General features: G+C 35.1%; 2 protein-coding genes and 1 pseudogene across 2 annotated transcripts; 2 read left to right on the top strand and 1 right to left on the bottom strand.

Moving 5' to 3' along the window:
- Window positions 1–18,699: 18,699 nt before the first annotated feature.
- Window positions 18,700–24,022, bottom strand: LOC115981110 (annotated as a pseudogene).
- A 10,473-nt stretch (window positions 24,023–34,495) lies between these two features.
- On the top strand, window positions 34,496–35,346 carry LOC115981821. The gene is made up of 2 exons (XM_031104192.1): window positions 34,496–34,647; window positions 34,968–35,346. Exons 1-2 carry the CDS (start codon window positions 34,543–34,545, stop codon window positions 35,043–35,045), a joined length of 183 nt encoding a protein of 60 aa, XP_030960052.1. The 5' UTR covers window positions 34,496–34,542; the 3' UTR covers window positions 35,046–35,346.
- Window positions 35,347–39,147: 3,801 nt separating this feature from the next.
- Window positions 39,148–41,942, top strand: LOC115979274 (vignain-like). The gene is made up of 4 exons (XM_031101257.1): window positions 39,148–39,806; window positions 40,740–40,972; window positions 41,083–41,223; window positions 41,449–41,942. The coding sequence occupies exons 1-4, from the start codon at window positions 39,362–39,364 to the stop codon at window positions 41,704–41,706; spliced, it is 1,077 nt and encodes a 358-aa protein (XP_030957117.1). The 5' UTR covers window positions 39,148–39,361; the 3' UTR covers window positions 41,707–41,942.
- Window positions 41,943–72,089: the final 30,147 nt, after the last annotated feature.

Raw genomic sequence — 72,089 nt, 5'->3', positions numbered from 1 at the left:
GTACAGTCTTCTCGATCTCTCGATTTACTCGCCTTTCTTTATGGACACAAACTCACAATGGTTAATAACAATAATATTTTACCAAAAAAAAAAATAACAATAATAAATTAGATTATGAAAGTCATGAAGATGGTAACGGACTAACGTGTATGTTTTTAGCCCAAAAAAAAATGTGTATGTTGTACACTTGTAGTGTGTTTTTGAATACGGCTTATTTTATTGAAAATTGAAAATATTAATTTTTTTTTTTTTACTGCTCAGTATTGTTTATTGACCTAAAATCGCTGTTCATGGCCAATAAATTGTGCATAACACGCTAGACTTAAAAAAAAAAAAAAAAAAAAAAAAAAAAAAAAAAAAAAAAAAAAAAACGCCCGAAACGTGGACGCAGCCGCACTACCCAAACGGACCTGTATGAGAAAGAAATAAAAGAAAAAAAAAATAAAAGGGGAAACAGAAGCACACATTTTATACAGGGGTGCAATGTAAAAAACATGAAAAATTGTAACCTAAACTAGCTTGTCTCTTTCATGTTTGTAGATTGTGATATCTTTTTGTCCTTTTAAGGGGAAACAGAAGCACACAATTTTTTTTTTTTTTTTTTGGTTTCTCCGGATCTTTCTTAAAAATATATATTAATGGAGTATTTCATAAGAATCATGACCTCCTAAAAAGTTGTCAAAATCAAGATTTTACGTAGGATCACGGGAAGTAAATAGGATCGTGAATCGTAAGATGTTACATATTTTCAAATTTAAAGTAAAAAACATATTGATAATAACTTTATATGTTGAATAATCATGTAAGTTATAAATTCATCCATAAAAAACTAAGATTTGCATCATATAATGTAATTTGCATGTCATACATTACTATGTCAATACTAACAAAACAAATATATTTAAGTTTTGACCCAATTTATCTAAAAAGTTCAATAGACATCTAATTAGCAACCAAATACCAAAATATTTATCAACATATATGGAAAATATTTTTCAAGTTTAAAATCCAAAATAAGTTAGAAAATGAAAACTAGCTAACTACAATATGAAGTCCAAAAATAAGATGAATATTAATGTGAAATGAATATTTAATTATTTTTATTCTATGACTCTTATAACCATCGTCCTAAATCATCTATGTAGACATTGTACTGTAAAAGATATTAAAATACAACTTCACACTCAACTATTCAATTTATACCATTTAGAAACAATTACATAGCATGCTCAAAAAAATCAATCAATCAATATACAAATACAAGCATAACAGATAAAATTATATATAAAAAACATTTTAGAATATTAGAACACAAATTAGTATATTGATCAAACAAATTTAACAACATTATAGCTTAAAAGGTAGTAAAGCCAACATCAAATTTTTCATTTAGAAATGATGAAGCATTCCTTCATTTTGAATACAAGTGAACTAGACACTAGAAAACATTTGCTTAGGTTAACATAATTTTATTGTTAAAAAAAAAAAAAAAGTCATACCATCACAACATGGAAAAATAAAAACCCTTAAAGATTCATCAAAACAAAAAATTTATCCCACAAAAAAAAAAAACTAAAAAACTATGTCTTGGTAGGATCGGTAAGATCCCATAGGATCCTACGATCCTGTACAATCTTACACAATCTTACCATTTTTATGATCCTAGTGCAATCTAAAACGTTTTGGTGAGGTGAAATTGTAAAATCGTGCGATCTTACGATCCAAATCGCGATTTTGTCAACCATGTCCTAATGCTTTAAATAATATAGGGAAAGTATTGGTTTAGAAACATTTTCTAGGAAAATGATAAAAAAATTTAATTTTTTTTTCTTACAGATTTTTAAATATCTAATGAAAATAGTTTCAAAACTTTCATAATATAATTTATTAGCAATTGTCTAAAAATAGCCATTAACATGACCTAATAGTAAGTATTGAAAAAGAATTATGAAGATGGTATAGTTATGAGTTATTGGATATGAATTGTTTGTTTTGTCCAGTGCAAAAGCTAGCCTTAGCCCTTAGGAATTAGGATGGTCCCATTGATCAGAGGTATATTATTAACTAGGAATGCTACCATGCATATGTATGATATATCACTGTTTACACCCTATTGAAAAGCTAATTAAGCTAAACACTTGCTCAGGTATAGCTCACAGTAGTAACAGTACTAATGAACAAAGCATTTGTGCAGAAGGACAAAATTCAAGGGACACTTCGCCGACATGCGTGGGCAACTAATAAATGGCCTAATTAAGGACCCAAAAAAAAATGCCCCCCCCCCCCCCCCCCCACATCTTAAAGGGCATTTTTCCATTTTAATGAACGCACATGTTTATTTTTCTTTTGAAATTGATTGATTCACAAAACATTTATCGGCTTAATAATTTGGTTGTCAACATATTTTGAATGACCCCATACCCTTTTGGTATTTAGTATACAACATTGGTGCGCATTCATCGTCCAAATTATACATTATAGATTCCAATTAACTTAATTAGTAAAGTTTCTGAAGGTTGAATAAAAGATCTGGAATTCATTAATCTTCATCTAAATCAAAAATCAATTAGTGTCTTAGTATGATAAAGAGCATCATCAAAAGCTAACGGATGTCATAGATTAAAACTCTCTTAAAAAAAAGTTATTAGAAATGAAAATGACGTTATCACCAAGGTTTTCAGACCCGAATTGGACCGGGAGATCGGACCGTGAAAACCAGGAATCGGGATGAAAATCGGTTTTTTAAGCATAAAGAACCGAATTTTTTGTTAATTCCGTGAACCCTTAAAAACGGAGTTGGACTGCACGAACCGGTGGCAAAAAGCATGAACCCCTTAGCATTTTTTTTTTTATTTATAAAAACAACTTAACACAATTTTATTCTACTTAATTAAATTATCCATCTCTTACAAGGAATAAAAAAATTATAATTAAAATCCTTCAAAGATATTCAACTTTACTTCAAAAATTAATCATAAATTTTAATGTTTTCATGGTTTTTATTTTATTTTATTAACTTTCTTATTTAATTATTAAATATATTCTTGAAAATCATTAAATTTCCCTCACATATATAGATATATTGTCAATTTTGCTAGTTTTATAAATTCAATATCTATATTTAGGCTTTAATTAATTATTAAATTAATTATGACGTCATCATGGTTCGATCTCGGTTCAACCTCAAAAACCTTGAATCTCTCCCTTTTACGATTCAATGAATGGTCCAGGTCTAAAAACCTTGGTTATCACCCTAATACAAGAGATAATTCATTTTCATGAATCGTTGAGTCTAGTTCACGATAGAAAAGTATAAAGAATTTGTTATTAGTTTTGGAATCACATATTAGCTAGAAGAATAGTAAGGAGGTACATTAATTATATTAAAAGTGGTAGTCCCATATTAAAACTAAAGGAAGTAATTAGTAAGGTGTGTCACTCCTTATAAACAGAGGGATAAATAGAGGGATGGTGTAGCTTTATTGCATGTGTGTGAGTTAGAAACAAAGTTTTTTTTTTTTTTTTTCATGTAAGAGAGTTAAAGACTAAGGTTTTGCCTAGTGAGTTAGTGTGAGAGCACCTTTAGGTGTATTGGGTTTTTGGTTTTGTTTAAATTTGAGATTTTTTTTTGTGAGAGTTTGTGTGATTGTAATTTCTAAATAATAGTAAGTTTTGGATGGCATAGTCCATGAATGTTTAACCAAGCCACGTTAATTAATTTTGTGTGACAACCTGAAGCTTCAGACCAAAGACAAGTGAAGAGGTTGAGCTCAAACACCAAAACCAAGACTAATTAAGCATTACAATCAAGTGACAAAAGCCAAAATTACCATTGCCCTAGCTATTGCATTGTGCTATTATAATATAATGTGTGAGAGGAAAGTTTAAAAATAAAAAGTGAAAAAAATTGAAGTAAATTTTTTAAGTTTCAATCTTATATGTTAGGACATATGTGGATCATGTTAGAAACATATGTAAATATAGAATTGGTTAATCCTTTGACAAAACGCACTTTACTTGTAATTGGGTAAATCTAGGATGTGTTTAATATTTCATGGAACAAGGTTTCAAATCCAAGTATTAAACCCATGCAAATCTGTCCAAGAATCAAGTAAAGAAGTGCTAAATTTTAAAACTTGACAGCTAGCTCGATAGATAGCATCTATCGAGATTTAAAAGACAACTTTTGTCCAATGCTCGACAGTTGCTTGATAGATAATCTATCTATCGAGATTTAAAAGACAACTTTTGTTCGTTCTGATTTCACTCCAATCCATGTATACATGTTTAGGCTTCCTTTTCTCGTAACTCTAAACATATATAAGGATTATTTTAAGAGCCGTCACAGTTGATGCAAGAGAGTGCAACTTGATGCAAAAGTTTTTCCCAAGCATATTGTGACCGGAGACAATTTGCCATAGTTCGTCTTTCTCTTTAAGAAGCTGCCGCGTTTGTATGCCATAGGATTTTGTAACTAAGGAGTTTTGTGATCTTCATCGTATTAATAAACTGAAGAACTTTGCAACCAACGTCCTTCTCAAGTTGGTGGTTAGTCACGTACTTAGATCCGTACATCAATTGATTAGTCACATACTGGGAGCCGTGCATTAAAAAGAGAGATTGTCACTACAGAACAAATCCAATTATGTATTGGGATAAGGGTTCAACTGTAGGTTGGTATAAGGTACTGGGATTCCTTTACTTGTAACTTGTGATAATAGTGGATTCTCGGGAGTGGTGACCTTAAAATCACTTAGTGGGGTTTTCACCTTGGAGGTTTTCCCCATTTATAAACAAATCACCTTGTCAACTTTATTTTCAGTATCATATTAACTTAGTTAGTAATTTGTTTGTGCTACCACGTGTATTGCATGTTAATTAACTTAATTAATTCACTTGGCTAATTAATTGGTTAATTTATCACAAGGGATCAATACATTCTTAGCCTATTAAGTGGTATCAGAGCAGGCATACTCTAATTAGAGTTAATCTTTGCTATATGATCCATTGACCCCTGTTATCATGGATAGAGGACAATCTTTAATTATACCTCCTTTATTTGATGTCACTAACTATGCATATTGGAAAGTACACATGAAAGCTTTCTTGCAGTCATTAGATGAAAAAGTGTGGTAAGCTGTAGGGATAAGCTGGACCAAGCCTAAGGAAGCTTTGGCTGATTAGGATAATGCAAAAATCAAAGCGGCTAACTTCAATAGCAGGGCATTGAATGCCTTATTCAGTGCAGTCACAAATGAGGAGTTCAAGAAGATATCTTCCACTGAAACTGCAAAAGAAACATGGACCATCCTTTAGACAACCTATGAAGGAACCAAGGCTGTTAAAAATTCAAAACTTCAGAGGCTTACCTCGAGTTTTGAAGAGATTAAAATGACGGAGGATGAGTCATTCGATGAGTTCTATGCCAAGCTCAAGGACATAGTGAACTCAGCCTTTAATCTTGGGGAAACCATTCCTAAACCCAAGATTATTAGAAAGGTGCTTAGATCTCTACCTGAGAGATTTCATGCCAAGATCACCGTAATTGAGGAATCAAAGGATATTGATAAAATTCATTTGATAGAGCTAGTCGGCAACCTGCCGACCTATGAATTAGGTTTGACAAGGATTGGGAAATCAAGCAAGAGTAAGAGCATGACACTAAAGGCCAAAAGCAGTGATACTGATGAGTCCTCTGATGATGAAGATTCTAAGATGAAATCCTATATCACAAGGTAGTTCAAAAAGTTCATGAAGAATGCCAATTCAAGAGGATTTGATAAAGATCTAAGCAGTCCAGTTCGTCTCAACTCAAGAACCAAGACAGAGGAAAGAAGGATGCTAAGGAAGGCGGTCAGTACACTGTTCCCTCAGGAACAAAGTGCTTTGGTCACATGAAACAAGAGTGCCCTACGTATCTCAAGACCATCGGGAAAAGCAAGGCACTTGCTGCTACTTTAAGCGACACCAAACCTGAGGATGATTCGAACAATGATGACGAGGGAATCTTGAATGCCTTCACTGCTACAATTGATCCTACTGATGGTGGTTCAAAAATAGTAGATGATGAAGAGGACTTGGTGGATTCTAAGTTCAAGAAAATGAATTATCAAGATGATATCCATACAGCCTATGAAAAATTCTATAAGGCTTCTAAGAAGCATGAGAAACTATATAGGGTGGCCACCAAGAAGCTGAGTGATGTGAAACTTGATCAAGAAGAGCTTTCCACAAAGTTTGATGAAGCTAATCAAACCATTGGAGCACTGCAGCTTGAAAATAATTTATTGGCTGAAAAGGTTAAGAAGCTTGAGGCAGAGCTGTTCCAAGTCAGAACTCGGTTGAAAAGGACTTCAAGTGCAAAGCTTGACGAGATGCTCAGCCTCTAGAAATCTGCTTCTGATTGAACCGGTTTAGGGTATGATTTCTTTTCTTTCTCTTCAAGAAGCTTGAAAATTTGCCCTAGTTCATCTTTCTCTTCAAGAAGCTGCTGGTTTGTACGCCGTAAGGTTTTGTAACCAAGGAGCTTTGTAATCTTCATCGTGTTGATGAATTGAAGAACTTTGCAGCCAACATCCTTCTCAAGTTAGTGGTTAGTCACGTACTTGAATCCGTGTATCAATTGGTTAGTCACATATTGGGAGCCATGCATTAAATGAAGAGATTGTCACTATAGAACAAGTCAAATTGAGTATTAGGGAAAGAGTTTAATTGTAGGTTGGTATAAGGTACTGGGATTCTTTTACTTGTAACCGCTTGTTATGATAATAGAAGATTCTCAGGAGTGGTGACCTTAAAATCACTCGATGAGGGGTTTTCGCCTTGGAGGTTTTCCTCATTCGTAAACAAATTACCGTGTCAACTTTATTTTCCGTTACATATTAACTTAGTTGGTGATTTGTTTGTGTTACCACGTGTATTGCATGTTAATTAACTTAATTAATTAACTTGGCTAATTAATTGGTTAATTTATCACAAGGGGTCAATACATTCTTGGCCTATCATTATCCATTCAAAGAGTATTGCACTGGTTCTCAATCCCAGGTTAACCTATGTACAAGATAAGCCAAGATGATCATTAGGTTAGACATAATATAAAAAATAAAAATTAAAAATTAAAAATTAAAAATTAAAAATTAAAAAAAAAAAAAGATGCAAATTATTTTACCCAAAAAAAATAGAAGAGCCTCTGAGCTCGCACGTGAGCATGTGTTCAGAGGCTAGTGTAGTATAGGTTTCTGGAATTGGCATATAGTGCTTTAGCGGAATATCCTCTAAAAGGTCAAGCTTTGTCACGATGGAAGATCAATATGTAAGCGATTGCTTGCTTGATGCTTGGAGCTGGGCCAAAATAGTAATAAGAGGTGATCAAATTAGCTAGGAAAATTTCAAACACAATACACACATGCACAATTTTTTGAACTGAAATTTCAAAATCAAGACTTCCAATCACAATTTTTGTACAAAAGTGGAGAGTATGTGCAACATGTGTAAGTGAGCGTATAAAATCAACATTGTTAATTGCTCAATCACATCATGAAAAATGCTACTACTACAGCTTTTTATATAATTTTTGCCCTAACTTGTCATATGGTGAATTGTAAGTGGTAAAGATGTGAACTCACATGAATTCACAATTTTTCTTCCATCACTTACAACTCACACGTGGTAAAATTGTGATAAAAAGTTGTGTAAAATGTTACAGCAGTAGCATTGTTCTCAAATTATACAATCCTACAAATAAATAAAAACAAAGCTAGTGGGTTGAATTAATTAATGTTGCAAGCACCGTGGGTTTACAATAGGGCACGACTAGCTAGACTCGTATCTGAATTTCTAAACAACAGCCAACAGGAAAAGGTGGATTGTTTTTCTCCGCTAGTTTATGTTTAAAAATATTGGGTTCCTGTTTGTTTGGGTTGGCATCTTGCATGCATATACAGACAAGATGCTAAAAGGTTTGGGAGCTGTTAGGTATGTGATTTTAAATAATATTTTTCAGTTTTTAAATAATATTATATGTATTTTTATATATTTTTTATTCACATGTATTTTCAAAAATACAAACAACATTACCAAATGACCCCTTGATCTTCAAGCTGTATATAGATCTTTAGGACTGTCTTCTCTCTCGATTTTCTCGCCTTTCTTTGTGGACACAAACTCACAATCGTTAATAATAATAAAAAAGATTATGAAAGTCATGTAGATGGTAATCGTCTAACGTGTATGTTATATGCTTGTGGTATGAGAAAGAAAAAAAAAAAGAAAAAAACAACAAAAGGAAACTGGAACACTCATTTTATGCAGGGGAGCAATGTAGAAACCATGAAAATCTGTAACCTAACCTAGCTTTGTACATTAGTACTCATTTTTTTTTTTTCTCGGGATCTTTCTTTCTTTTTTTTTTTTTTTTTTTTTGTTTCTCGGGATCTTTCTTAAAAATTTTATTAAAGGAAAATGTTAAGAGATGTCATTTATTTAATTAGAAACTATTTTTAGAAACATTTTATAAAAAAGTGATAAAACAATTAATTATTTTAACAAGTTTTATATTTTCAACGTCAAATCTTTTCTAATATGATTTATTTATAATTATCTAAAAATAGTCGTTAACCTTTCTGACTAATAAGTATGGAAAAGAGGTCATGATTTGTTTGTTGTTTTGTCCGGTGCAAGAGCTAGCCTTAGCCCTTAGGAATTAGGATGGTCCCATTGATCAGAGGTATTATTAACTAGCAATGCTACAATAAATATGATATATCACTGTTTACACACCCTATTGAAAAGCTAATTAAGCTAAACACTTGCTCAGGAATAGCTCACAGTACTAATGTACAAAGCATTTGTGTAGAAGGACAAAATTCAAGGGACACTTTGCCGACATGCGTGGGCAACTAATTAATGGCCATAGGACCAAAAAAAGTCCCACCCCCCCCCAAAAAAAAAAAAAAAATCTTAAAGGGGCTTTTTTTCATTTTTTTTTTTTCATTTTAATGAACGCACATGTTTATTTTTCTTTGAAATTGATTGATTCAAACAGCTCAATAATTTGGTTGCCCACATATTTGGAATGATCCCATACCCTTTTGGAATTTAGTATACAACAATGGACAATGGTGTACATTCATCATCTAAATTAGGCTATTAGCTAGAAATGAAAATGACGTTATCACCCTAATACAAGAGACATCCAGTTTCATGAATTTCTTAATTGGAAATGCTCATGACAGAAAAGTTTAAAGAATTTCTTAATTGGAAATGCTAACGAGTGTCCTTAGGGCACTCGTTAATAATTTATTTAAAGAAAGTTTTTATAGAAAATGAAAAAAAAAAGTAATTAATATTTTGACAGTTTTTTTATTTCCTATAAAAGTGATATCAAAACTTTCCTAAAATGAATTATTAACGAATGCCCTAAGAACACTTGTTAGTATGACCATTTCTTAATTATTAGTTTAAGAATCACACATTAGCTAGTAGAATAATAAGGAGATACACTAATTATATTAAAAGTGGTAATCCCGACTCCCAAGTTAAAAAGAAAAGAAAAGAAGTAAGAAAGTGTGTCATTCCTTATAAATAAAGTGATGGATCGTGTAGCTTTGTTGTATGTATGAGAGTTAGAAGCAATTTTTTTTTTCTTCATGTGAGAGAGTTAAAGACTAAGGTTTTGTGAGTTATTATCAGGGCACCTTTAGGTGTATTGGGGTTTTGGTTTTGTTCAAATTTGAGAATTTTTTGTGAAAGTTTATGTGTGGTTGTAATTTCTAAATAGTAGTAAATTTTAGTTGGCATAGTCCATGAATGTTTAACCAAACCATGTTAATTTTGTGTGACAACCTAAGGCTTCAAACCAAAGACGAGTGTAGAGGCCAAGCTCGAACACCAAAACCAATACTAATTAAGCATTAAGATCAAGTGACATACGCCAAAATTACCATGTCCATAGATTTGGTTCTGCCCTAGCTATTGCATTGTGCAATTACTATATAGTGTGAGTTTGGATAGTGGCAGGTTACACGTTTTGTGCGTCTGCATTTTTTTCCCTTAGATCCTATGCACTGTTCACGGAACCCGCAAGTACGGAATCTGACAAAATCAACTTTAAAACTGGGTTACACGGTACTATTCACATATTTAAAAATCATTTTGCTACAGTGTTTTCAACAATAAGATTTTAGCTTTTAGCAATAAATACTATTCAAATAGACCCATAATGTGTGAGAGGGAAATTTTTTTTTAAAAATGAAAAAATTAAAGTAAAATTTCTAAATTTCATTCTTCTCCATTCAAAGAGTATTGCATGGTGTAATGACTATTGTACCGAATCTCAATTCTAAGTCAACCTACGTACAAGATGAGCCAAGATGATCAGGTCAAACATAAAATAAAATTAAATAAAAAATAAAAAAACAAGTTGCTGAGCTCATTGATCCCCTCTCCCCATTTTGTAGTAGTTCGTAGTTGTAGGTCCAGTTGTTGCATACAATCAACTGAGCATTATCATCTCATACAATCCGATATAAATAATTAAAAAATTCCACTTGTGAAATGAGAGAGGAAAGCATTAGGCTAAATATACTAAGGTTTTATTTAATTAACATTATAACAACTCCATCCATACTCTTCATTTTAACCTGTTCAATTTAATGATAGATCTAAAAAAATATATTTAAAGTCACGTAATTTAAAATTGTAAATGATCTAACATCATGTATATTAATTATTAAATAAAATAAAATATTAACTTTGAAATGAAATCTCTAAAATATATGGGTTTCAATTAGCTCAACTGGTAAAAACTCTGATAGGTGAATAAGAGACTTGGAGTTCTTGAGTTCAATTCCCGCTCACGCATAAAACTGATTGATGTCTTAATTTGATGATATAAAGTTATCATTAGGAACGGACGTCATAAGTTGAAACTCTTTTAAAAAAAAAAAAAAAAAAAAATCTCTAAAACAACCATATTTGGTTGGACTTGGACAAAAGATTTGTCCCCTTTCACTTGAATTATTTAGTATCAAAATTTTAGCTTGCACACTTTCAGTTTTGAACAAAGCATACGTTTGTGTGTACGTCAATATACTTCCAAAATTAATAATGGAACTCGGACTAGCTTCTTGGTATATTATCTTCGGAATCAACCATTACTAGAAATTTTGGTATTCTGAAGACTTTGATAATAAATATATTGTATTTAACTTACAAGTTGCTAGTTTTTTTTAATGCCAGCCTTGTTGCAGATAAGCTAGCTGATGAAAGTTCCATCGTCTGAACTTCGACGGCATTGGTATCAATAAGTTGCCAATAAAATACACCACGAACAAAGACAACGGTGCTGAAAGATGGCCCATACTTACGAAACCAAGATTCAATTTCTTGGGTTATAACTTATTAGGAACAAAACTGAGTTTTAACTCAATCACATGATATTTTAATATTTATGCACGTGTCTATTTTGAGAACAATTTATCTTTTTTCTTTTTTACTAAAACTACTATAATTAAAAGCTAAATAAAAAAGGTAAAGTAAATAACTCACGCAAGATTCACCATTTGTAGAAAAAATAAACAATAAGCTGGATTTATCACTGTTCACATATACAGCTAAAACGCAATCTTGTCATGCTCTCTCTCTCTCTCTCTCTCTCTCTCTCCCTCTCTCTCTCATTATAGATGCTGTAAATAGTGTTTGGTTAACTGTTATAGGCGCAGCAGATTCCTTTTTTTGGCTACTACTTGCAAGATATTTAGCCACAACATGACAAACTTTAGTTAAAAGAAGAATAAAGTGGTTCTAATTAGTTCATTTGATAAAATCTCTGAATAAAAAATTTGGAGTTCAATCCCCATTTACACTAAAAATCGATTGGTGTCTTGGTTTAATGATAAAAAATTATTAAAAACGGATGTCATAAATTGAAACTCTCTTAAAAAAAAAAAAAAAAAAGTGGTTTAAATAGCACATATCAAAGGATATGTAAGAACTTCAGCTCCTACCTGCTTCCTATATTATTAATTAATACGGTGATACATCATACATATGATATCTGTACGCAAGCAATTTGGTTGATTATTAATAGACATTTAGCACCCATTAAAAAAAAAAAAGATTTTTTTTTTGAAAGCCACCTCAGTGATGTATTATTCATTAAATATTAATGCAGTAGTACTGTTATCAATAATCAATCTTTTTCTCTCTTTTTTTCCCTCCTTCAAATCTGGGGGGTGAAGGAGGGAAGAAAAAAAAAAAAAAAAGATTGATTATTGATAACAGTACTACTCCATTTAATAAGTGTCCATTTTACAATTGGCACCACTTATTTTTCTAGCTACAATTTATTTTTAGGTATAATTATATTTGTCTAAGTGTTTTTTCTTTTTTTAAGGGGGAGAGAAAAATGTTCTTTAGTAAAATTACAAATCGGTTGGTGAATTTTTCTTTAAAAAGAAAAAAGAGAAAAAGAAAAGGTTTACACCTCTTTAAAACTCTCTTGGCTTAGCTCCATACCAACGAGCCTTAGACTTCAACGTATGCCAAATCAAATTTACTAAGAAAAAGTTAATTAATTTTGTAATTTTCCTCATGACTTACATGGACTCATGGTTAATACCACTTTTAATATTTCTGATCAAGATCAACAAATTGTGGAAAATTCATGAAATTAGTTGTGTCCATGGTTGTCAAGATTGGGACCTTACTTAGGACGTACAGTTGAAAGGATAAAGGGGTTCAAATAGGATTGAGGATCATAAGATTCTATTTTTCATAAATAAAAAATCACCAATAAATATGATATATATGTTAAAGAACAATAAAATAAAGAAATAAATTTGACACAAAATAATTGTAATGGGAATAGCTACTAAGTAACCTATTACCAATTCATAAACAAAATGACAAACTCCAAAATTCAAAGTAATAAATTATTAGCACCCATATCATCGATGGGAAGAGTGGGGAGGGGGAGACTTATTAAAGATAAAGGGTAAAAGAATAGCAAGTAAAAAGGATTGGCAATTAATTGATAAACTAAAACAGGATTAACAACCTTAACTTATGAACACTCTCTCTAAGCTAAATTTCATCAAATTTTGATCTGTAATTGAGGTAAAGCCAGAAACCTAACAACAAAATAACTTAGAAAGCAACTAAAGGGCGTCTACATGAATGAGTTTTTTATTTTTATTTTTAATTTTATGTAATTCTACATACCTATTAACAATAAGAGTATGTTTGGTAGATTGTAATAGGTACTATAATATAATAGTTGTTTCTATAGTTTAACTATTCGGTATTTTGGTTATGTTTTTATAATTGAGTACAGTTATTCCATATGAATAGTTATCCTTTAAAATGAGGAATAACTATTTCTCATTAAGAGAGTTGTAATAACTATTCCTTAGTAAGTGTAATAATTTCTAAAATTAATATTTTTTCTAAATAAACAAAAATTTTCATATGCACATAAAAATTATGAAAATAAAAAATTATAAAAAATAACTAACTTCTCTCTCAAATTTTAAATTTTATTTTTTAGAAAATATAATTGTCTGAATAAAATATTTCTTAAAATATATCTTATGTTTTATTTTTAATGTTACAACTCACAACTCGCAATCAAACTTATGAATAGATTTTATTATTCAATTGTAACACATTTTATTCCTAATAATAAAGATTATCATTCATGTCTTAATTCTTGTTTAGTGTATCAAACATGCCCTAAATGTTTGAGAATATTACTCCTTGGACAATTAAAATAAGAGGTGTGCATTCAACCCACCAATCTAATGAACCAACCCAACTCAATACCTTAGGTTCATTTTTCATGAATTGGTGGGTTAGGTTGGATTGAACTTTTATTTCGAGCCTCAGATTAGGTCAAGTTTGTGATGATAGTTTTTTTCAAACCATTTGACCCAACACAACCCACTATATGTATAAGTTTATTTTATTAACCTTATTTCATTTTTAGTTTGACAGCTTTTGCTATTTTGAAAAATAGTTTTGATGAATTTAGAAATTTGGAATATAATTTATGTATATTTGTGAATTGTAATAATTTATTTTTAAAAAGGACTTAAATAGTTGACAAAAATTTAATTTTTTACAATACATGAAATATGTATACATTGACCTAGTCTAATCTAACCCAACTCATGTGGGTAGGGTAGGTTTGGTTTCTAGACATGTAATGGGTTGGGTTAGGTTTAGGATTTCTCAATCCGACATGCTTGTTTCGGGTTGAAGAAACCCTTTAACCCAACTCATGCACATGAAAGGGTAAAGTGCCATCAAACAAAGCTAATTTTGATCTATATTTTTGACATTGATAAAAAAAAAATTATATAAAGGCTAAAAAACACTTACATGATAGCACAATAGTAGACTAGTAGTAATAGTTCCTGACGCGGTAAACATCTCAAATGAGGAATTTTAAGCTTACGGTTTTAACAAATGTAGCAAATGGGAATTGAAGGAAATCACGTTTTCTTTTCAAATGAGAAATTTTAAGCTTACTTTACATTTCTTTTCTTTTTATTTTATTGTCATTTTATGGACTTTGGGCCGACTTGAGGTTGCTTATGGAATGAGCAACAAATTCCTTTCATTTTTGGGATCAAATTAAAGGATCACTAAACAATAACAAGAAAAAGCCCATTTGTCGTATACGTGATTAATCCTTGTAGGATTGCAATTATGTACAATCCTACGATTCAGCTGGCAATCCCACCTCGTTCAACTTTACAAGAGATCTTGGAATAATCCAAATTGACTCTTGGTTCATGATCGTAGGAGGTTATGATTTATAGATGACCGTGACATCAAGAGCTATAAATTTGAGGCATTAACACAATGTTAACAAACCTAAATAAGTGAATTTAAGCCATTCCAAATCAATTTACCAATACCATCATGCACTATTGGCGTGATGGTCACTTCACAAGTATAAGTGTTTGTAAGGTGTAAAGATGGGATGCAAGGGCCGTGATTCAAGTAGAATTTCTAGGAGAGAGCTCCACACATATACATTTAATTTAGGTTAAAGTAGAATTTCTATCTTATATTTTAAAAAAAAAAAAAAAAATTCAACTTACTAATATCAAAATTAATATTACAATTTTTCTCACAACTTGATGATGCAAAAAGTTACAAGCGGTAAACAATTACTTTCATATGAATTTATTACTATTAATACCATTTTTTTTTTATCAAGATCAACAAATTGTAAGGTAAGTTTGTGAAAATAATTGTGTCTCTATACTTTTTCATCCATGATAAAACACTAAAACTGGTATGTTATAATTACAGTGCCTGCAAACCCTTGTGTCTCTATAATTTACAGTAGGGTACGCCTGGTTTTTCTCCGCTGTTTGTGTTTGAAAGGGACTGTGCATTTGTTTGAGTTGCCATTTTGCAGGTGAAGACAAGACGCTCAAGGCTTGAAGCTGTAGTGTCGTCTCTCTCGATTTCCTCATCTTCCCTGTTGTGGACACAAACTCACAAAGGTTAATAATAAACTAGATGATGAAGATAGTAACGAACTAAACGGTTATGTTTTAGTATGAGGAAAAGAAAAAACAGGAGCACACATTTGGGTGCAGTGCACTAGATGATGAAGATAGTAACAGATTAACGGTTTATGTTTTAGGGGAGAGGTTTGGGTCCAGTGCTGGGATGTAATCACGTGACCATTTCTGGACACATGCCAGCATCTCATCTCATTGGATCCCATGCATAAGATACTAGACCCAAGCTGAACCTGTGTTTTAGCATGGGGCATAAAAAAAATGTGGGGGTGCAGTGTAGAAAAGATGAAAAATGTAACAGGCTAGCTCCTCTCTCTTTGAGGGTTTTTATTTTAATTTTTTTACCCTTCCAGGGTCTTTTTCATGAAAAATATATTCATGGAGATGGAGTATACTATTTTAACTTAGGCAAAAATATGGAAAAGAAGTTATCAAGATCAGTACCAACTACCAGATATATATGATTTGTTTGTTGTTCAATCCAAAAGCTAGCCTAACACCTTAGGAGTTAGGATGGTCCCATTGATCAGAAGTATTATTAACTAGGAATGCTGCCATACATATGCTATTGTTTTGACCCTACAGAAAAGCTAAGCTAAACACTTGCTCAGGTACGGCTTACAGTAATAACGAACAAATCATTTGCAGGAGGACAAGAAGAATTGAAGGACAAGCGTGAGCAACTTATTAATGGCCAAAGGACCAAAAAAAGTCCCACCATTTAAGGGCATTTTGCCATTTTTAGAGAGAGAGAGAGGAGAAAAATCCTAGAAACAAAAAAGTGTTGGGCTTGTATTGTGGGCCGAGTAATGCTTTGGGTAATAAAAAAAAAATTTAATTGTGCTTACTTTGGGTAAAAATTAAAAATAGACTTGATTTTTTTTTTTTTTTTTGGGGGATGAATTAGAGTTAGAATTGTATTAAGCTAACAAATGATACAAAGAAGCCAAATGAATTGTATTAAACTAGACTTGATTCTAACAAATGAATTAGAGTTAGATTTTATTTTGTTACTGAAACTGACTCAGGTTAAGGTGTCTTACCATTTCACAAGTTAATTTCTGCGTTGATGCTTTAATAAAAATGGGATCATCCTCTACTGAATATTGATGTCTCATCCTGTTTTGTAACACCCCCCCCCCCCTCTCCGTCTACTATTGTTCCCTTTTGTAATTTGATAAGTTGGGAATGTATCATACTAGACTTTGTCCTGTTGTAGCTGGTGACAATGTTGGTTAATCTATAATATTTCCCCTTTTTATCAACCAAAAAAAAAAGGATACAAAGAAATTCATGGCAGGAAAGAAGCCTATATCAAACATACAACACAGCCAATAACGTATTGATTGTTCCAATAATGTATAGCCAAACTTATTGATTGGTCCAATAACTACAAAAATTTTATTACACATATATAAGTATTATTTTTGAAATGGTCATAAATATTTATAATATGTATACTCGAAAACAGTACACTAGTAATAATAGGTATTGAAATATTACGTTTTCGTGACCAAACCAAAACGTCGTTTGATACACTATTAATTCCTTTATGAGTTTTCTTTTAAGTGTCTCATTACATACCATTCATGTATGCTAGGTCACGCATTGAATCATTTGTGTTTAGGGTTGCATTTTAGGGGTTTTGCATTGAGTCTGCGTTTCATGCATATCTCTAGTACTCATTGATTGTGTGGCTACTAGCATTGCTCAAAGATTCCCAGATACATCTTCAACCAACCTTACTGTACTGTGATAATATATGGCTGCAAATCCGGTATTTGATTCATGAAAGTGCCAAGCATATAGAGTTTGATTCACTTTGTAAGAGAAAAAATCCAAGAAGGTTTGGTCAAGACTTTCCATATATGTATGTTCGTGGCATCAATTAGCAGACTTATTCACAAAACACTTGGTTTACAACAGTTCAATACTCTATTAAGCAAGATGGGGGATCAACAACATATATGCCCATCTTGAGGAGGGAGTATTAAGTCGGCTTGTATTTTTATTTCTATTCATCAGTACAACGACATGCAGTTTAGTAGTCAAGCAATTATGCTGTAGGCCGTTTATCATTTGTTAGTAAATAGATAAGATTAGTGCGATACAAGTGTAGCCATCTAATTAGTAGGCATAATTAGTGGGTTGTTAGTTTTGTTAACACTGTTAGTTAGAGTTTTTTTGTTTATTGAAGTATCTGTGTCAGTATATAACTATAAGTGACAAAGCAGCTGTAATTAATTAATTAATTAATTCAGTTCATGAGAAACCATATATAAATTTTCAACTCTGCCATATATTTCTAATGTTGGTCACTAAAATGAATATGGCTGGATGCCTTTGCAAATATATTTGATATCTAGTATGTTAATGTCATAAGAGATACATCTACTGGATCTGACTTAAAAGTAATTTGAAAAGAAGTAAAGAACTGTGCATGTTTGCCTCAATTCAGAGAAACTATTTTGCATCATTGCATGGCATTTGCTTCTGGATCAAATATTCAAATGAGTAGAACTATTATGCAGAAGTTGCAGTACAGAGTTAAGCAAGCTAACGTCATTTTTTATGTACAAATTGTTGGAGGTGGCCTAGAAGATTTTGCAGCTTGGTCTTCTTTAAAGCAGTGTTTTCTGCACAGTTTGACTATCTTAGGCTCTAAGGATCAGCTTTATGATGAAGCATGAGTGCAGCTTTGGTAAAAATAAATAAATAAATCACATGTTATTACTGCAGAATGAGTTAGTTATTACTCTTTGCTTATATGACAGAAGCAATCTAATCTTGAACATAATCTGATCAGTGAATTTGTCTTAGAGAGTATTGAATTTGTGATAAATAATCACTTATCCCAAAAGCCTATACTAATGGGAGAGATTGAATATAATCACATAATCAATATTCTAACATTCCCCTTCATGTGTGAACCTAGACTGGAAATATTTTAACTTATGAAAAATCTTATTACACACTCACTAATGCACAATTGCACAATCGTACTTTAAAAAGTCATGATTTCAGTCCATGTGACAGCGTTTGTACATTGAGTATATAATAAGGATTACTCACTAAATTATTTATTCAATATTTGACAACTTGAACATCTTCTAATTCAGCTTCTAATGCATTGGTCCTCCTTTATGAAAAACTTGTGTTATTACATATTACACATACACATTATCCTTGACTCACACTTAAGAGGAAGACTGTTTTGTAGCTGAATTAGAGAATAGTACGCCCCGCCACTTCCAATAGCGAGTAGGCTGGAGAATGATCCTAGTTCCACAACCTTCCCATTACTTATCACAGCTATGGAATCTGCCTTCTGTATTGTGGACAATCGGTGCGCTACAATTACACATGTTCTGCCTACCATCATCTTCTCCCGTGCCTCTTGGACTAGATTTTCTGACGCACTATCAAGGGCACTGGTTGCCTCATCCAAAAGAAGTATTTTTGGGTTCTTCAGTATAGCTCTAGCAATTGCTATCCTCTGTTTCTGGCCTCATGATAGCTGAACTCCTCTTTCTCCACAGTAGGTATCATAACCATCACTCGTAGAACTGCATTTCAAAAATGGAATTTTACCAAAAAGAAACTTGATGTAATTTATTTTTGTAGCAATATAAGAGGAGATATATGTATACATACCTTATGAATTCATGAGCATTCGCAAGCATTTCTGCCTTCCTTACTTCATACTCTGTAGCATCCTCTGTACCATAAGCAATGTTCTCACGAATAGTTCCTGCAAAAAGGGTGGTTTCCTGACTTACTAATGCAATATATGACCTTAACTTCCTCAAATTGTAGCTCTTGATGTCACTCCCATATATCAGAACAGATCCCTCTAAGGGATCATATAATCTTTCCATCAACCCAATGACAGTGGATTTGCGTGAACCCCTCTGTCCTACAAGTGCTATGGTTTTTCCTGCTTCAATCTTGAGACTCAGGCCCTTAAAGATCGTTTGTTCAGGCCTTGCTGGGTAAGAGAAAACCATTTTCTTGAGTTCTATCTGACCCTTTATATCAAGATGAACAAAAGCTTGAAAAAGGTTTTTTGGGGTAACTAGTTTCTGATTCATTAGCCTCCCTCCATACCAGAAAGTCACAGCTATAGCAGCTGTTGTCAAAAATTGAGAGCTGAACAGACCCAAACCAGAAAACCATGATGCTTTGATACTCTCCTTCCTGGGACATTTCATTGCTGCTTCAAATAGACCCAATATTCTTTCTTGAGATGAAAATGCAGTGATAGTCCTGTGGTTGATGGTAGCTTCACTTGCTAGTTGACTGCCCTCACTTTGTGCTTTTTTAATTTTTGCAGACATACTTTTTATTAGAACACTCTTAGAATAGAAACTTGCAATGAGTAAAGGCTGCATGGCAATCATTACAATGGATACCCTCCACGAAGCTAATAATCCGAGTGCAAAAGCTAGGGAGGCACTAAAGGAAACCTGAACTAGCAGTGACATACGTTCTGCAATGAGGGAGCGAACCGTGTTGGCTTCAGTGGCTAAGCGTGCACAGATGGCCGCACTTGTGTTATCATCTTCATCAAACCATCCTATCTCAAAGGTTAGCAATTTCCGGAGCATCTTTTCGCGCACCCTTTTTGTTAAACGCTCTCCCATAATTGCAAAATTGTAATGCTGGCAGAGATTGGCAATGAAGCTGATTAACTCCCAGGCTTAAGAAGATAAAGCAATAGAATCTAATTTTTGATTTGATGGTGGATTTGTCTTCGAAGTAAACTGAGATAATTGTTCCCAAGCAATGGGCATGAAGTGACTGAACAATTCCCGAGCCAGCAGCCCCTAGACATCCAAGTAAAGCTTGCTTCCACTCAGGTGCATTCATTTTCAGTAAACGCCATTGGGAAGCTGGAGGATAAGCTTTTCTTTTTAATTTTTCATTAAGATATTCAGAAAATTGGGTCGCTTGGAATGAATGTGCAAGGTTGATGGAAAATGTTGGGCTGTAAGGGTGGGCTGGGGTACTATACATACTACTGATAGGTGTTTGGGGACAATGGGGAGTCCTCGCAAAATTTGCCATTCTGTTATATGTATCTTCTATTTGATGATAGGAACTACTGAATGCTTAATTTTCCATGGATGATTGCTGCAACTGCACCAATTTGCTATAGGCCCCGCCCTTTCCATTGTTCATGTCCATTAGTTCGTCATGAGAACCGGATTCAACCTCTTTTCCTGATTGAAGAACGACTATCAAATCAGCCTTACGGATTGTGGAGAGGCAGTGGGCAATGATAATTGTTGTCCTTCCTTGTGAAGCCTGGTCCAAGGCTTCCTGCAGTAGTCTTTCAGACTCTGCATCCAAAGCACTCGTGGCTTCATCAAGTAAAAGAATTTTTGGGTCTCTGATCAAAGCTCTTGCTATGGCAATCCTTTGCTTTTGCCCTCCGGATAATTGAACCCCAAATTGCCCTAACTGAGGTACAAGAAAAACCCAAAGTCAAATTTCAGCATTGAGTCCAAACTTTTTAAAAACAAAATCAGCACTGATTCAAAACTTTTTCCAAGGTTTTTATTGGAATATGGACTAAAAAATCGTGGCTTACCTGAGTTTCATATCCTTGAGGTAGTTAATGATGAAGTCGTGAGCATTTGCAGCCTTAGCTGCGTGTATTATAAGTTCCATTGGAGCATCTTCCTTGCCAAACAGAATATTCTCTTTTATGGATGTTGCAAAGAGAACAGGCTCTTGGTTAACTAATCCCATATGGGATCTCAACCATTTAAGCTGTAGTCTCTTTATTTTGTACTTATCAAGGAGAATATCTCCTTTTTCCGGGTCATAAAATCTTTCAAGCAAAGAAATGATAGTAGACTTGCCTGAACCACTGCCTCCAACAAGACCTATTGTCTTTCCAGCTTGAACTTCGAGATTGAATCCTTGAAGAATAGGAGTATCAGGCCTTGATGGGTAGCTAAAGTCAACATCTCTAAATTCGATTTGTCCTCTTACACTTGGAAGAATCTTTCCTTTTTCTTCTTCAGTGTCTGTAACAGGTATCCGGTCAATCATCTCATGAATTTGGGTAGCAGCATCTGTTGCCTCTATGATGAAAGATAGATTTGGGAGTGCATTCATAATGGACCTGAAGATACAAGTTGAAGCTGTGAATTGTGACAACACAGAAATTTCCCCAGGCAAAAGAAGGATACCAATTCTAGTAAAATTCTTTATTCTTTCATTAAGTACAACCTTCTTTTTTCCACACTCTAAAGGTCCAACTTTTATTAAGTAAACTGAACTTGAAAAGACTTCCTATTTCCTAAATTACTGGGAGAATTCCCAAATTATTTTAGGACAAATTTTATTACATAGAGAAGATACTCTTTGTCTGTAACATCACTGCATTCACCATACTTTATACTTAAATGTCATATTTGTGTTAGATTCATGAAATTATATATTTTACCATGTACTACTGGCAAACGCTTTCCAAGCATAAACTTGTCATTGCATATCATAGAGTCAAACAATAGGAAGAATGATAGCAGATTAGCAGTATGAAGTAAAGTAACTCACACTCCTCCCACCATGATGCAGACTCCAGCAATGAAAACAATGCCGCCTGTCTCACTTCCCTGAATGACAAGAACACTTCCAACCCAAGCCTGGAAAGCCCAAACTGCATAAATCGTCTCCATGCTCCCTATCAGCAATCCCTTTGTCAAACCTTGCTTTATGCCTAGCTTCATGCTTTTCTTGAGTGCACAGCTAAATCTATGTAGTGTTTGATGCTCCCCCACATATGAATAGGTCATATGGATTGATGAGATTGCTTGTTCTGCAATGCTACCAGCAATCCCATAAGCATCTTTCATTTTTGTTCCTAGGCCCTTCAGTACCTTACTAAATCCAATTCCTGGAGCAATAAAAAAGAGTGTCAATGGAAAAGCAGCTAGTGCAAGTCTCCAAGAAAGCAGAAATGCAACTGTGAGGCTCAAGATGAACGATGCGAGGTGAGCCAGGCAGTTAGGTATCTACAGTAAAAGAAATATTTGATGCTGTTAATTACAATAGCATATAGAAGAGGAAAAGAGTATTTCTTAGGCAATAAAAAAACCTTCTCAGCTATCGTGTCTTGGATTATATGGGCATCAGAAGAGATGGTAGAAATGACTTTGAAGGAAGTGGAAGAAGTAGCATTGGTGTCAAAGTAACCAACTTCTTGCCTGAGGACTGCCTTTAAGTATTCCATTCTTATGCAATTTGCTTCTCTCTGCAGTTCTTGTCCAACATATTCCTTCTGTCAAGCATGAATATGTACAGGCATATCAAAGGTGTAATTTTGTATCTGTGCGTCGAAATTCAGATATTATTGTTGTACTACATGCAGATTGGTTTTAAAAATTACTGTACTACTACTATATCCTGATTTTTCATATTCTTCTAACCAATCATATTGCTGTTTCAATTAATGTTCAGTCGGAAGACCCAAAAGAAGCACTACCATGGCTTTAGGTAGAAGTGAAATGACGCCAAAATCTATACTGGATCCATTCATTTCACATTTCTTACTTTGTTACAGCTAGAAAAGAGAAAGATGCAAAGACAAAGGAAGAAAAGGACTATACAAATAGGACTTCAATTTTGATCAAGCCTCTAGAGATGAAAGATGCAGGCAATGAGCTAAACCAAACCAACTGATATAGGAAAGCTTGGACTTCAAAATTTTACATGGGCATATCTTGATATATTATTAACCTGACCAGGTTTGGATTGGACAGCAAGTCAGCACAAGGCTTTGATCCTCAAGCATCTCAACAAACAGGTTTGCTGCTCTAGAGCCCTTCCTCTTCTCTCTCTCTCTCTCTCTCTCTCTCTCTCTCTCTCTCTCTTTTTCTTTATTATTATTATTTTTTGGTTTGGGGGGTGGGGGGAGATAAGTACATGAATCAAAATATTCTTACCAATGAAAGCTGATAACCCAACTACAATGGCAACATAAAACAGCTTGAGTGCGTAGTGCGGACTGTAAGGACGCATGACAGTCCATTAGTCACGTCTTTTAAGTAAATCAAATTCAAGCCAGTGTTTGAAATATCCTAATTATTTTTTTATAATGTCTATGCAGCTCAAATTTAATAGATCACTTGAGGGAATTTTCAATACATAATTTTGTATTAGCTTTACATAGTGACAAATGACATTAACATACAGTCTTAAAACAAGTAGCAACTACGGTGTTTAATACAACAGTCAAACTATATGGTTCAAGAAAAGCTTATCAATCTGCCATTGAATACTTTGCATACCTTATCAACGACCTCATTTGGGATATCAAAACCAGCTCCTGAAAAATCATTGATCAAACCGCTGAGAATGAACATAGTGAGTGGGGTCATCGAGCCATCACCAATGCTACCCAGAGTCCCAATCAACATGAGTAGCTTGTCCAAGGCATCCGAATATGAGAAAAGGCCAGTTTTGCTCTTCATATCAAAATGCTGAGTATAAAACTGGAATCCCAGGAGCCAATTCACCTTCTGATGAAGTCTAAGCCTTTGTCAGTTAAGTTATTCCAAGTAACATCCATATATATACATATATATGTCTCCAATCCAACACAATTTTCCAACCCTATATTATAGGAGCTTTTCATTTATTTTTTTCTCAAGGCACCATCTAAAAGAGGTCACTAAAAGGTAGTAGCCACCCATTGGCAAATGAAGTAGACCTTTAGCATAAGGGAAGTTTCTACAAATCCTACAGGTTTTTAGCTTTAGCATCTGGATTTTCCTTTAGTCATTTTTGGCATTGGTGGGACCCATATAAGTACAAACCAATAATAGTCATCTACATTAAAGTCATCGAATTCTTGCCAAAAGCCAGTGAATCCAGTTTGTACTCCAGGCACAAAAGGCCAACAATATTAATTCAACGAGTCTGAACAATTGGCTGCTAATCATGTGTCATCAATTTATCAAATGCATATTACTATAAGCTATCAGATAAAGACTATAGGTTCAAGCATTCCATTCTCACTTTCCGTTGGCAAAACCCAATCATCAAAAAAAGAAAAAAAAAACACCCAATAACATTTCTACAATGATATATGACATGTGTCAAAAGAATCTAAGTTTCCACAGCATTATGAGTTTTTGGTTAATATAAACATCAATACTCCAAGAGTCTAGACACACCTAAATATAAATCCTCTGTACTATTTTTGGTGTTTCACTTTATATTCCACCAATCACAGCTTATCATGTATTTTTTTAACTTTCCTTATAAAATAACCAAAATTTAAAATAGAAAAAAATAAACATATAACCGGTTGTGATTAGTAGAACATAAAGTGAAACACAAAATGTGGTACAGAGAATTTGTATTCTAATTTCACACTTTGATGAGTTGTCAACTTATGATGAAAATAACATCACTTTTACATGGGTCTACCACTAACACTCAACTTATTATACTCCAATCTTAACTTGACACTTTATATTCCACAAATTACAAATTATCACATATTCTTGTTACTTTCCTTATAAAATACTCAAAGTTTAGAAAGGAAAAAAAAAATATTAGACACATGTTATATCATAATCAAAAGATCATAAGTGGAACACAAAGAGTTGAAAGAGGATTTGTATTCGAAATTTGGTGTATTCCTAAACTTATTATTATTATTATTATTATTATTATTTTATTTTATTTTTTTGATAGGAAACCTAAACTTATTTTAGTCAGCCCTGACTCTTCGAATACAATAGGATTTCACATGGCAAATCTTTCACTCTACCTTCTCTCATCAATGGAAAAGGAAAGTAACTCTCATAAGTCACAACAATTGAATTATCATATGGTCCAGAATTAGCAAGACCAACCTTTTTTTTTTTTTTTTTGAGAAACAAGCAAGACCAACTTTGTCCAACCAAAACCCATGCAATTAATCAATATAAATTTTAATTTTACTCCTCCAAATTTTTGAGGCCCAACCATAGTAACATTGTAGAAGCCACTGATTCCTTTGGGCGGTCAACTTTACCACAAAGCCTTAACAGACAAACTGTCCCCAATCCATGAGTCCATCTCGAAGAGAAGTTGAATTATAGGACTAGGACCTGTGCTTGATTCCTTTCCCACAGTCAACCATACCACAAGACCCTAGTAGACAAAATAAAATAAAATAAAAAATAAACAACAACAAAAACAAAACTTCGGCCCATAAATACTTATATATACTGTGAACTAGTAGGCCCATTATAACCCACTTCGGCCCAAACAAAAATTTAACTCGAGAGCACGTGCTTGTATAATAGAAAATGATCACATTAACAAGCCCAAAATTCACTCAGTGCAAAGTTGAGTAAAAATACATGATTATTGCAATAACATTGTAAATTTATACTAGCATTATCCACTCTGCATTTATTTATTTATTTATTTATTTATTTATTTACATATCTTGAGATAAAATAAGAAAGTATATGATAGTTATGTGAAGAAAGAGAAACATTTTAAAAAATTGATATTTTAATAAAATATAATGTAAAATAGAGAATATTGTTTTAAAAAGTGAATATATAAAAGGTCCCCGTTAAGGGTATTAGGGCATGCATTAATAATCTATTTTAGGAAACTTTGGCAATAAAATATACAACACTAAAAGAGCTTATCATGGGTCGCCGTATCCCTATGTACATTTATGATAGAAAGAATGAAATGAGAGGGAAAATCTATAGTGAGATGCTCTAAAAGAGAAAGCAAAAATTAAGCACGGGGCTCGGTAATAGAGTTATAATGAGAAAGAGGATACAAAATAAAAGTCATGACCATGTTAAGAAACCTAGAGCCTTTAGCAAAGGCCGTACAATGAGTGAATTGACGATCACCCCAATCGGATGGACGCTCACAAAAAGTGGAAATGAGCTCGTCTTTAGACACAGTCTTAAGACGATCACAACCGGGTAGTCAGGATGCTCTACCCTCGAGACACGGAGCACATCGAATACAATATCTGGTGTGACCACTATGCGCGTACCTCAAACGCGAGTAACAAAAAGAGGTATTGAATAATCGAATCCATGCATGTTGGAGTAAAACTCCTAGATCAACATGGATGGACATGTGACCAGGACGTCACACAGTGACTCCCATCCCCTACTGTGAATAACAGTGGGTAGGTTAATATCGGAGAAGTCCGACAAAATGACTTGGAGTTCCAAATGAACGCCTCGTCTAGAGAAGTTCTCAGAGAAGTCCGTTTTAGCCTCCTTATCACAAAATCGGACGTGTAAGGGAGTAGGATCAGAAGAAGAAGAAGATGACCCGAAACGAAGAGGGTTCTGGGACGGAGTAGACTTATGTTTTGGTGCCATAACGCACTAACGTAAACTGGAGAGAAAGGGGGGGGGGGGGGGGGAGAAAGAAACACTCAGAAAAGTTCCAAAACAGTTCAAATATACAAAAAATATATAGAATGTAAAGGACGTATGCATGAAAATGCATGAGCATGTGATATGCAATAGTAATTTCATCATGGGCTCAGCCCAATCCAATCCTACCAGCACACAATCAGTTTAACATATATAACACACATTTAAATGCATGAAAATATAGTTATAATGCACATGAGATGCAATGCATGAAGATTTTAAAACATTTTCACAAAAACCAACCCAAAAATTTTGTGAAAAACTCAACAATTTTGAAAAACCTCAAATTTTCAACAAAAACCCAAAAAGTTAGGTCAAAACATGTAATGTATGAAGAATGAGTGAAAAAGAGACATACCAGAAGCAGAGAAAGCACACAAAGGCCGAAGAACACGCGGGTTGGAGGTTTAGAGTGAGAGAGAGAGGTTTTGGGAGGTGAAAAGACTAGAGAGATTGAGAGAGATCGCGCAAAATGAAGTTCAAATCGCACTGAATGAATATATAGAAGTTCAGTAATTTTCGACAGATAGATAGGTGTCGAGAGGTGTCAAGCTTTAAAAGTTTCAACAGATTCAGCTATCGAGAAGGTGTCCAAAGGTCTCCACAGCAAAAACAAGCTCGATGGATCAAGGTAGCTGTCAAGGAGCTATCGAGGGGACATAAACTTTCACAACCGATCCACCTAGCTATCGAGAGGTGTCGAGATTGCAATAAAAAGCAACTGAAGAGCTCAATAGATAAGCTAGGTATCGAGAGGTGTCGAGGAGCTGTCGAGATTGCTTAAAAATAGTTTTTCAAAGAAGAGAAAAACACAGACATGAATGCAATCAAACATGCAACTTAACCAAAGATCCAAACAACATTTTAATCTCTCAAAATCATCTCTCATCAGTAAAAATGCTAGGCATTTAGATCCCAAAACACACACACACACACACACACACACACACACACACAAGTCTAACCAATTTTATATTTCAAAACCAAGTTAAAACAATTTAGTGAGCATACATTAACACATGTTAAACTTGTGATGGCCAAATCACATTGTACCTGCACATGTATCAAAAATAGCAAAAAATATTACGTGTTGTGAGTGAAAAACATAGCAAGATTGCATAAGTGTCTACATGTTATGACGATTTGAGATATGAGAAAATCACTTTAACTCATACACAATCATAACTGTTTAATGGGGACTATCACTTTCGAGGTACATCCTATAACTCTTATATCTCCTAGAATACACGTTTGCAATCATATATAAAACATTTTGAATTTTTTGCTTTTATTTTTCTTTGCATATTTTTCTTGTTAAGCAAACAATGCATGGGCATATTTGACATAGAAAAGAAATACTCAATTATGTTAAGCATTTGACATTCCACTTTTGCTATGCCGAAACATATAAATGTCATTTCATGATTGGCAGGCAACAGTGATGAGATGGTTATTTATGCCTTTCTCTTAGGATTTTGTAGTCCTTCCCGTCAAAAAAAGTGATACAAGTGTTAAGTACAAAATATTACTTAATCTTACTCATCACAAACACGAGTCACAAAACTCACTTACTTAGTTGTGCATAGAGATGCTCATCTAAACTACAAAAGATACAAAATTTAGAAAATTTTGTTTTAATGGCTATCCAAGGTACACAAGTACCAATGTACATAAACACACACTGCTTTTGTATTTTTTAATTTTTTTATATGAAAAACAAAATAAGCCAAAATTGAAAAGAAAACAAACAAAAATAAAGCAAAGCATAAAACTCGACTGACTCAAAAAAAAAAAAAAAAAAAAAAAAAAAGCAAAACACACAAGTAATGCAAACAAAAACAAAAAGGGGAGAGAGAGAAAGTGATAGAATCACTTGGAGCCATTTTCCTTTCACACCTTGGAAGAACCTTTCCTTTGAGTGAACCCTTGAACTGGTGGTGAGAGGGAAGAATTAAAACCGTTCAAGTTCGAAAGGAACATGAGGGTTTTGAGAAGATCTCCAAGATGAGCAAAAGAGGATGGAAGTTGATTCTAATCTCTCGACGTGATCATGTTATTGCTCTTTTGAGTGGCTAACCACTTGTAGCAATTAGGTCGAGTATGTCCAATTGCTCCATAGTAATGACAAAAATGCAGCTTTTTCTATTTTGGCTTTTAAGAGTTTCCTTTCTTAGCCCTAGGGTTTTTGGCTTCTTTTTTATCCTACTTAGGGGATGCTCCTAAGATAGATTTACTCTTGTCTAAGTTCTCACTAGCTAATTCATTTTTAACAACATTGTTCTCAGTTTCAATATTATTAGCAAGAGGAACAAAAACAGTAGTACTAGTAGAAGCAATACTAAGAGAAGAGAAATCATACCCTAAACCGATTCGATCAGAAGCAGATTTCTGAAGACTAAGCATCTCATCGAGCTTAGCGCTTGAAGTCCTTTCCAGTTGAGCTTTGAATTGGAAAAATTCTGCCTCAAGCTTCTTGGTTTTCTCAGCCAAGAAGTTATTCTCAAACCTCAATGCTCCAATAGTCGGATTTGCTTCATCAAACTTTGTAGAGATTTCTTCTCGCTCAAGCTCCACATCACTAAGCTTCTTGGTGGCTAACCTATACATCTTCTCATGCTTTTCTAAGACCTTGTATAACTTTGCATAAGTTGTGTGGATGTCATCTTGTTCATCCATTTTCTTAAACTTGGACTTCACCAATTCCTCTTCTTCATCCACATCTTCAACAATCCCTTCAGTAGGATTGATAGTGGTAGTGAAGGCATTCAAGATTCCATCATTCTCACTGTCGGAATCATCCTCAGGCTTGGTGTCACTCAATGTAGCAGCAAGTGCCTTACTGTTCCCAATGGTCTTGAAATATATGGGGCACTCTTGTTTTATGTGACCAAAACCTTGACACCTAAAGCAACTTGGTCTTGAGAGAACGGTATACTGATCGTCATCCCTAGCATCCTTCTTCCCTTTGTCTTGGCTTTTGAACTAAAAGGAATTAGATTGCCTATGATCCTTGTCAAAGCCCTTCCCATTTGCATTATTCATGAATTTCTTGAATTGCCTAGTGATGTAGGACTTCATTTTAGAATCTTCATCGTCTAAAGACTCATCCGTGTCACTGCTCTTGGCCTTCAGTGCAATGCTTTTGCTCCTGCTCGATTTCTCGATCCTTGTCAAACCTAACTCATAGGTCTGCAGATTTCCAACCAGTTCAGTCAAAGGAATTTTTTCAATGTCCTTTGATTCCTCAATAACAGTGATTTTGGCATGAAATCTCTCGGGTAGATATCTGAGCACCTTTCTTACAATCTTGGGTTTAAGAATGGTTTCTCCAAGATTGAAAGCTGAGTTCACTATGTCCTTGAGCTTGGCATAGAATTCATCGAACGACTCATCCTCCTCCATCTTGATCTCTTCAAAGCTAGTAGTGAGCTTCTGAAACTTTGAATCTTTGGCAGCCTTGGTTCCCTTATAGGTTGTATGGAAGATGGTCCATGCTTCCTTTGCAGTATTAGTGGAGGATATCTTCTTGAACTCCTCATTCATGACTGCACTGAATAGAGCATTCAATGCCCTACTGTTGAAGTTTACCGCCTTAATCTTAGCATCATCCCAATCGGCCGGAGCTTCTATAGGCTTAGTCCAACCTATCTCCACAGCTTGCCATACCTTTTTGTCTAATGACTGCAAGAAAGCTCTCATATGTACTTTCTAGTATGCATAGGTAATGCCATCAAACAAATGAGGTATAATAAGTGACTGTCCTCTATCCATGACAAACAGGGGTTAATGGATCACATAGCAAATATTAATCCTAATCAGAGTGTGCCTACTCTGATATTAGGGGTGTCCACGGGTCGGTCCGGGTCGGGTTTGTGCCCAACCCGGAACCGACCTGCTCACATCGGGTGGGACGTTGAACGACCCGCCGCCGACCGCCGACAACCTCGGGTCGAGTCAGATCGGGCTCCGATGGACAACGATCAGGTCGGTCGAAGTCGGAGTGAGTTTTAACCTCCAGATCTTCGCCGAATCTTCGCCGGAAATTGCTAAATCTTCGCTGGATCTCGCTGAACTTCTCTGGATCTTCGCCGGATCTGTTGATTCTTCTTCGGATCTGTGCGACAACCACGGGATCGAAGCAAGAAAGACCACCTCAAGCCCAGATTTGAATGAAAACTTCCATCTCATCGCCGGATCTTCACCGTATCTTCACTGGATCTTCGCCAAATCTGTTGATTTTTCTTCGGATTTGTGTGACAACCATGGGATCGAAGCAAAAAACACCACCTCAAGCCCAGATTTGAGCGAAAACTTCCATCTCATCGCTAGATCTAACCAAAAACTACCAAATCTTCACCGGATCTGAGTGGATCTAGGTAGATTCGGTCTTCTTTCACGGGATTCGGCGGTCGGATCGGGTTCATCGGGTTTTGGAGAAGAAAACCCGCCATTCGACTCACCTGAATCGGTTCTTCGTGGTAAAGACCCGCCGCCAACCATCACTGGCGTTGGATCGGCCGGTTTTCGGGTTGGCCCGGACGGTTTGAGCGGGTGGGTCGGTTTTCGGTTTCTTGTGGACAGCCCTATCTGATACCACTTGATAGGCCAAAAATGTATTGACCCCTTATGATAAATTAATTGATTAATAAGCTAAGTTTATTAATTAATCAAATTAACATGCAAAGCGCGTGGTAACACAAACAAATCACCAATTAAACTAAGTATACAATGGAAAATAAATTAACACGGTAATTTGTTTACACATGGGGAAAACCTACACAGTAAAAACCTCACTAGGTGATTTTAAGGTCACCACTCCCAAGAATCCACTATTATCAAAACAAGCGGTTACAAGTAAAGGAATCTCAATACCTTATACCAACCTACAGTTGAACCCTTATCCCAATACCCAATTAGACTTGTTCTGTAGTGACAATCTCTCCTTTCAATGCACGGCTCTCAGTACGTGACTAACCAATTGCACGGATCCCAGTATGCAACTTCAATCACCAAATAGAGAAGGTTGTTAGCTGCAAAATTCTTCAGATCATGAAGTTGCTTGGTCACAAAACCCTATGGTGTATAAACACAGCGGCTTCTTCAAGAACTAAGGTAAAACTAGGTTTTTGGTCAAACTTCTTCACTCTTGTGAAATTTGCTCTTGTGCAATTATGCGTAACCTTTTACGGCCCTTAAAATAATCCTTATATATGTTTAGAGCTGTGAGAAAAGAAAACTCAAACATATAATCACGGATTGGATGAAAAACAGACTTGAAAATTTGAGTTTCATAAACCTCGACAAATACCCTATCTATCGAGTTGCTGTTAAGCCACGAGTTGGAACAACTCTTCAAGGCTTGATAGATGCTAATTGTCGAGCTTTAATGAATAGCACTTTCCGACTTGGTTCTTGGACAGACTTGCATGGTTTTAACACTTGAACTTGAAACCTTGTTTCTTGAAGTATTAAACACATCCTAGATCTACCCAATTACAAGTAAAGTGTGTTTTGTCAAAAGATTAGCCAATTACATAAAAATAGTGACATATGTTCCTATCTTTGAATCACATATGTCCTAACAATATTTTTTTTAAAAAAAAATTGTATATATATGTTTAAAAGGTCCCAGTTAAGGGTATTAGGGCATGCATTAATAATCTATTTTAGGAAACTTTGTAAGAGGCAAAATTTTAAGTAAATTATAAAATGCCACATCAAAATTTAGTAACAAATTCTAAAGTAATATGTCATTAAATTAATTAAATTAAATGATGACATGTGTCATCCAAATTGACATTACATTTGTATATTAAAATTTGTCACATTTCATTTGGCCCACAAGATAAAGATAAATTTCCTATCCAAAATTGTTGGATAATTATCTTTATTAAAATAAATAAATAAAATAGAAATAATTATTTACAAGTAGCAAATTATGGTAGGACTCTTTGTTGATTATTATCTTTATCAAAATATGATCTTTATCAAAATAGATAAATAGAGATAATTATCTCTAAGCAAATTTGGGCCAATCAAAGTCTATTACATATTTTCAAGTATATCAATTCAATGTGGAACTTATCCTCTGAAACCACTATAAATAGAGGACACTCCTCTCTCATTCTCCAACAAGTTTTCAATAAGCCAAACTTTGGAGAAATTCTGCCTCAAGAACGAACAAAGAACATTCAAAGGAATTTACTTGAATCATTCTTCCAAGACTTGAAGTTCTATTGAAATCAAGCTCAAAAGCCTCCATAAACTTCAAAAATTCTAAATTATTGAAGTTCAACGGATCAAGTCTCTCAAGCACTGAAGAATTTCAACCAAAAATCCAAGAATCTTCAAAGAGCTTGAAGAAAATTCGAAGGACTTGAAAAACTTAAAGAACGACAAATCTCTGACAAGCTCAAAACCAGAGGTTCATTGTGAAAATTGTTTGATCCATCTTCCAATCAAAGTGAAGAAAATTTCCTGTTCGAGTCAAGATCACAAAGAAGATAGAATCAGAGGAGTACTCTTTTGTAAAAGAGTCAAGACAAAGAATTGTACTCATCATTTGATTAATAAAAAATTATATCTGTAAAACACTTTTCAATTGTTTGATTTTCAAACTTTGAGAAATTTTATGTTTACAAACTTTGTATGAGAGTCTATTACACATCTTCAAAGATATCAATTCAAAGTAAACTTATCATCTGAAACCACTATAAATAGAAGACACCTCTCTCTCATTCTCCACCAAGTTTTCAATAAGCCAAAACTCTAGAGAAATTCTGCCTCAAGAACGAAAGAAGAACATTCAAAGGAATTTACTTGAATAATTCTTCCAAGACTTGAAGTTCTATTGGATTCAAGCTCAAGAGCCTCCATAAACTTCAAAAGTTCTAAATATTGAAGTTCAACAGATCAAGCCTCTCAAGCACCGAAGAATTTCAACCAAAAATCCAAAAATCTTTGAAGAACTTGAAGAACATTCAAAGGACAGAACGACAAATCTTTAACAAGCTTAAAGCCAGAGATTCGTTGTAAAAACCATTCGATCCATCTTCCAACCAAAGTGAAAAAATTTCGCATTCAAGTCAAGATCACAAAGAAAATAGAATCAGAGGAGCACTATTTTGTAAAAGGATCAAGACAGAGAATTGTACTCATTATTTAATTAATACAAAATTATATTTGTGAAACACTTTTCAATTGTTTGATTTTTAAACTTTGAGAAATTTTGTGTTTACAAACTTTTTATGAGAATATGAAAATATTATAAAAAAAGTTAGTCACTTTTTCATTTTCCAATAAAAATTTTTTTAAAATGGTTTAATAAAATCCTATATAAAAGTATTTTAAAAAAAAAAGTTTTTATACTTAAATAGACTAGAATTTTTGCCGTGCTTTTGCAAAATATTCTAAAAATTCAATCTACACCACGTGTAAAGCAGGGGAAATAGGATGCATTGTAAGCAATGTATCTACGTTGCACTAAATTAACCCCTCGAACTCTTTGGCCCCAAATAAATGAGAAATGATAGCGATTCAAGTTTTCAGGTAATTGGAGAAAGAAGAAGAAGAAGAAAATGGTGAAATTGGTGCACTACTGCGCGATGACACTTGCAGCCTTCGCTTTCTATGAAACCATGGAAAGAATCCACGTCTGGATCGCTCTCCGTCAAGATGAAAAGGTTTTCATTTTTTTTCTCTCTAAATTTTTTTTTTTTTTTTTTTAATAATCTACACTGTATTTGTTACTTCGAATTCAAAGAAAAAAACCCTTCTTCCCTACATTTCCACCTCAATTTCCACAAATTACAAGCTCCAATTTCATTAAACCCTAATTTTTTTTTTCTGTTCAGATTCATTGAAAACCTAGAGCTTGAAATTCTCTATGTGCTAGTTAGATCTACTTCAATTTTATAATCATTCACCCTCTGAAATTTAATTTTGTAGCGTAAATTAAGCATAATTTGTTGTTGTTGTTGTGTGTGTGTTTGTGTTGTTATAGCAAGAGAGATTGGAGAAGGAATTGGAGATCAGGAGAGTCCAGCAGAAGCTATTGCAAGAATCTAAACAGAGGGCGTGAGCTTTGTCGATAATGCCAGTGATGGTGGTGGTGGTGGTGGTCTGGCCTTTTTTTTTCTCTCTAATTTCATTCCTGTTGTTAGCTGTTTTTTTTAATTGAAAATTGTGAAAGTTGCAGAGGTGGTTGAATTATTATAATAATTGCGTTATCTGTTTTAAGCCGATGATGACCATGTCATAAAACATGTTTATTTTGACTGCTTTATGAACCTCTCCACTTTGTTGTATCCACTTGCCCTTGTTGTTTGGGAATATGAATGTGGAAGTTGGCATTAAATATGACTATAGTGTGTCTTCTGTGAGTTCGTTTAACACGATAGAGGCAGTCATTTAACATTCATTTTGTTTTGGTTGAACATTATAGAGATACAATGCGAACTTATGTTGTTGAGAAAGTAATATTGGCTTTCGACTTGCTGGCCCATGTTTTCTGTGGCGTGTGTTTGGAAATTGTCATGTTTGGTGTCAAACAACTGTCTATTATTTAGGACGGAATGAGCAGCTGGATATATATGAATATGTGTAACTGTGAAAAAGTCCCCTTTGAATTTATGTTATGTGCATTACATGCTAGAAGTCTGTTTATGTATACACTAAAGCATATATTAGTTTAAGCAAAGAGTTGGGGCAATTCAACAACACAAGTTTGCCAAACAATATGCACTTTTAGTGTTGTATATTTTATCGACAACCAGTCTCAAGCTTGGAGAAAAGAGGGCGGTTGTGGTCGGTTGACTGCTAGCGTAAAATTTAGTCACTTTATTACAGATGGATCCATTACAACTATTGAGGATCGATAACCATTTCCGTATTTTTGGGACTATGACTTGGTGGTGGTTGTATTTGTATGAATTTGAATACATAGCATGTTTTGATCTTTGATGCATAGCATTTGTTTAAAGTAAACCTATCCAAAAAAAAAAAAAAAAAAAGCTTTTTTTTTTTTAAACTAAGGGTCTTTCTTAGGACCAATGACTGATTTAGCTCTGTAGTTTTTGGCTCTGCCTATCTCCAGTAACTTTGCTCCAAGGTGTCAATAAGACCTGAAGATGGAAGTAGGAGAGTAAGAATTTTTGAATTAGAATCTACTCTAGAATCCTAGATTAGACCTTAGTTATAATTTTGATGAAGATGCATATCACTTGTTATAATTTTGATGAAGATTAGACCTTAGTTATAATTAGAAAGTTTATATCACTTGTTTGTTTGTTTTTTTTTTTTTTCCCGGTAGAGATCTCTGCAAACCTTGTGTTCCTTCCATCCATACATTTAAAGAAAACTCACTACTATTAGGCAATATGATTACAGCTTCCTCAAAGCTAACCCTACAAAAGTAACTTGTTAGAATATTTCCTTTACATCAACGTTATACCACATTTCCCTGCTATTCATTAGATTTCAATTAGCCATAGGTTAAATATTATTTCCTATAGAATGTAGATCTGACAGATGACCATCAAAGGATGAAGGCAGAGGCTCTCAAAGTGCTGTATATATTCATTAGGTTTTCTTTGTATCATTTGGTTGCAAGTTTCCTTTCATGAGAAACATTAAGGGGGACTGGGACTATTATATAAGCAAAGAAAATAAACTGACAGAATAGAGTAGAGAAGAACCATTCGGTGCATGTTCACCCAATCAATAACATGGATGTGGTGTATGGTAAACTTGCTGTGTTTTTCAACTTATATGGCAGATGGTAATGACCCCCCTTCAAAAGGTTATTCTTGTCATTATTGATTTGTTATTGTATTTAAATAAAGTATGTAGAGGTCAGACCTTAGTTTGATGGCAAGTTCCCTTCATCCTAGCGAAGTATCACGGATTTGAGTATAGAATTTACCTGCAAGTTATGCCCCCTCACCAAGAATGCCTTTGACTTCATTGGTAATATTGTGTACCAATCATCTTGTATACGCTGGACTTTCGTCCTCTGGGTAAGACATTTTTATTTAATATGTGATCCAAATAGAGATACAATGCAAGTTCTGAAAAAATATATCAAACTCGTAGGTATTAGGAAATGGGCTGTATTGTTCAGCCAAACCATATTTCCACAACTGCATTTTGTGTATGCATTTAGCTGTTTCTTTACAGAATTTAATTAACATTATTCTCTTGCAAATTTAAGTTTCCATGGAGAGGTTCCCAGAGAACTGGCAAGGGTACATTTTATATGATTCACATGAAATGTGCTGAATATACCCTTGAGATTGATCTCATGAGAAGGCAATTTTTTTATCAGCCGATGTTTGTAGACCCCCAAACTTGTCCCAACTGGGCCCTTGGTAGAAACTACATTACATTTCTTGCGGGACTTGGGTCTATGCATTGCTTTTTTACATTGCTCCAGAATGGTTTTAGGATCACAAACTATTCCACAACTTTTTGCCACTGATGTAGCAGATTGTAAGTGGTTACATATCACTTACACATAGACCGATCATTTTTTTTTTCACTACTTTGCTACATCTCAGTTGTTGCTAAGAAGTTGTGTAATAGTCTATGATACTAGATTTTTTCCTTCAATTTTGGTTTATGGTAGACACCCGGAAATCTTATTCATGGTCACTAGTTACTACCCACAGTCTTTTTATTCATTAAAAATTTTACTAGTTACTACCTTATTCATGGTCACTAGTTACTACCTACATTCTTTTTATTCATTTTAAGTATATAGATTTTACTAGTTACTACCTGCATTCGTTTTATTCGTGTAAAGTATATAGATTTTGACTCAGAAATTAGGTTTTCTAACTTATTTGGAAAGGAATAAATGGAAAGGTATATAATGGTTTTCAGTCACACAATTGACGTGATTAATGGACTACCTCTCGACATTTTCCTTTCTCTGAAAATCTAAATAATCTATTCCTTAATAAGTGAAATAGAATTTTGGGAGGGAGCTGCAACTTACCCATTGGGATTGTTGTTTTTATTTTCTGTTTCATTTTGTAGTAAATTATTTTTTTACAAATGAACGATTTGTTGTATACCAAAAAAAAAAAAAAAATCCGTTTGGTGAGAGATTTTAAGTAACGTTGTTTAAGTATTGTGAAAATATATGTGAGTAAAAAAGTGTTGTGGTGTTTAAACAACAAAAATTGTTATTTAAACAATAGTATCAAATGGCCCCAATCTGTCCAACTACTCAACATAGAAAGAGACTTTTAACCAACTACAAAACACTGTTTTGGATTGAATTTTCAACATTTTTATGCCAATGAGCAGGTTAAACTCTAGTTTAACCGGTACCTCTTCCTATTGCAAGTGTTAAGGTGAAGGCAGGTGGTAGTTTAAGACTTATTGAGTGTTTGTGTTAACTTATCAATCAAAAAAATCTCTATTTCTTTAATTTTTTACAAAAACAAACTGCAACCTCTCTTATCAAATAAGTAATGCTTCTGAAGTAGAACTTTGTCATTTGTGAATCCTAGCATGGAGCTACACTCCTTCCGATGTGATCACAATTCAGATACAAAATGTTTCGAAATACAACTCGGCAAGTTGTAACTTGCAAATTTAAGCTTTGGGCAGCTGTGTATACGCTACCCGGCCTGCCTGTGTGATTTTCTATGGAAGTCTTAGCATGATTAGGAAATTTTGGATGATTTGGTTTTAGCAAAAGCATGTTTCATATTCCTATCGATGCATGGGCTTGATCTCATCCATACGCAAACTGAGTATTGCTAGGGACATACCCCAACTCACACCATGCTTGTGTTAACTCTTAATTGGATTTCAGCTTTTTCAAATACAAGTGGTGAACTTATGTGAAAGTGTTAAAATCTAATTAAGAGTTGACACATGAGCAGGATATGGGTTGAAGTGTGTCCCTAGTATTACTCAAACAAAAGCCATTGATTTGAGAGAATAATATACGTTTCAATCCAATCAGCAACCTTCTGAAAAGTTTTTCAGTTTTGAACGAAAAGATAGGACAGTTTTGAGCACTTTATCCCCTAACTTGCAAGATATCGTGTCTTAGAGCCTCAAGCAACATAACCAGCTCGTCACCTTTCATAAACAAGCAAAATAACGTGATTGGCACATAGACTGTAGAAAGAAAGAAACAGAACACATGCAAAATAGATGTATGACCTCTAAAAGAATCTCACCTTTTACGCATTCATTATGGTTAAAGCTCTGAAGAGTTAGGAGCCTAGGACCCTCTTTTAACTCATCCTATACCACAGCGTATTGTATATAAAGGTCATGGTTATATTGATAGAAAATACCAAACAGCTTCATCAATAAAAACTCTCTAATCACATCCTTTTAATTGTTCTTCATATTTATATTTAGTATCCAAGCATTATGAATTTGGGGAAGTTTTTCTTGGTTGCTCTTTCCTTAGCTCTACTTTTGGAGCTGGCCAAGTGCATCGACTTCAAAGAGGAGGATTTGGCTTCCGAAGAGAGACTCTGGGAATTGTATGAGAAGTGGAGGAGCCATCACACTGCTTCTCAGGACCTCAACGAGAAGCATAAGCGTTTCAATGTGTTTAAGGAGAACGTGAAGCATGTTCACAAGGTGAACAAGATGAATAAGCCTTACAAGCTGAAACTGAATAAGTTTGCAGATATGACTAACCATGAATTTTCAAGTTCCTATGCCAGTTCAAAGGTTAGCCATCACAGGATGTTCCAAGGTATCCGACAGGTGACTGGTTTCATGCATGAGAAGATTGACAATCTTCCAACCTCTGTTGATTGGAGAAAACAAGGAGCAGTTACTGGTGTCAAGGACCAAGGCAAATGTGGTAAGTTTTCCTCCAGAGTATTTCATGTGAAATTTTTCAATAGAAAGTTCTTCAAATTGACGCTCAAACAACAAATACAACTCTAATAATAACACACTCCATTTTCTTGTAGATTTTGGAAACAATTTATACACAATCTCAAAATTAAATTAGTAGCTAAAACATATGTGTGAAGAACTTAAGATAAATTAAAGAAACAATAAATTCAGTGAGTATACCAAATTTTTCGTGACTTTTTTTACAAGTGTTGATGTGACTAGCTATAATTGGTGCATAATAAAAGTTGTGTTATTGGTGAGCCATATTGCTCTAATCACAATTTGCTACCATAATCTTACATTGCTCTTGAAGAAAATGATTATAATTATGATAGTAATTGCTAGTTTTGCAAATCTCCCCACCTAAGTTTTCCTTCAAATTATTTCATGTGAATTTCTTTGATAGAAATTGATTCAAATTGACATGCCAAAAACAAATACAGCTCTGATAATAACACACTCCATTTTCTTGCAGTTTTTGGAAACAATTTATTCACAATCTTGAGATTAAATATGTAACTAAAATACTAGTATTAAGATAAATTAAAGTAACAATGAATTTAATGAGTAGTGACACACAAAGTTTCCATTACTTTTTACACAACTAGTGATGTGAGTATGTAACTTGTTATGATTGGTGCATTATAAAAGTTGTGTCAGTACTGATGAGCTCATATGAATGCGATATTTCTCTAATCACAATTTGCTACTTGAAAAATTTTATGTCTTGCATTGCACTTAAAGAACATGATTCTATGTTATTGCTACCCCCAAACCTAACCTAGGAAAAAATATAGAAAAGGTTGTGACAAGTTTTTCATGTCTCATCAATTTATTTTAGCAGCCCCATCATGGGTTTCTAAGAACTTAACACCAAATTGTTGTCGATATATAGGCAGCTGCTGGGCATTTTCAACTGTAGTTGCAGTTGAGGGAATCAACCAAATCAAAACAAAGGAGTTAGTCCCTCTGTCTGAGCAGGAGCTGGTTGATTGTGATTCTAAAAACAATGGTTGCGATGGAGGACTAATGGAAAATGCATTTGAGTTCATTAAGCAAACTGGTGGAGTAACAACAGAGAAAAATTACCCCTACCAAGCCCGACACAAGTCTTGTGACTCATCGAAGGTGAAGTAACTGCAACATGACTAATCAATGAATAATTTTTGCATGACTAATCTATTAAAAATGTTATGCATGTAAAAATGTAAGAGGATGTATTTCTATTGCTTTTGTAGATGAATGATCCTATGGTACAAATTGATGGTTATGAAAATGTTCCACAAAATGATGAAAATGCCTTGATGAAAGCTGTTGCAAACCAACCTGTATCAGTTGCAATTGATGCTGGTGGCAAGGATTTCCAGTTCTACTCAGAGGCAAGTTCTTACTCCCACTTCTTAGCCTAGCTAATATGCAATTGTATAAAGTATGACCATGGAAGTATAGAGTTTACCAAATTTAAATAACATTGTTAATTTCCAAATTGATGCAGTTATATGTTTGACAATAAATACATCCAATTATATAAACAATTAATGGTTGGTTGTTATTGTTATTGTATAAACAACTAATTGCAATTGAAATGGATTTTTTAACCGCAGGGAGTATTCACCGGAGATTGTGGCACAGAGCTGAATCATGGGGTGGCAATTGTGGGCTATGGAACAACTTTGGATGGTAAAAAATACTGGATAGTGAAGAACTCTTGGGGACCTGAATGGGGAGAGAAGGGTTACATAAGGATGCAACGTGGGGTTAATGCAGAAGAGGGACTGTGTGGTATAGCCATGGAGGCCTCTTATCCCGTAAAACTGTCCTCAAACAACAAGAAGAAGACCTCCTTCAAAGATGAACTGTAAAAGTGTCTTATTTCAGAATTCAGTAGATTGCTGTAGCCTATGTAGTAAAATTTGTGATCTGGTTTGTTTGTCACATTAAACGCATAAATCTGTCTCGTTTTATAGGTGCTAATGCGAGGATAGAATAGTGTAATGTATCCGTTTGATGTATTTGTTTGGATGACAAATATGAAAAAGCTCTTTGATGGTTGAAAACTTGAAATACAAGGTTGAAACTTGCTAAATTCTAACTAAAACCCAATTGAGTACAATACAAATACATATCGTAAGAACCTGATTTTATAAATAACTGTCAATTATCTAGGTTCATTTGAGCCTGCTAGCAAGATGTTTCGCATATGAAGAAATGGTATTTTGACTTTGACTAGACTATTCTATTTACAAATTTCTATCCTGATATATCCCAAACCCATAGTCAGAATTGGAAAATTCTTAAGTACTCACAAAGTACAGACAAATTGGACACATTCCTCTCACATTTGTGGTGAGCCCTACCATGAATTTAATGAGTAGACCTCACTGTAAATATTAGATGAAGGAACATCCTTCTCGGCTTTTTGTAAGTGCTTAAAAATTACTCGTCAGAATTGTGTTGAATGCACATCTTTCAAGTCCATTGAATCGGACCCACAGTCAAGATTATAAACATACACGTCCTTCAAGTCCATTGAATCCATTACCAAGATGTATTACATATACATTGTCCTTCAAGTTCATTGAATTGGACTCATAGTCGGGATTACTATAATGAATGCGCGCACTTCAAGTCCATAAAATCCGCTTCAATTTTCTAGCAAAACTAAAATTTTCTTGGACAATTGAACCTAATAGGTACGTATAATCTTATTGTCAAAAAAAAAAAAAAAAAAAAAAAAAGAAGAGAGAGAGAGAGAGAGAGAGAGACAGTTCCTACGTCGTTTAAGGACCTAAAGATCACCATCTCTTTCCAATGTTCAAGTACGAACCAGATTGAGCATGCTACTGTATTTGACAATCAGCCTAATCAGACTCGAATTTGGATCTGTTCCGGATCATCCGCTGGGCATATGCCCATAAGAAATAAGACAAACTAGTACCAAATATTGCTCTGTTTTTGCTCAAAGAAAGCCTAATATTTGTACTGAAAGAGAGCAGAGTTAGCGGTCCCCAAGAGACCTATCCTTGTTCATGTAAACCAACGAGGTCCTGCCAGTGATAGCTTCATGACCTACTTTCACAGGCCTCTCCCCTATTTTTAGGGCTTTTTGTCTATGCTCGTGCATGACATAAATATAAGAAGAAAGAGAAAAGTTCTCGGCTCATGTAGCTTAGGCCCAAATGGCCTATGAAGCTGGGTTTGAGGTCCATGCTCATTAATTAGGCCTATAAAATCTGCATGACTTGGTGCAATGGACAATGCACCTACATTAGAGAATGAGCTAAAATAGGCTCAGCTCGGTTGGGCTTTTGAACAAAGTTGTCATTGCCTGTTCATGTATTGATGTATACTCTGATAAAAGTTTTGTTCCCTTCATTTTTTTTTTTTTTTTTAAATCAAACCATTAGAATATTCATCCCAAAAAAAAAAATCAAACATTAAGAAAGATATCTTTTGATTTAGAAAAGAGACAAGGAAATGAGGAAATCACATCCAGATATCCTATCTTTTGATTTTATTAATGCCATTTTAGTTAAAAACAAGGCGAAAATATCATTTTTAGTTCCTACATTTTAAGGTATGTTTGGTTAGGATGAAAACAGGGAGGATGAAAAATGGAGAGAGAAAAATATAGTGGAAAATGGCATTTTCTACTATTTAGTTCAGGAGAGAAAACAAGAGAGACAGAAAATAAGGAAGAAAATAATCCCTTCGGGCCCACATTTTTTTATCCTCCTAATTTGGGAGGAAAATGGGGAGGAAAAGGTGTTAAATGATATAATTTACACAAATACTCTCACTTTATTTATCTCACCTACCCCTCTCACTTTCCCATTACACCTGTGACCTAATTACTTTTGCCTCTTCATCCTTATCACTTTCTACTTTTGCCTCTTTATCCTTATCACTTTCTTAGTACCTTCACAACACAGTACGTGAACTACTCCAGGTTCTCTTCTCTCTCTCTCTCTCTCTCTCTCTCTCTTTTTTTTTTTTTTTTTTTTTTCCCAGTTGGCCCATCGCCCATGTGAATAATGTTTTTTTTTTTTTTCGTTGAAAATATCTTCCCAGTCTACTTATGGTCATGTGGATAAAGTCTACATAATCAATTTTTGTTGCCCATAAATTTAAAATTATATATAATAATAATAAAGAAAAGTAATATAAATATATATGTATTTGTGTTAAATTTTATATTATTTAATGAGTGTAAATATATCTATTTCTTATATGTTATATAAGAATGACATAATAGTCAATTTATATAAACTACATTTTCCATCAATCAAACAAAAAACTTTTCCACCCTCCCACTCTTCCACCCCTCCAACCAAACACGCATGAGAGAAAATCAAATCTTTTCTATTCTCCCACTAATTTTCCATCCTTCCACTTTTCTACTCCTCTAACCAAACGGACCCTTAAAGTTACGTACTGTTAATTTGATTCTTACATTTTGATAACAGTAAATTTAGTCCTTATTATTTTTAACTTACATTAATTTGGTCTCTACCATGAACTCATAAAATGTAGGGACGAAATTGACAATAACTCCAAAATAATATTTTCACCTAAAAATAAATGTTTGTGTGCGTGTGTGGACGCAAGTGTGCATGACAATGTATGAACTAGTTGACGCTTGTTTAGGGTATGAGGGCATGTGATTGGTAAGGGGGAATTGGAATTGGTTTTGTTAACAAGATGAGCAATTAGGCTTGGTCAATTGGAGTTTTGAACTCGTGATGATGAGTTAATGTGCTTTAATTTATGTAGTAAGGGACAACAGGCAATGATGGCCATGGCCATAATAGTGTAGCCATGACTGCGAAAGTAAAGCAATCAAAGCAAAGTGGGAGACAAAGATGAAAAGAAAAAAATAATTTTATATATATATGACATGGCAACATTGAACACGTGAGTATAGTAGGCACTAGGCAATGTGCACTTATTTCAATCACGCATGCATTAACTGTTATTGTTCATGTTATTCACGGCAATAGTTATGAAACAAATATTGAAATCAGTACCAAACATAAGTGGTGATAAAAAAATAAACGTAAAACCGAAAAAAAAATAAAAATAAAAATAAAATTTGGTTTCAAATATATAGTGACCACTAATAGGAAAATGATATTTGTCTTTATCATGTACATTGCACATAACTTATTTAACCCAACCAACCAAATGAATCATATATTACACATGATGAAACACATGTCATCTTTCTATAAGTGGTTAGAATCAAACCTTTTCTAACATAAAAATACTCCAAAATATAAAATCGGTAAGAGTGCATTTTAGTCTAAATAAAAACTATACTTGTTAATTATTTATTTATTAATTTATGTATGGAATTTTCCATGCATTTATATGTACATTTCTTGATTAGTTGTGTAATATTTAATTTTGATTTTTAAACCTTTAAAATTGGTATCCAATAGTTTATTAAAATGCAATGCTAACTTGTAACCTTATGCCAATTTTTTAAAGAAGAAACAAAGAGGTATGGAGAAGTGGAAGATCATGTATGCTGACCCAAAAAGTGATGAATAAAATAAAATTACAGCCCAAAAAAAGACAAGCATCCGTACAAATGGTTGTTCCAAAGTGTTGTTATATAAATCCCATAAATTAAATTCTCTTTTTTTTATTGGTTTCAAACTAATAATAATAAATTTAATAAAGATTGGTCCAAGTGGCCAACCGTGTGGCCTTGATTAGCTAAAAAGAACACATAGCTAAACGCACGCATGCCACAGTTTCCTTTTCCATGGTGGGCTGAACAGTTTCCCCCCAGCCTAATTTTTTGACCATTTACCGGTCTTTCCCTGTTACCAGTCAAAAGAATTTACCAAAGAACACTTTAATAAACTACAATTACGAGACTAAATCCATGTACTTAATCAATATAAAATAGTGTGATTAAAATAAGTTTGAAGGAATATAAAACAGTCTCGTTTGTCACAATCCAACATTTGGGAAAGGACAAAGAAATCCCGTTAATGCAAAGATTTCTTTGGCTTCATAGTTATGGGCATTGATTAGGTGGTTGTCGGTTAATTTATAGGAGCATTTAGTGTTTATAATGTGAATGTCCTTATTTTCGTATCTTTGTCGGCCTTATTGCTGATTAAAGTTTGCTATTATATGGTTGCAACTTACAAGGAAGCGCTTCCTTGACCTCCATGGATAGTGTGCACAAGAGGATCCAATGATGGCTTAATTAATCTAGATATCATCCAAAATTCATTCAATCATACAAGTTTCTTTTTCCAATTACATTATGGGATACACTAGTATTATTATACTATGGTAAATACTCCTACAAAAACTTCATATAATTTATGCTGGCCATATTGATATATCAAGAATCTTGTAATTTAGTAATATTATTTGATCATTTTCCTAATAAGGAAAAAGATAATCAATATTTAACCTGGAACCAAAAGTCCAAAACACAAACCATGAACTTTGTGGCAGGGTTAGGGATTAAGGTGAGCAAGGAGCGTTTAGTTGCTACCAAGGGTAGAACTACAAACATTGTTGGGGTCCATTCCCCCTTCCCAAATTTGAAATTTTTATTTTTTTACAATATATAATCATATTAAAAACTTCAAAGATTTAGCTACTAAAATGTAGTCCACAAAATATTTGAGTTAGTCCAATAATACTTTAAAATATTGAAAGGGTTGTGAAATTTTGAGCTTGAGCAGGTTACAACAATGGCGGATTTGTAACAGTGTGAAGAACGAGAGAGAGAGAGAGAATTGAGAGTAGTAAAAAAACTGAATTGTATTTCAAGCTCAATAGTAATACAATACACTGAGATTCTTTTTATAGTGAATAGCTTAGACTAAAAACTAGAACATTCTAGAAGGTTCTGCTATAACAGAAAATCTAACAAACCTATAACAACCTCTAATCAGATATTTTGAGTATGGTACAGCTGCCAAGTAAATATGTAAATCTTAACTATACGGACTGAGCTATGCAGAGAAGAAGAACAGAGGATTTCAAGATTAAACCCCAGACTTCAATGAAGGCAGAAACGGGATCGTTGCTCTTAAGTACAAACGGCATCATTTGTCATCATGACTTATAACTCAGACTATTGAGGCTCAAAAACGATGTCGTTTGTCATTAAAACAAACGGCACCATTTTAGCTCTTTATCGTTGGAGATTAGCCGTTGTCATCCTTGTCTTCTTCATTAGCTTTATCAAGATCTGTTCTTCTTCTATCATCCCCCTCAAAACCATGGGCTCAATAGAGACTATGATTTTGGAGCGAAGAAAATGAAATCGAGAAGTAGAAAGACTCTTGGTGAAAATATCTGCCAACTGATCATCCGTGGAAATACACTTCACTTCAAGGTCTCGACGAAGTACCTTCTCACAAACAAAATGGTAATCCACCTCCACATGCTTTGTACGAGCATGAAACACAGGATTGGAGGCAATGGCAAGAGCAGAGATATTATCACACCAGAGTTTGGGAGGAAAGGCAAGAAAGATGCCAAGATCCTTGAGAATTTGTCGAAGCCAACAAAGTTCAGCAGCAGTGGTTGCAAGAGCTCTATGTTCGGATTCAGTGGAAGATCGTGACACTATGTCTTGTTTCTTAGCACTCCAGGTAATGGGATTGTAACCAAGGTAAACTAGAAACCCAGTAGTGGAACGCCTATCAAAAGGGTCCCCAGCCCAATCTGAGTCATAAAAGGCTGAAATAGAAAGAGGACCAGGTTGAAGAAAGATCCCAAAATTGGAGGTGCCATTAATGTACCTCAGAATGCGCTTAGCAGCAACCAAATGAGCATCGGTAGGAGTGTTCATGAATTGACACACTTGATGCACAGCAAAACTCAAGTCAGGCCTAGTAAATGTCAAGTAATGAAGGGAACCAACCATGCTTCTATACTTATGGGGATTAGGAAGTATAGAACCCTCATGAGGGACCAATCTGAGAATGGGAGCACAAGGAGATCGAACGGGCTTGGAAGAGAGAATATTGTGCTTAACCAGAAGATCATGAGCATACTTGGTCTGACTTAAGAACAATCCTTTGGAAGTTCTAGTGATATGAAGTCCAAGAAAGTAGTGAAGAGGACCAAGGTCCTTGAGCTCAAAAGCTTGACTGAGTTGCTTGATTAGAGAGGTCAAGAAGTCAGGATGATTGCCAGTAAGAACAATATCATCAACATAGACCAAGAGGTAGACCAAGACCTTCCCTTGCCTAAGGATGAACAAGGAAGAGTCTGCCAAGGAAGCCTCAAATCCCATGTGCAAAAGCTGAGTAGAGAATCTGTCAAACCAAGCCCGAAGGGCTTGCTTAAGACCATAGAGTGACTTCCACAATTTGCAAACATGATTGGAAAAAGCTGGATCAACATAGCCAGGGGGTTGAACCATATAGATCTTCTCTCTTAGAAAACCAAGAAAGGCATTCCTTACATCCAATTGCCTTAATGGCCAATTGAATTGAACAGCAAGAGAAAGGATGATCCTCACAGTGGGTGGCTTAATGACAGGGCTGAAAGTTTCATCAAAATCAACACCATACTGTTGGTGAAAGCCCTTAGCCACCAATCTGGCCTTGTACCTACTAATGCTGCCATCACTATTGTGTTTTAATTTGAACACCCATTTACAACCAACTACATTCTGAGAAGGGGAAGCAAGAACCAAAGACCAGGTGTTTTGCCTCTTAAGGGCAGCAAATTCCTCATCCATAGCTGAGCACCACTGAGGGTATTGAGTAGCAATCTTGAAGGATGGTGGTTCAGTAAGAGTATAGTCAACAGTGGCCTTGACAGTAGATTTTGGTTTGGACACAATTGCAGCAAGGGCTTTGGGCTTAAAAATGCCAACTTTAGATCTAGTGGTCATAGGATGGGTGTTGGTAGCAGATGTTGAGGTAATAAATGGGATAAGGTCAGGTATAGGAGATAGAGGGCTAGGAGCAACAAGGGGAGAAGTGTTTACACCAGTAGGAATAGGGTCAGCTATGATAGGACTAGGTGTAGAGGATTCAATAGAAGTGGGAAAAGCTGAAGATTCTGTAGAATTAGGGGCTGGTGAAGGAGATGGGACAAGTATGAAAGAGGCAGATTGAGCAGGTGTGGAAAGATAACCAATGTGCAATAGGAGGTGTGGATGAGGCAAAAGTATCTATAGAATGACCAGTAGATAAAGAGGGTGAAGAGAGTGACAAAAATTCATTTTCATTGAACAAGACATGTCTTGAAATGTAAACCCGAAGACTTGAAGGTTCTAAACAGAGATACCCTTTAGAATGGGTTGGATATCCAAGAAATATACAAGGTTTAGTGTGTGGTTGTAACTTATGGATATTGTATGATCTCAATAAAGGAAAGCAAGTACAACCAAAAGTCCTAAGGTATGTTATGTCAGGCGTAGAGTGAAAAAGAGATTCCCAAGGAGATTTATTGTTAAGGACAGGAGTGGGAAGTCTATTGATTATATGTGTAGCAGTAGAAATAGCATATGACCAGTACGATAAGGGTAAATTGCAATGAGAAAGCATTGTAAGAGAACATTCAACCAAATGCCTATGCTTCCGTTTTGCAGTGCCATTTTGTTAGGGAGTGTGAGGACATGAGAGTTGATGAATAATGCCATAAGATAAGCAGAAAAGATTAAAAGCTTTAGAAGTGAATTCTCCACCACCATCTGTTCTAAGAATCTTAATTTTAGAGTGCAGTTGGTTCTCAACAGTAGCTTTGAAGTATTTGAAGATGTCAAACACATCAGATTTATATTTCAAGAGATAAATCCAAGTAAATCTGGTAAAATCATCAATAAGAACAAGATAGTATCTAAAATCATTGACAGAAGAGATTGGTGCAGGACCCCATACATCACTGTGTATCAACTCAAGAGGATTGGTAGAATGAAAATCTGATTTATTAAAGGAAAGTTGATGCATCTTTCCACTAAGACAATGTTTACAATGAGATACAATATCAGATTTGGAAAAATCAACAAAACTATCAATAGAAGAGATAGTTGAATTAAGAACAGCATCACTAGGATGACCTAGTCTGTGGTGCCAAAGCAACCACTTATGAGATCTATGTACATGAAAAACTGAAGAGTTAGGTGGCTGTGATGATGTGTGGGCTGTAGAAACCTTTTGTTGTGGTCGAGTGAAAACAGAACTAGAAGGCTTAGAGAAGAACTTTGAATAGATGGGATAAACACCATTTTCACTCAAGCCCCTGTAGAGGAGTCTCCCCGTAGGAATATCCTGGATTTTTAGTTCATTAGCATCAAAGTGACATGAGCAATTGTTATGCAAACAGAATTTGTGAACAGAAAGAAGATTCATGGCTATTCTTGGAAGATGAAGAACATTTTGAAGAAGAAATTTATGGTATTTGGTGTGAAGAGAAGCATTACCTATATGGTTGATAGGAAGAGTTTGTCCATTACCAACAGTGATTTGTTCAAGACCTTTATATTGGGATTGAATGGATAGGTTATTGAGATTGGCTGTGAGATGATCTGAAGTGCCTGAATCTGCTAGCCAAGGATCTTGATTGGAGGTAATAGCTGCATTTGAGGTAGATGCCATATCTGCTTGCTTGGTGGGAGGATGTTTACCTTGATAGGCAAAATTCATCCTGTGATAACAATCAAGAGCTTGATGACCTGATTTGACACAAATCTGACATGTAGGTCTATCTCCCTTATAAGTCTGACCACCAACAGAGGATGAAGATGATGAAGTTTGATTAGAATAGACTTGAGGTGAAAAATTCTGAAAATTCTGATTCTAATGAGACTGATTATGATACTGAGGTGAAAAATTCTGATGAAACTGATTATGATACTGCTGTCCATTCCTTCCACCACCTCTTCCTCGACTAGAATTGTTTCTGCCTCTACCTCTATTGAATCCACCTTGAGTGTGAGACTAAGGATGTCCAGAGGTTTTGTTGTTAGATGCAAACATAGCCAAAGAATGAGAGAAAATTTCAGAGTTCTTAGCCATGGCTTACTCTTCACTTTGTAACATGATTGAGAGTTGCTCATATGTGATTGGATCACTTCTAGTACGAATTGCAGAACAGAAATGTGCAAATTCCTTTGGTAATCCACGAAGAACAATGCATAGTAGTTCTTCATTATCCACAATTACTCCAACAGCAAGAAGTTTGTCTCGAGCAACTTTGATTTTCTGCAAGAAATTGTTCACAGTACCATTTCCTTTCTTGAGACTCTAAAGTTCAAGTTTCAGATTCAAGATATTAGCTCTCAAAGTTGACGTAAATCTCTCCTCCAAAGTATTCCAAACTTCCCTTGAAGTTGTGATTCCAACAACAAGTGAGAAGACTTGTGGACTCAAGGTTGAGTTGATCAAAGAAAGCAGAGCTTTATCTTTGATTCTCCACGTTAGAAAGTCTAGATTGACACTAGTAGTCAAATTCCCTTGAGTATCAAGAAGGAATTGACAAGGCTGAGTGATTGAACCATCAATGTGTTCAATTAGGGAATAAGCTTCCAATATTGTGATGAGTTGATGCTTCCATGGAATATAGTTGGTGTAGTCCAATTTGATTGACATTAGGTTGGACATGTTAGAGAGAAGAAGTAAAGGTGATGGTGTTGAGTGTGGTTGAGTAGCCGTGTGTGTTGTGATAGTATGAGAAGTCTGAGCAGTGTCTATGGTGGAAGCCACGATTGGCTCTAATACCATGTGAAATTTTGAGCTTGAGCGGGTTACAACAATGGCAGATTTGTAACTGTGTGAAGAACGAGAGAGAAAGAGAGAATTGAGAGTAGTAAAAAAACTGAATTGTATTTCAAGCTCAATAGTAATGCAATACACTGAGATTCTTTTTATAGTGAATAGCTTAGACTAAAAACTAGAACCTTCTAGAAGGTTCTGCTATAACAGAAAATCTAACAAACCTATAACAACCTCTAATCAGATATTTTGAGTATGGTACAGCTGTCAAGTAAATATGTAAATCTCAACTATACGGACTGAGCTATGTAGAGAAGAAGAACAAAGGATTTCAAGATCAAACCCCAAACTTCAATGAAGGCAGAAACGGCGTCGTTGCTCTTAAGTACAAACGGCATTGTTTGTCATCATGACTTATAACTCAGACCATTGAGGCTCAAAACAATGTCATTTGTCATTAAAACAAACGCACCGTTTTAGCTCTTTACCGTTGGAGATTAGCCGTTGTCATCCTTGTCTTCTTCATTAGCTTTATCAAGATCTATTCTTCTTCTATCAAGGGTAGTTTTTCTTTTCACAATTTTCTCTTCTTCTTCTTTTTTGTTGTAACATTAGCTCTTATATCTATTAAAGTTGTTGATCATTCATGTATTTGAACACATCAATGGTTCTATTAACACAATTTAAAAAATACTAGCTGAGTTTCGGCACAAATTGTGATGCAACTTATTATTAGCTTTCTCCAATATTTCAATGTTTTTTGCCAAAAATCTTGTAACTTAACTGATTGACACCTCATAATGCTTCCAAAAAAGACATCCAAGGTTTAAATCCCCACCCCGAACTATCAATATATATATATCAATAATTTTCCTTGTAAAAAATTGCAATCTTTAGTTATTTTATAGTCAAAATAGAAAAGCACTAAAATTAGTATAGTGATTTGATCATACTATATATATATGTGTTTACAAATTGAAAATTGCATGATATAGTTGCTAATATAGATATGCATATTTCATGCCTACCAAAAAAAATGCAAATATCCTTCTTCTTCTTTTTTTTTTTTTTTTTTTTTTTTTTTTTTTTTTAACATTCTTGATGGTGTGTTACTAAATTTAATTTTTAGTTTACCTTTTTGTTGAAAATTGGTTCAATTGTTGTAAAAACAACTAAATTTGAGTAAGAATAGCATATTTCAAATAAATTGTTTTTGACTTAAAAGAAATTTAAAAAAAAATCAATTGTCTCTCATATAAATCTTAGAAAAATGATATTAAGATCTCATTAGGCTTAAAATAATTAATATAATGAAATAAACATATTTATTCTATTAGTAATTCTTCTAATTACATAGAATAAATACTACAATGTTAGTTCACACACACACACACACACACACACACACACACACACACATATATATATATATATATTACATATGATTATTTTTAGTGAATTTACAAATATTTAATTTTTTATGGTTTTTGTGTCAATTGTGTAGTCAAAGTTTTATATATATATATATACAAGATAGAAATTCTACTCTAATTTAATTTAAGTGTATATGTGTGTAAAATTACCTTCCGAACACTTGAACCCAGCATGTACCCCCCACAGTACTTGTAGAGTGACTATCACGCCAAGAGTGTAGTGTCAAAGTAACTAAAAATAAGGAAGAATGTCATATTCTAAATTTATTACTATTATATCAACAAAAAATTATTTCTTACATAAATTTTGTAAAAATAATCATATAAGTTCATTTAATATAAATAATTAATGTACAATTCTAGGTGTAAGGACCAGATTTGAGTTCCTAGCCCAAAAAATAAATGGACTTAGGCCCAAAAAGCCCAAAATAATGAATTTGTAGAGAGTGGGTTGAAAAACTAGACTAAAATGAGTTAAATGACAAATAAAGTAGATTCAAATGCCAAGAACAGAAAGATAGATTGATTAAAACTAAAGCAAATCATCCTCGGCACGGTCCGAGGAGATCAATTGCATATTTCTCTTAAGTTTGATTACAAGTTCGTTTTCTGATTGCTATAGTGTTTCTCTCTAGATTTCTCCCTCTCCTTTCATAAAGGGTCTCTACGATTATATAGTTCTCTTTAGACGATCTTGGCCCTCCACTTGTTAACCATCCAAGCTTCTACTTGAGGGCTTGTCCCATCAGACACCCTCTCAAGCCCTTTGTACATTAGGGTAGCCACTGCAGCACTGTTCAGGGACCTTCTCCACATTAATATAGCCAGAAAGTTAACTGCAGAGCATTCAATGCGGTAGTAGCAGCTTTCTCCTTAGATATTTTAAGATTTCTCCCTGTCCTGCGTTCCTGTAATGCTTATCCGTATCAACAGAACTTTCTTGGAGTGCTCCCCTGGATGGCAAACTGACTCTCCTAACTTCGGCTTTGATTAGCCGAGGAGGTATTCATCCTCAGCCTACCCTCCTGGGACCCTATGACCAAAACTGACTTCTCCAATTACTAACACGAACTCCCCTGACAACGTTTACTCCTCCTCGGACAATTTCACGTCCTCAGATTGGGCCCCAAGCCTAATGTATACATAGATAGTGAGCCCCTGGGCCCAATATCCCTACAATAGCCCCTCGAGATTCTTCTTTTTAGCTCCTTAGGAAGAAAGAAGGATCTCGATGTCAACTCAGTTAATTCGTGCTCATCATACATCACCTCTGCCTGTATAGATGCCTTTTTAACTGCCCAAGACACACTCATGACGCTTCGGCATGTGAGACACGCCTTCATTAAATTTTTACAACTCCTTATCCTCCACGTTCTATGGTGTGATGCGAATCCAACAGCTGAGGATCTCACTAAAAACAGAGCAGGAATTTTCCCGCTTGTGGCTATCCCTTTGATATAAATACTGCACAAATCAGTCAGTCTTCTCACGTTAGCATCACTTCGCCTTAAAAATACCAAGAGCTTATCCGAGGAGAGTTTTTCTTTTTTCTATAAGTCTTCATGAATCTTTACACTTTGTCTTTCCATATATTTTTCTTTTCCCTATACTTTTCTTCTCCTTGGCTCCATTTTCTCCTCTCAATCTTTTTAGTTTTCCAAAAATGGGTAGATTTAAGAGTTTGGTAGACTCCGAGGAGGGAATAGAGAATTTTAGGGCTCAGTATAGGATCCCTTCAGGAGTAGGCATTAGGTATTGTAAAGAGGGGCAATGGCACGAAGACAGGCAAGAAGGAGAGGTAGTAATCCCGATGATTGCCATCATAGAAGGAGGGATGACAATCCTTATGGGTACTATTACCAAGGACTACCTTAGGGCCCAAAGGTTAGCTCCCACTGAGTGTGCACCCAACATGTTCAGGATCTTAGGTTGTATAGATGTCCTTAACAAGAGGATGAGCTTAAACCTCACACACCATGATGTCAATTGGGTTTACAACCTCCACCATTTAAGGAGGCAAGGGTACTACCTCAAGTCTAGGTACCCTGAGGTGAGGCTTATCCAATGCCTCCTTGATTCTAATAAAGGCCTAAACAAAGACTTCCTGATTGTATCAGGGGAATGGCACGATGGCCTCCCTTGCTCGACGAGAGAAGGGAAACTAGGTGGGGTCTTAGGTCTAGGTTTGAATAATTGTATATAAATTTTCCTTTGATTAGTTCTATTTTTTGCTAAAAATACTTTTCTATTTTTCTCCATGGTTTTGCAAATAAAAACGCTACTATGCCCAACTTTAGTTTTATGAACCAGCCTAGTTTGGACAAGATATTGAAGGCTAAAGTGTTTGTTCACACTGATGGTCAATTGAGGGCGGACCATATGATCTTGGACTACGTCCTAATCTCCAAGAGTTTCTTGGCGCCAAAGTGTGTCATCAAGGCTACGGATCCTCGGCTACAACAGATCAGTGTTGCAACCCCAGGCTTTCTCATTGCATGTACCATTCCATAATGTATGCTCGCCACCAAGCCAATACCCAAGGGCATACCAAAGGTAGCCTCACCACCACAACAGACAACTGGAGTGGCCACTTCTTCTCACCTCACCAACACAGAAGAGGAAGAAGTAGTTGAGGTATCTAATTCCGAGGATGAGTTTGAAGTCTTCAACCAAGCTTTGTCCCTAGAAACTTTAACTCCTGACCTCGGCCATCCATCTTTTGACCTCAGCCACCCATTCATACCGATACCTGACAAGATGGGGATTCAACGTAAGCTAAGGTCCAACCTACTAGACCTGATAAAGTCCCAACCGGGAAGGGACACGCCTAGGAAGGCAACCCAGACTAAGCCTCCCACACCCCCCCCCCCCGCTCCCCACCTGCCCTATCCCTTTGACTTAAACCTATCGATCTAAAAAGGAAAATGGAGCAAAAGGGCAAGAAGGTGGTGAAAGTTGGAAAAACCCATCCCACCCAAGTGGACGAGGCCCAAAGAGCAGCCAAGCAACCCAAAGTGGGGCAAAGAGGCGCTGAGAAGAAGAGCGATCCTTAGGTCGCTCCTTCAGCCTAGACCCTCACCCCAATGTTGGATGGGGCCCCAGTGCCAGCCAGTGCCTCCATTAGGGGCTTCTAAGGAAGGACGGCCGGCTATGTGGCCGATACAGTGGAGCAGGCCCTGTTGCTCTCCAAGGATATGGAGCTCCTATCTATGAGGAGGCACGAGGTCTTCCTCAGCTTAAAGAGGTATCTGGCCATGGTATGTATTCCATTTAGCCCTTTTTTTTCTTTTTTCTTTTTACTGCTTTCCTCTTCTTCTTTTTCTAATCTATCTCTTTCCTCGGCAAGCTGTTCAAGCCTCCTTCCGGGTGGAGGAGATAACCAACTACTGCCACCGGCAGATGAAAGAGGAGGAAGGAAGGCATAATGCCACTATAAAGGCCTTCAATGTGGCCGAGAAGAGTATCCAAGAGCTGAAGAATAAACTGCTTGAGGAGGAGAGGGAGAGAAAATGCCACAGCTGCCCTTGACGGTGCTGAAAGGCAGGCTGAGGGCTAAAGGGTTCTCCTTCGCAACGTAGAGGATCAATTGGCCGCCTCCAAATCTCAAATCACTGCCCTCAAGAAGAAGCTAAAAGAGGCCGAGAAGGCTAAGGAACAACCGGAGAGGGACTGGGACCAAGCTGAGCAAGAGGGATACGATGTAGGCGTGGCAGAGACCGAGGAGGCCTTCAGGGCTGAGGTTACGTGGGTATGTAGGAACTACTGCTCCCAGGTGTGGTATGAAGCTCTCAACCAAGCTAAGGTTAAGGCTTCATCCGTACTTAGGAAGGCAGAAAGTGTATACTACCCCTCTGCCATCCGAGCATCTGTACCTTCTGGTTCAGGGGCTGGTACCACGTCCGAGGTGGCAGAAGTGGGTAAGGACAGCGTAGCCAATGTTCCTACCTCTTCTAACAACCCCTCCGAGGAGGGCGAGCAAATCGAGGATAGCCCCTGATACCATGAAGCCTCCAACTATCACCCAGGACCCCCCTACCGGGAAAGAAGCTCCTAAAAAGATGGAGATTGTCCTGGCCACTCTTCCTCTGCCTACCAAGACTGATCCTGCCAGCAAGGGCCCGAGGCCCCAGAAACAGCATCCTCTCAACCAAATCAACCCCCTCCCAAGGAGAAACTTGTAATAAAAAAGAAATAGATCTTAGTGTAGTTATATTTTCTTTTGTTTCTTTTTTTGTTCTTTTGTTTTAGTTTCCAAGGTTTGTAATCAAGTTGCCCCTTTTTTGTACTCAATTTGCCTTGCTTTAAGGCTTTTTAGTTAATGAAAGTGATGTATATTTTCTTTCTTCCTATGATTCTCATACTGAAATTGATATAATTTATATCTTATCTAACACTTAATGAAAGTAGCAATGAGGTAAAACTTTCTTTGTTAATCTACATAAGTAGTAGAGGATTTATTCCATCTTATATGGTCAGCAACAAAACAGGTTAAATCTACTAAGTCCATCATATCAGCAAAGCGTAATTCTAACTTGAAGAACATACATAGTAATGTAGCATAAATAAAGGTCTAAACTTACTCTGTTCCTTACCCATTAATGAGTGTGAGGGGCCAAAGGGACAATCAATTCTCAAACAAATACAGGTATGCTCGTAAATGCTTTAAGTGATACTCATGAGCATCTACTTGAGTCTACTACCATAGTGAAAATCTTTGCTGTTTAGAATGGCTGACCATTTTTGGCATTCAAATAATCAATGAGAAACTCTAATTTACCTTAAGTATATAATCTGACGAGCTTGAAATAAGTTTTGTCCTGACACCTAGTAAAATGATAGGAAGTATTAATTTACCCAAACTATGTGGTCCGAGGAGCCAAGCATAGCTAAGGTTCTGTTTAATACTTAGAAAGATAACTGAACATATCACTTTATCCCAGGTGTGTGGTCCGAGGAGCCAGGTATGACCAAGGTTCTGTTTGATACTTAGAAAGATGTCATTAAGTATTAATTTACCCAAAGTATATGGTCCGAGGAACCAAGCATAGCTAAGATTCTGTTTAATACTCAGAAAAGTGACTTAACATATTAATTTACCCAAGGTATGTGGTCCGAGGAGCCAGGCATGACCAAGGTTCTATTTGATATTTAGAAAAATGCTATTAAGTATTAATTTACCCAAAGTATGTGGTTCGAAAAACCAGACATAACTAAGGTTTTGTTTAATACTTAGAAAAGTAACTTAACATATCAATTTACCCAAGGTATGTGGTCCGAGAGGCCAAGCATGACCAATGTTCTATTTGATACTTAAAAAGATGTCATTAAATATTAATTTACCCAAAGTATGTGGTCCGAGGAACCAGGCATAGCTAAGGTTCTGTTTAATACTTAGAAAAGTTACTTAACATATCAATTTACCCAAAGTATGTGGTCTGAAGAGCTAGGCATGACCAAAATTATGTTTGATACTTGGGGTAACAATAATATGGAGCTCAACAGATGTTGTAACAAATGAGAATGTGACAAGAAAGACTTTCATTAAGAATAATACATTTTCAGGTTATTTACATTCCAGGGATGTAGTACAACATTCTCATCTAGGTCTTCAAGATGATACGCCCCTATTCCATCCATCGATGTGATGCGATATAACCCTTCCTAGTTAGGCCCCAACTTTCCCCATGCAGGGTTCTTCGCTATACCCAGAACCTTTCTTAACACCAAATCTCCAGGTGCCAGTGGCCTTAGCTTCATGTTAGCATCGTACCCTTGTTTGAGTTTATGCTGATAATAGGCTAGCTGGACCATGACATTTTCTCTTCGCTCTTCAATTAAGTCTAGGCTCTTCCTTAATAGCTCATCATTATTGCTCGGAGTGAAAGAACTCGTTCTCAATGTTAGGAATCTAGTCTCTAGAGGAATAAGAGCCTCGACTCCATTAGTCATTAAAAATGGGATCTCTCCAGTGGACCTACAAGGTGTAGTCCGATGTGTCCAGTGGACGTGTGACAACTCTTCTACCCACTTTTCCTTTTATGTCGTCCAACCTCTTCTTATGCCCACTCACTATGACCTTATTGACAGCTTCAGCCTGTCCATTCCCCTAGGGATATGCCGGGGTGGAGTATTTATTTGTTATGCCTAGGTCACAGTAATATCTCCTGAAAACTTTGCTATCAAATTGAAGTCTGTTGTCCGAGATGAGGGTGCGAGAGATTTCAAACCGAGTGATAATATTTTTCCAAACAAATCTCCTAGCATCCACGTCCCTAATATTCGCCAATGGTTCAACTTCAACCCATTTGGTGAAGTAGTCTGTGCCGACTAAAAAATATCTCTTATTCCTTGCTGCCTTGGGGAAGGGATCTATGATGTCCAAGCCCCATTGAGCAAATGGCCAAAGGCTAGATAGAGGGTTAAGGACACCTCCTGGTTGGTAAATGTTTGGTACAAATCTTTGGCATTGGTAACGCTTCTTCACATACTCTTCTGCTTCCCTCTGCATATTTGGCCACCAATAGCCCTGTGTGGCTTCCACAAATTCCTTCATGTAATTCTTCCAGGAGCAGCTCAATTGCTTCATGGTGTATGCATAGTAGATATGGGCCAAAAAATGATCTCTTATACAGTTTTTGGTCCTCGGATAGCTAAAACCAAGGAGCCTTTCTTCGTACCTTGTCATCCTCTGATTTCTCCTCGGGTAGGACATCTTCCTTAAGGAATAGTACTATGGGGTCCATCCAACTAGGTCTCACCCTAATCTGATGAATGTGAGCCACTTTTCTCCCAACTTCAGTAGGCTTACACAAGTCTTCCTCAAGAATCACCCGAGGTAAACTTTGTGCCGAGAAGGTTGCCAATGTGGCAAGAGAGTCGGCATGTACATTTCTATTTCTAGGAATTTGCGATAAATTAAAGGATTCAAATTCAAACTGTAAGTGTCTAACCTACTTCAAATATTCTTGCATTCTAAGATCTCTAGCCTTCAACTCTCCTTGAACTTGGCCCACAACTAGCCTTGAATCAAAGAATATTTTCACTGCTTTTCCACCTATTTTCTGAACCATGGTCATCCCTATCAGTAGAGCTTCATACTCAACTTCATTGTTTGTGGCCGAGAAGCCCAATCTCAAGGATTGTTCAATTGTAATCCTCTCAGGAGATATCTGAACTAGCCCCACTCTAAATCCTCTATGGTTCGCTACACCATCAACATATATCTTCTAGGACAAAGGTTCTTGTAAGAAGATTGCACCAATCGATTTTTCATCCATGTTCTACTTCTCCATTCTCTCTTCTAATAGGGTTTCAGCAAACTCAGCTACCAAATCGGTGAGGACCTGGCCCTTAATAGAGGTACGAGACATGTACTTGATATCAAAGGCCCCTAGGATCGTACCCCACTTGGCAATTCTCCCAATGTAATCAGCGCTCTGAAGTAGAGATCTAAGTGGGAGCTAGGTTAGGATAACAACAGTGTGTGATTGGAAGTAGTGGGGAAGCTTACGTGTGGCATGCACCGCTGCTAAAATGGCTTTCTTCAATGGTAGGTAACGAACCTCGGCCTCGTGTAGTGACTTGCTCACATAATAAACTGGCATCTGCACACCACTATCAATCTGTACCAGCACCAAGCTTACCTCATAGGAAGCTACTACGATGTAGGCAAACAAGACCTCGTCCACCTCTGGTTTGGACATAATAGGTGGCTGAGATCGATACTCCTTCAGCTACTAGAAGGTAAAAACACACTCCTCGGTCCATTCAAATCTCTTCCACTTGTTCAACAACTGGAAGAAAGGTCTACACCTGTCTGTTGATCGAAAGATGAATCGGTTTAGAGCAGCAGTCATCCCTGTTAGCTTCTAGAATTCTTTGGGATTCTGGGGTGGTTGTAGATTGTTAATTTCTCTAATCTGGTCAGGGTTAACTTCAATTCCACGATCTGTAACCATGTACCCCAAAAACTTCCCTAACCCAACCCCAAAAGAACACTTAGAAGCATTGAGTCGTAGCTTATGTCTTCCCAAGATCTTAAAGATATTCCCGAGGTTGTTAATGTGCTCAGATTCCACCTTACTCTTTACCACCATGTCATCTATATATAATTCTATATTCTTGCCCAGTTATGGTTCAAACATCCTAATCATTATCCTCTAATAGGTAGATCCTGCATTTTTCAATCTAGAGGGTATCACCTTGTAATGGTAGTTTTCAATAAGAGTGACAAAAGTCGTTTTCTCCTGATCTTCCAAGGCTAAAGGTATCTGGTGGTAGCCTTGAAAAGCGTCCAAAAAGCTCATCCGAGGATGACCTACAGTGGCATCCACTAGCTAGTCTATCAAGGCATGGGGAAAGGATCTTTTGGGCAGGCCTTGTTCAGATCTGTAAAGTCCACGCATACTCGCCACTTTCCAATTTTCCTTCTTCACAACAACAGTGTTGGCCAACCATTCAGGGTAAAACACTTCTTTGACAGCCCCAGCCTGTTTAAGCTTTATCACCTCATCTTTGACAGTGTCAGAATGATTCTTAAATGAGCACCGAGGTGGTTGATTTCTTAGGGGTGACAAATGGATTAACGTTCAAATGATAATAGATGAAGCTCAGATCCACCCCCGGAGCTTCATAGTCATTCCACGTAAACACATCAACATTCTTCTTGAGAAACTTTACCAAGTCTTCTTTCTCCTGAGGAGGTAGTTAAGCCCCAACCTGAAAAAACTTCTCCAGGTCATCACCTACAACAATCTTCTCTAAATCCTCACATTTTGCCTCCTCAGCTAGCCCATCGATAGTTAACACTAGAGACTTTGACTACTATAAGCACCCCTCAGCAAAGGCCGAGGACTCAGCTGCAAGCTGATGCATAATTGCAGCCATAAGGTACTGCCTAGCGATGGACTGACTCCCTAAAAGCTCCTTAATCTGATTCCATGATGGGTACTTCACCTTCAAATGTAGAGTAGAAGAGATAGCCCTTAGAGCATAAAGCCAGGGTCTGGCCATAATGGCCATGTAGGGAAAGTATGCATCAACTACAATAAAGTCCACTTCAACCACCTCTGACCCTGAATACATAGGCAACCTAATCTAAACCCTTGGGATGACAACTTTTCCATCAAAGCTCACCAGAGGTGAATCATAGGCTGTCAGATCCTCAGGCTTTAAGTTCAGCCCTTTGTACAAATCAAGGTACATAATCTCTGCACCACTGCCCTGGTCCACCATTACCCTCTCCACATCATATCCTCCTATTCTGAGGGTGACTACCAAGGCATCATCATGCGGCTGGATGGTTCCCATCCTCGTCTGAAAAACTCGACGCCGATTGGATTTCCACTCTAGCCCTCTTCAACTTAGAGTTAGAGTCCTCGACTGGTAGTTGAGCTACAGACATCACCACAGAAGGATGAGAACCGGTCCTCCTAGATGCAGCGAAGATGACATTAATTGTGTCTAAAGGGGACCTTAAAGAAGCGTTCCCCTGAGTCCTTAACCTCGATTGGTTTCCCTGCCCATTGGGCCAATACAAAAACTGTTGTAACCTTCCTTTTCTGACCAGTTGCTCCAAATGATTCCACAAAATTCTGCAGTCCTCGGTGGTATGCCTCCACTCCTGGTGATATTGGCAGTTAAGGCTCTGGTTGCGCCTCAAGGGATCTTCTCCCATTTTGTTTGGCCATTTAAAGTATGGCTCGTTCTTAATCTTTTCCAAGACCTGGTGCACTGGTTTTCAGAACATAGTGTTAACTGCCTGAGGAGCTGTAAACCCCGATTGTCCAGCAAAATCCCTTCGAGGTCGGTTATTGTTATAGCGGTCCAACCTGAAATCTCTCCTCTCCTGAGGGATAACCTTACTCTTCCCATTTCCTTGCTGTTGGTCTTCCTCGACTCTCTTGTATTCATCAATGCGGTCCATGAGCCTATGCACACTCCTTACCGGCTTCTTAGTCAAGGATTTTCTCAAATCATGCTTAGTGGGAAATCTGACCTTAAAGGTCCTTATAGCCACGTCATTAAAATCCCATCAATCTCATTAAACATCTCTTAGTACCTGTCCAAGTATGTTTTCAGGGTCTCACCTTCTCGCATGGACATAGACAAGAGAGAATCTTAGGGCCGAGGAACCCTACTACACGTAATAAAACGAGACCCAAATGCTCGGGTGAACTCCTCAAAGGAGCCAATAGAACCTGGACCCAGACCATCAAACCACCTCATAGCCACAGGCCCCAAGGTTGATGGAAATACCTTGCACATCAAGGTCTCATTCTTGGAGTGTACAACTATTCTCTAGTTGAAGTAACTTACGTGTTTCACAGGATCTATACAGCCGTTGTACATGGTGAACGTGGGCTGAGTGAACCACCAAGGAAGTCTCCCTTTCTCAATCCTGCGTGTGAAAGGCGATCTGGAAATTTATTTGAGTACTCTGCTCATCGCATCATTCCTTAGGCCTTTAGAAGATGAGCTTCTGTTTCTATGCTCAAGATGGTAGTCCTCATCGTACGAGAAAGACTCACTAAGAGAAGTCTTTGATGTTTGCCTATAACTACCGTCCTCCTCATCGTCAAAAGAGAAATTAGAAATAAAGGGAGTTCGCCTTCTCCGTTCGTGAAGCAACTTCCTTTTTTAAATGATCAATCTCCTGTTACATGGCTCTGGTATTTTTCTCCTAAGAGAGGTGGCTACCACCCCTAGAATGACTTCCACTAGTATGGGTAGTATGCACACTCCCCTCCCGATCCTTTCTTCACTCGAGATTGACAAAATGATCTTCACGTTGGGACCCCCTAGATTCTGCCTGGTGTGGACCTAAACCTACCATAGTCGGAAGTCAGACTTACTATAACATCAGAATTTCCCACAAACGGCGACAATTGTAAGGACCAGATTTGAGTCCCTAGCCCAAAAAATGGATGGACTCAAACCCAAAAAGCCCAAAACAATGAATTTGTAGAGAGTAGATAGGAAAACTAGGCTAAAATGAGTTAGATGACAAATAAAGTAGATTCAAATGACAAGAACAGAAAGATAGATTGATTTCAACTAAAGAAAATCATCGTCGGCACGATCCAAGGAGATCAGTTGTGTATTTCTTTTAAATTTGATTAAAAGGTTGTTTTCTGATTGCTACAGTGTTTCTCTCTAGATTTCTCCCTCTCCTTTCATGAAGGGTCTCTTCGATTATATAGTTCTCTTTAGACGATCTTGGCCCTCCACTTGTTGACCATCCAAGCTTCTACTTGAAGGCCTGTCCCATTGGATACCCTCTCAGGCCCTCTGTGCGTTGGGGTAGCCAATGCAGCACTATTCAGGGGTCTTCTCCACATTAGTGTAGCTAGAAAGTTAACTGCAGAGCATTCAATGCGATAGTAGTAGCTTTCTCCCTAGATATTTTAGGATTTCTCCCTGTCATGCGTTCCTATAATGCTTATCCATATCAACAGAACTTTCCTGGAGTGCTCCCCTGGACGGCAAACTGACTCTCCTAACTTCGGCTTTGATTAGCCGAGGAGGTATTCATCCTCGGCCGACCCTCCTGGGCCCCTTCTCCAATTACTAACACGGACTCCCTTTACAACGTTTACTTCTCCTCAGACAACTTCTCGTCCTCGAATTGGGCTCCAGGCCCAATGTATACATAGATAGTGAACCCTTGGGACCAATATCCCTACAATAGGTAATTAATATATGTATTTACTCTACTAGGTAATTCAATAAACTAACTTTGATATAAATGCATGCAAACTTTGTTTAAGTAGAAGCCTAAATAAAGAGAGCCTAAAAAAATGTGCCACATGGCACAACTTTATGATTTCCAACATAACGTCTCTACTTTTATATACTCCCTCCGTCCCAATTTGTTTATCCTCTATTCCATTTTGGGATATCCTAAAATATTGTCCTGTTTCTAAAAATAAAAGTCTTTAATTTGCTAATGTTCTTATTATACCCCTGCTTTATTTTCAAAACTATTTGAAAAGAAAACTAACAAATATTTTAAAAAATCAATCTAATTGGGGCATATTTTTAGTTACCTCATTAAGAATAACTCTTTTAAAAAAACAAGCTGATAAATTTATTTAAGGATAATTTTGTAAACTTACGCATTTTTATAAGGCAGACAAGACAGTAAATGATGTTCCCTTAAATAATTTGATTTTTCAAACAGGACAAACAAATTGGGACAGAGAAAGTATATATATAAGGTTGGATTGAAGTTACACCTAGTGTATCTTTAAGTAATGTTACACCAGTCAGTATTTTTTAATTGAATGCAAATTTTTATAAATCTACCTTTACATTGCATTATCTTCATATATTCTCTATGTTTGCAAAATTTCAGGATAATAAAAAATTAATAGCCATGTCATCAATAAATTTTTTAAATTCAAGTTTTTGTAGTTTAAAATAATGCATAAAAAATGAGTTTATGGATCAAATGGTAAATAATATCCAATTGACATGAAAATTGGCAGGATTGTTAAGAACATATAGAACATGTAAGTCAACGGTGTGATTTTCAAAATATAAATTCTATAACAAGTTATTGGGTGATGTAACATTAATTAGAGTTACACCAAGTGTAACTAGAACCCAACCCATATATATATTTGAAAAAATTTTAAGGTAAGCATATTGAATTATATTATCATTATATAAAGAATCTTTTTCAACAACAAATTTTCATGTTTTGCGAAGTCTTACAAGTAAAAATTATTTACCAACAAATAAACATCATTATTATTGGCTTATTGCTAACAGATTCATGTGCCTTATGATGATCCAAAGTTTTTTTTGAGAAATAATTGCAACATATTGTTAACCCCGCAACTCAATCCAAAGTTTAATTAAGAATAACTAACACTACTGTATGGATACTAAGATTAAGATTCTTTAAAATTCTTAGATTATTTAATTCTATTATAGAGTTCATGAAATGCTATTCATACATTTGAAATGAGTAAATTATATGTTGCCACATCATCTTTTTTAAACAAACGTTGACTATCTCTATTATGGAAAAAAAAGTACACCAATCACAAAATGACACTTGAGCATATTGTGGATTTGAGTGTCTCTAGGCTTACTCATCTATTTTAGTTATTGAGGGTATGGAAATTTTTTGGGTAAACTACATATTTGATCCTTATCCTTTATGCTAAATGTCAATTTGGTCCCTAACCTTTTAAATGTATCAATTTAGTCCCTAACCTTTTAATAGTATGTCAAAATGGTCTCTGCCGTTAAGTGATGGATGAAAAATTTTGATGTGACTAATGGTGAAAACAAAAAATTATTTTCACACCACCTAAGATGCCATGTATACTGCCACATAGCCTAAAAAATAAAAATCTTAAAGTTCAATTAAAAATACAAATCGAATTTGGTCAAATTTATGTCAATCCACCACCGTAGTTCTTTCCGATTTCCAAATTGAAGAAAGAAAATAAAAAATGAAGGGATTTCTAGGGAGGAAAAAACTACACCTGAACTATTTTGCTTTAGATTCACATCTCACTTGAACCCTTTCTCACATATCTCACAAAAAGTAAATGTCCTCAGCAAGTAGTTCCATCATCCACGACGTTGAGTTCAACTATTTTTGAAAAATTAATTCTCAAGTTTGAACTCTTTGTCTAATGGCCCTTGTTTAAACGAAACTACATATCCGATGAGAGTTTCAAAGGGACTGTTGGGTTGGGTATGAATTTGGTTGCAGGAGAGGAGGGCGGCCTTTGACGATGATTTGATAGATGGCGAAGATGATCCAAGAGGAGACTATGTCCATCTAAGTTCGAGTGCTAGACCTTGGTAAAAAAATTTCATTTTGATGATCTGTGTATAGAAATTATATATTTTTTTGTTGAAAGCATTGAATATGTGTATAGAAATTTGTATATTTTTTTTTATTGAATTTTCTTTCTTTTTTCAATCCTTCTTTATGCTCTTCTTAGTTGGTTTAGTTTCTTTTTTGTTTTTATATATATTTTTAATCTTTGTACACATGGCATCCTAAGAGCATCTCCAAGAGCATCAGTATCCGACTTTATTAGTTAAAATTTGGAGAATTTGTGTACTGTATATGCTCCAGCAGCTTCAGTATAGCTGGATTTTTTTTTGGCTAATGAACAGTAGCCCATCAAGTCTGATGGGCTACTATTCATTCTTCAAATACATTTTTTCTATTATAATAATTATGTGTTGAATAAAAAAATGTTGGAAGATGTATTCTTGTTAAAAAATAAATAAATAATGAATGGAAAAATAATATTTAAATGAGATAGAGAATCTGTTGAAAGGTGTATTTAAAAAAGTGGGTAGATAAAGGTAAAAGTCACTGTTCATTCTCCAAATAGTACAAAAATTTGATGAATCTGCTGGAGATGCTCTAAGTTGTATAAAAATAGAGAAATGCTATGTCTACAATATTTTCACAACATTTTTACAACAAATCATAAGTGACAGGTTGTTACTGGTTATTATTATTGGGCAAAAAAGTAATCTCAGTGTTAGGTTCAAATTTGAACTAATAACAACTAATCACCTATGATTTGTTGTGAAAATGTAGTAAAAATATTGTGAACGTAGCACTTCTCATAAAAATAATATTTTATTTTAGCCGTTAGCCATATCAGCATTTTCCATCTATCACTCAATGATAGGAACTTTTTAACACAGTACCAAAAAGTTATGGACCAAATTGACACATTGAAAAGGTTAGGGACCAAATTAACATTCAGCCCAAAGGTCAAGGACCAAATGTGTAATTTACCCTTTTTTTTTTTTTTTGGGAGAAAAAAATACACACATGCACACAAGGAACAAGAATGGGATTCTAATACAAAGGCAAACCATATATCTAATCAACTTATTTGAAAATAGGTAGCTAAGATTTTAAAAACCTCATAATGAATTTGCCTTGAGCACTCTAAAAAAGAAATTTTGTCCTGCTAATGTCCCTAATTTCTGCAAGCTTCTCAATTTGAATTATAGATTGAAGGAGAGAAAGACCTTGGCTTGGCTGCTGATCAGTTTGACTGTGATCTATGATTGGCCCAGGTAGAGTCTTTCTATTAGATTTCTTTCTTTTTCTAGACCGGACAAGCTGAATGACTTCGTCTAGGCTTTTTTTTTTTACCAAAATAAGGGTGCCTGGTTGAGTTGAAGAATCAGTTTACAAACCGAAGCCCAATTAAATGTACAATTTAATTCTTATATAATCGAAAATCATAGGTCATTTGCATTTTTTTTTTTTAAGTGAAACATGAAACACATAACTGTGGGAATTGTTTGTTTTGTTAATAAAAGGGAATTTTGCCTTTTATTTTAGGAGGGGCCGTTGCTTATTCCTTACAACCAAATAATAAAAATAAGCCTCTTCTATTCCTCATTTTCCTCTTTCACTCTTTTATTTATTTATTTTTTGGTTGAGAGTTCAATAATTTAAGAAAATTAATATAAATCATGAACGGTTTCATTGGAAACACCAAAAGATACCAATTAAGCTACAAAAATTGTGAAGATCAAGAATAATTTGCACAATCTCTATAATGTACATTAGGAAACTGGTTTCAAAATAATTTATTACCATATGAAGTCCCTATTTTTGAGGGCACTACCATATGAAAGTATAATCCAAATTATTCGTAATATAGCATCTACATATCTCTCTAGGTTCCATATACGTAAGATTTATACACAAGTGAGTGGACTTTCTATAATCACATTATTTATTTTAAGAATAATTACCTTAATTTATAGCAGGCTATAGGCTATTTTTGCTCTATAATTCTATTTGGCGAATAAATTGACCGAAATAGCAATGTTTCAAACTTATTTTAAAAAATGATCCCTTTTGGAAACTCGACCCATGGAATATTACCGATATTAATTGATAAGAAGACTGTAGTATTAATGGTGGAGTTTTAAAAATGACAAAGTTTAACTAATTAGTTGCAGCCTAAGATTACAATATTATTCAATAAAATAAATATTACTATATATTTTGAGGGAAATTATTGTGTACTCCCAGAGTACCATAAATGCGTACTCCCTACTCTCACATAAATAGTGAGTCCCACTAATTAAATTCATGGTAGGACCCACCATTCATGTGAGAGGAGGGAGTACGCATTTCTGGTATTCTGGGAATACCTAATAATTTTCCATATTTTGAAAGAGAGGTGCTACATCCACAATATTTTTACAACATTTTCACAGCAAATCATAGGTGGTTGGCAAATTTTTATTGGTGGAGTATAAAGTGGAGCAGGAAAAGTGGGACAGGAGATTTGGATTCCTCTTTTAATACACATGTCAAATTTTGTGTTAATCAGATATTATTTAGTATATAATTTATAAGCTTATATAAATATTTTATACATAATTTTAAACTACAAAAACTTGCAATTTAAACAATTTATTGATGACGTAACTATTGATTTTTAATTTTCTAGAAATTTGCAAGTATGGAGAATATAAGAAGAAGACGTAATCTAATAATAGATTTGTCAAAATTTACCTCTAATAAAAAGATATTGAGTAAGGTTGTAACCTTAAACTATAACTAATTTTGTAGTTAAACTTTCTCCTAAAAAAAATCGTGAGCCATGATTAACCTTCACAATATATATATATATAGGGTTAGGTTCAAGTTTAAGTAATACTACACCACCCAATAACTTGTTATTTAATTAATATTTTGAAAATCTAACCGTTGAATTATATATTCTATATGTTCTTAACATGCATACCAATTTTTATATCAATCGGATGTTATTTACCATTTGATCCATAAACTCATCTTTTATGCATTATTTTAAACTACAAAAACTTGAATTTTAACAATTAATTGATGACATTGCTATTAATCTTTGATCACCTTAAAATTTTGCAAGTATAGAGAATATATGAAAATAATGTAATCTAACGGTAGATTTGTCAATATTCAAATCCAATTAAAAAATATTGAGTAGTGTAACATTACTTTAAGGTGTAATTTGAACCCAACCCATATATATATATATATATATATATATTAGTTATAAATTGAATCTAATTAACCTACATCTGAAAAGAATAAAATTAGGCCAAAATGCAAATTGCACTATCTAAGCTTGATTAAAATTTATTTAAGTCCTTTAACTTTACTTTCATTCAATTGAATTCTTTAAGTTTCAAATTTATTCAATTTAGGTCTTTCGTCCAATTTTATTAAAAAATTGCCACTAAAAATGTATTTTTCTCACATGAAAAAAATCTATAAAACTAATAAAAATATTTTTTTGTGAATTTTTTAAAAATATTTTTTCATTTAATTGCATACTTAATGGCAATTTTTAAACTAAATTGGACGAAATGACTCAATTAAATAAATTTGAAATTTAGAAAACTTAATTGTATGAAAGTAATTAAAGTTAAAGGTCTGAAATGAATTTCAGTAAAACTTAGAGGGTATAATTTGCATTTTAACCATAAAATTATTTTAAAATTTTAAGAGAGAACAATGATCATAATTCACAAAAAGATAAGAGATTATTTTTGTCAAAATAAAGTTTATTTTAAAATAAACATATTAAACGGTATGATTTATTACATTACTTAAATTTTTTATATACATACATACATACATATATCTATAAATATATTCTTATTCTTACACAATAATTTTTTTTTAAATAATTAAATGGTCACAATAAAAAAATAAAGTAGAATGTGCATTTTATTTTTATTTTTTTCCATGAATAGGAGATTTAGGATTGCTTTAAATACAAAATAATTTAAAAAGTTTTTTAAAATTTATTTTTTATTTTTAAATGTAATTTAAGATAATTATGTGTGTGTGCGTATTTTTCCAATTTCATGTCATATGCTCAATGATTTATAAGACATATGAATATATATGAAAAGTTTTCTTTAAAAATTTAAACATATTGGACCGAGAATGTAATAAAATCAACCTTAAATCGTAGAGACATGATCAAAAAAATTGAAAAATTTCACATAATTTGAAAAGAATCGAAGTCGGAGATATACTATCACAGTTTACACAAAAACACTTCTACTAAACTCATAACCTCTATATAAAATTTTATGGAAGGGTTATTACTTAATTCATTTGGTTATTGCTTATAAATATACTTACAATAAAAAATATATAAAAAGTTAAAAAATAGAAGGGTTCAAGTGCCATATATTCTAAGGACTACTTGTAAATATAATTAGGATAAATTACACCAACCTTCCTTGAGGTTCATCAAAATTACACTCTTCTAAAAATTTATACAAATGATATTATGTTTATACATTCTCACATTATTACCTACCTAATTAATAATGTGTGTGTATATATATATATATATATATATATTCAAGAGAAACTCCTATAATTTATTCATATATCTATATGGAGAACTAAAAATAAATATAAATAAAATGAGAAATTGGAGCGATGGCCCCATTGCATTGCACGTATGATCTAATACATGTGTTTTCGCCACAGGACTCAGGACTCAGGAGGACTGGCTGGGGATTATTATGACTGGCTGGGTATTATTATGGCAGTAAGCACTCTTTGCATTGGATGCTGGATGCAAACGTAATAGCAATAGTAATGTTATGATTTTGTTACAGTAACATTCCTTTTACCATTTTTTAGGGCTGAGGTTTTTAGCCAGGTTTTTTTGATTTTATCTCTTCCCAGACACTCCGCACCTGAAAAAGAAGTTATATCTCTTACTAGTTTCTAGTTTCTACAGCATATATAGCTAGTTAACAGTGATTACACAAGTAGCAAAATCTCACTATGTAGCTATATACAGAGGCTGTCCCACAAAATTGGAATTCTGGGTCCTTTTAATTTGGCAATTTTACTTTGAAAATTTCATGGAACTTAATTTGGTACCAATCATGCATAAGAGCACTCATGAAGAGACTGAATATTTTTGTCTTTGCATGATGAATTGGCCACATACAATAATGATTGTCAGGTAATGGACACCACAGCCACAATACGAGGTTTGAGTCGGGGCAAAGCAAAACACAAAAACCAGCATCATGGTTCGACGATGGCTTGGCAGTTGGCACAAATCT

The sequence above is a fragment of the Quercus lobata genome, chromosome 3 (genome assembly GCF_001633185.2).
Source record: "Quercus lobata isolate SW786 chromosome 3, ValleyOak3.0 Primary Assembly, whole genome shotgun sequence".
NCBI classification, from domain to species: Eukaryota; Viridiplantae; Streptophyta; class Magnoliopsida; order Fagales; family Fagaceae; genus Quercus; species Quercus lobata.
Note: the sequence above shows the minus strand (reverse complement) of the source record. Positions and strands in the feature narration are given on the sequence as shown.

Excerpts from the sequence above, each read along its gene's own strand:
- LOC115981821 (XM_031104192.1), top strand. The coding sequence starts at position 34,543 with ATGGTGAAATTGGTGCACTACTGCGCGATGACACTTGCAGCCTTCGCT. Across the intron at positions 34,648-34,967 it reads CTCTCCGTCAAGATGAAAAG|CAAGAGAGATTGGAGAAGGA; the intron begins GTTTTCATTTTT and ends GTGTTGTTATAG.
- LOC115979274 (XM_031101257.1), top strand. The coding sequence starts at position 39,362 with ATGAATTTGGGGAAGTTTTTCTTGGTTGCTCTTTCCTTAGCTCTACTT. Across the intron at positions 39,807-40,739 it reads CAAGGACCAAGGCAAATGTG|GCAGCTGCTGGGCATTTTCA; the intron begins GTAAGTTTTCCT and ends GTCGATATATAG. Across the intron at positions 41,224-41,448 it reads ATTTCCAGTTCTACTCAGAG|GGAGTATTCACCGGAGATTG; the intron begins GCAAGTTCTTAC and ends TTTTAACCGCAG.